A 70,364-nucleotide genomic window follows, 5' to 3' on the forward strand; every position below is an offset into this window, starting at 1 on the left:
TCCCTCCTCTCGCTCGCGCGCGCTCTCTCTTGCTCCCTCTCTCGCGCAGCGCGCTCTCTCTCTCGCTCCCTCCTCTCGCCCTCCTCTCGCGCGCGCGCTCTCTCTCTCGCTCCCTCCTCTCGCGCGCGCGCTCTCTCTCTCGCGCTCGCGCGCGCTCTCTCTCGCTCCCTCCTCTCGCGCGCGCGCGCTCTCTCTCCCTCCTCTCGCGCGCTCTCTCTCCCTCCTCTCGAGCGCGCGCGCTCTCTCTCGCTCCCTCCTCACGCGCGCGCGCTCTCTCTCTCTCGCTCCCTCCTCTCGCTCGCGCGCGGTCTCTCTCTCTCCCTCCTCTCGCGCGCGCGCTCTCTCTCCCTCCTCTCGCGCGCGCGCTCTCTCTCCCTCCTCTCGCGCGCGCGCGCTCTCTCTCCCTCCTCCCGCGCGCGCGCTCTCTCTCCCTCCTCCCGCGCGCGCGCTCTCTCTCCCTCCTCCCGCGCGCGCGCGCTCTCTCTCCCTCCTCTCGCGCGCGCGCGCGCTCTCTCGCTCCCTCCTCTCGCTCGCGCGCGCTCTCTCTCGCTCCCTCCTCTCTCGCGCGCGCGCTCTCTCTCTCGCTCCCTCCTCTCGCGCGCGCGCTCTCTCTCTCGCTCCCTCCTCTCGCGCGCCGCTCTCTCGCTCGCGCGCGCTCTCTCTCGCTCCCTCCTCTCGCGCGTGCGCGCTCTCTCTCCCTTCTCTCGCGCGCTCTCTCTCCCTCCTCTCGCGCGCGCGCGCGCTCTCTCTCGCTCCCTCCTCACGCGCGCCGCTCTCTCGCTCGCGCGCGCTCTCTCTCGCTCCCTCCTCTCGCGCGTGCGCGCTCTCTCTCCCTTCTCTCGCGCGCTCTCTCTCCCTCCTCTCGCGCGCCGCGCGCGCTCTCTCTCGCTCCCTCCTCACGCGCGCGCGCTCCCTCTCTCTCGCTCCCTCCTCTCGCTCGCGCGCGCTCTCTCTTGCTCCCTCCTCTCGCGCGCGCGCGCTCTCTCTCTCGCTCCCTCCTCTCGCGCGCGCGCTCTCTCTCTCGCTCCCTCCTCTCGCGCGCGCGCTCTCTCTCTCGCGCTCGCGCGCGCTCTCTCTCGCTCCCTCCTCTCGCGCGCGCGCGCTCTCTCTCCCTCCTCTCGCGCGCTCTCTCTCCCTCCTCTCGAGCGCGCGCGCTCTCTCTCGCTCCCTCCTCACGCGCGCGCGCTCTCTCTCTCTCGCTCACTCCTCTCGCTCGCGCGCGGTCTCTCTCTCTCCCTCCTCTCGCGCGCGCGCTCTCTCTCCCTCCTCTCGCGCGCGCGCTCTCTCTCCCTCCTCTCGCGCGCGCGCGCTCTCTCTCCCTCCTCCCGCGCGCGCGCTCTCTCTCCCTCCTCCCGCGCGCGCGCTCTCTCTCCCTCCTCCCGCGCGCGCGCGCTCTCTCTCCCTCCTCTCTCGCGCGCGCGCTCTCTCTCTCGCTCCCTCCTCTCGCGCGCGCGCTCTCTCTCTCGCTCCCTCCTCTCGCGCGCCGCTCTCTCGCTCGCGCGCGCTCTCTCTCGCTCCCTCCTCTCGCGCGTGCGCGCTCTCTCTCCCTTCTCTCGCGCGCTCTCTCTCCCTCCTCTCGCGCGCGCGCGCGCTCTCTCTCGCTCCCTCCTCACGCGCGCGCGCTCCCTCTCTCTCGCTCCCTCCTCTCGCTCGCGCGCGCTCTCTCTTGCTCCCTCCTCTCGCGCGCGCGCGCTCTCTCGCTCCCTCCTCTCGCGCGCGCGCTCTCTCTCTCGCTCCCTCCTCTCGCGCGCGCGTTCTCTCTCTCGCGCTCGCGCGCGCTCTCTCTCGCTCCCTCCTCTCGCGCGCGCGCGCTCTCTCTCCCTCCTCTCGCGCGCTCTCTCTCCCTCCTCTCGAGCGCGCGCGCTCTCTCTCGCTCCCTCCTCACGCGCGCGCGCTCTCTCTCTCGCTCCCTCCTCTCGCTCGCGCGCGGTCTCTCTCGCTCCCTCCTCTCGCGCGCGCGCGCTCTCTCTCCCTCCTCTCGCGCGCTCTCTCTCCCTCCTCTCGCGCGCGCGCGCTCTCTCTCGCTCCCTCCTCGCGCGCGCGCGCTCTCTCTCGCTCCCTCCTCGCGCGCGCGCGCTCTCTCTCTCGCTCCCTCCTCTCGCGCGCGCGCTCTCTCTCTCTCGCTCCCTCCTCTCGCTCGCGCGCGCTCTCTCTCACTCACTCACCTCACGCGCGCGCGCTCTCTCTCCCTCCTCTCGCGCGCTCTCTCTCTCTCCCTCCTCTCGCGCTCTCTCTCTCTCTCCCTCCTCTCGCGCGCTCTCTCTCTCTCCCTCCTCTCGCGCGCTCTCTCTCTCTCCCTCCTCTCGCGCGCTCTCTCTCTCTCCCTCCTCTCGCGCGCTCTCTCTCTCCCTCCTCTCGCGCGCTCTCTCTCTCTCCCTCCTCTCGCGCGCTCTCTCTCTCTCCCTCCTCTCGCGCGCTCTCTCTCTCTCCCTCCTCTCGCGCGCTCTCTCTCTCTCCCTCCTCTCGTGCGCTCTCTCTCTCTCCCTCCTCTCGCGCGCTCTCTCTCTCTCGCTCCCTCCTCTCGCGCGCGCGCTCTCTCTCGCTCCCTCCTCTCGCGCGCGCGCGCGCTCTCTCTCGCTCCCTCCTCTCGCGCGCACTCTCTCTCTCGCTCCCTCCTCTCGCGCGCTCTCTCTCTCTCGCTCCCTCCTCTCGCACGCGCGCTCTCTCTCGCTCCCTCCTCTCGCGCGCGCGCGCTCTCTCTCGCTCCCTCCTCTCGCGCGCGCACTCTCTCTCTCTCGCTCCCTCCTCTCGCGCGCGCGCTCTCTCTCTCTCTCGCTCCCTCCTCTCGCGCGCGCGCTCTCTCTCTCGCTCTCTCCTCTCGCGCGCGCGCGCTCTCTCTCTCGCTACCTCCTCTCGCGCGCGCGCGCTCTCTCTCTCGCTCCTTCCTCTCGCGCGCGCGCTCTCTCTCTCTCCCTCCTCTCGCGCGCGCGCTCTCTCTCTCTCCCTCCTCTCGCGCGCGCGCTCTCTCTCTCCCTTCTCTCGCGCGCGCGCTCTCTCTCTCCCTCCTCTCGCGCGTGCGCTCTCTCTCTCGTTCCCTCCTCTCGCGCACGCTCTCTCGTTCCCTCCTCTCGCGCGCGCTCTCTCGTTCCCTCCCCTCGCGCGCGTGCTCTCTCTCGTTCCCACCTCTCGCGCGCGCGCGCTCTCTCTCTCTCGTTCCCTCCTCTCGCGCGCGCCCTCTCTCTCTCTCGTTACCTCCTCTCGCGCGCGCGCTCTCTCTCTCTCGCTCCCTCCTCTCGCGCGCGTGCGTTCTCTCTCGCTCCCCCCTCTCGCTCCCTCCTCTCTCGCGCCCGCGCTCTCTCTCTCGCTCCCTCCTCTCGCGCCCGCACTCTCTCTCGCACCCGCGCTCTCTCTCTCGCTCCCTCCTATCGCTCCCTCCTCTCTCGCGCCCGCGCGCTCTCTCGCTCCCTCCTCTCTCGCGCGCGCGCTCTCTCTGGCTCCCTCCTCTCTCGCGCGCGCGATCTCTCTCGCTCCCTCCTCTCTCGCGCGCGCGCTCTCTCTGGCTCCCTCCTCTCTCGCGCGCGCGCGATCTCTCTCGCTCCCTCATCTCGCTCCCTCCTCTCTCGCGCCCGCGCGCTCTCTCGCTCCCTCCTCTCTCGCGCGCGCGCTCTCTCTGCCTCCCTCCTCTCTCGCGCGCGCGATCTCTCTCGCTCCCTCCTTTCTAGCGCGCGCTCTCTCTCGCTCCCTCCTCTCGCGCGCGCGCTCTCTCTCGCTCCCTCCTCTCGCGCGCGCGCTCTCTCTCGCTCCCTCCTCTCGCGCGCGCTCTCTCGCTCCCTCCTCTCGTGCGCGCTCTCTCTCTCGCTCCCTCCTCTCGCGCGCGCGCTCTCTCTCTCGCTCCCTCCTCTCGCGCGCGCGCTCTCTCTCTCGCTCCCTCCTCTCGCGCGCGCGCTCTCTCTCTCGCTCCCTCCTCTCGCGCGCGCGCGCGCTCTCTCTCTCGCTCCCTCCTCTCGTGCGCACTCTCTCTCTCGCTCCCTCCTCTCGCGCGCGCGCTCTCTCTCGCTCCCTCCTCTCGCGCGCGCGCTCTCTCTCTCTCTCGCGCGCGCTCTCTCTCTCGCTCCTTCCTCTCGCGCGCGCGCTCTCTCTCTCGCTCCTTCCTCTCGCGCGCGCGCGCTCTCTCTCTCGCTCCCTCCTCTCGCGCGCGCGCTCTCTCTCGCTCCCTCCTCTCGCGCGCGCTCTCTCGCTCCCTCCTCTCGTGCGCGCTCTCTCTCTCGCTCCCTCCTCTCGCGCGCGCGCTCTCTCTCTCGCTCCTTCCTCTCGCGCGCGCGCTCTCTCTCTCGCTCCTTCCTCTCGCGCGCGCGCGCTCTCTCTCTCTCGCTCCCTCCTCTCGCGCGCGCGCTCTCTCTCGCTCCCTCCTCTCGCGCGCGCTCTCTCGCTCCCTCCTCTCGTGCGCGCTCTCTCTCTCGCTCCCTCCTCTCGCGCGCGCGCTCTCTCTCTCGCTCCCTCCTCTCGCGCGCGCTCTCTCTCTCGCTCCCTCCTCTCGCGCGCACGCTCTCTCTCTCTCGCTCCCTCCTCTCGCGCGCGCTCTCTCTCTCGCTCCCTCCTCTCGCGCGCACGCTCTCTCTCTCGCTCCTTCCTCTCGCGCGCGCGCTCTCTCTCACTCCCTCCTCTCGCGCGCGCGCTCTCTCTCGCTCCCTCCTCTCGCGCGCGCGCTCTCTCTCGCTCCCTCCTCTCGCGCGCCGCTCTCTCGCTCGCTCCCTCTCGCGCGCGCGCTCTCTCTCGCTCCCTCCTCTCGCGCGCGCGCTCTCTCGCTCCCTCCTCTCGCGCGCGCGCTCTCTCTCTCGCTCCCTCCTCTCGCGCGCGCTCTCTCTCTCGCTCCTTCCTCTCGCGCGCGCGCTCTCTCTCTCGCTCCCTCCTCTCGCGCGCGCGCTCTCTCTCTCTCCCCCTCCTCTCGCGCGCGCTCTCTCTCTCCCTCCTCTCGCGCGCGCTCTCTCTCTCCCTCCTCTCGCGCGCGCGCTCGCTCTTGCTCCCTCCTCTCGCGCGTGCGCGCGCTCTCTCTCTCGCTCCCTCCTCTCGCGCGCCGCTCTCTCTATCGCTCCCTCCTCTCGCGCGCGCGCTCTCTCTCTCGTTCCCTCCTCTCGCGTACGCTCTCTCGTTCCCTCCTCTCGCGCGCGTGCTCTCTCTCGTTCCCACCTCTCGCGCGCGCGCGCGTGCGCTCTCTCTCTCTCGTTCCCTCCTCTCGCGCGCGCCCTCTCTCTCTCTCGTTACCTCCTCTCGCGCGCGCGCTCTCTCTCTCTCGCTCCCTCCTCTCGCGCGCGCGCGCTCTCACTCTCGCTCCCTCCTCTCGCTCCCTCCTCTCTCGCGCCCGCGCTCTCTCTCTCACTCCCTCCTCTCGCGCCCGCACTCTCTCTCGCGCCCGCGCTCTCTCTCTCGCTCCCTCCTATCGCTCCCTCCTCTCTCGCGCCCGCGCGCTCTCTCGCTCCCTCCTCTCTCGCGCGCGCGCTCTCTCTGGCTCCCTCCTCTCTCGCGCGCGCGCTCTCTCTGGCTCCCTCCTCTCTCGCGCGCGCGCTCTCTCTGGCTCCCTCCTCTCTCGCGCACGCGCGCTCTATCTGGCTCCCTCCTCTCTCGCGCGCGCGATCTTTCTCGCTCCCTCCTCTCTCGCGCGCGCGCTCTCTCTGGCTCCCTCCTCTCTCGCGCGCGCGATCTCTCTCGCTCCCTCATCTCGCTCCCTCCTCTCTCGCGCCCGCGCGCTCTCTCGCTCCCTCCTCTCTCGCGCGCGCGCTCTCTCTGCCTCCCTCCTCTCTCGCGCGCGCGATCTCTCTCGCTCCCTCCTTTCTAGCGCGCGCGCTCTCTCTCGCTCCCTCCTCTCGCGCGCGCGCGTTCTCTGTCTCGCTCCCTCCTCTCGCGCGCGCGCTCTCTCTCGCTCCCTTCTCTCGCGCGCGCGCTCTCTCTCCCTCCTCTTGCACGCGCGCGCTCTCTCTCTCGCTCCCTCCTCTCGCGCGCACTCTCTCTCTCGCTCCCTCCTCTCGCGCGCGCTCTCTCTCGCTCCCTCCTCTCGCGCGCGCGCTCTCTCTCTCTCTCTCGCGCGCTCTCTCTCTCGCTCCCTCCTCTCGCGCGCGCGTTCTCTCTCTCGCTCCTTCCTCTCGCGCCCGCGCTCTCTCTCTCGCTCCTTCCTCTCGCGCGCGCGCGCGCTCTCTCTCGCTCCCTCCTCTCGCGCGCGCTCTCTCTCTCGCTCCCTCCTCTCTGCGCGCTCTCTCTCTCGCTCCCTCCTCTCGTGCGCGCTCTCTCTCTCGCTCCCTCCTCTTGCGCGCGCGCTCTCTCTCTCGCTCCCTCCTCTCGCGCGCGCGCTCTCTCTCGCTCCCTCCTCTCGCGCGCGCTCTCTCTCTCGCTCCCTCCTCTCGCGCGCGCGCTCTCTCGCTCCCTCCTCTCGCGCGCGCGCTCTCTCTCTCGCTCCCTCCTCTCGCGCGCTCTCTCTCTCTCTCTCGCTCCCTCCTCTCTCGCGCGCGCGCTCTCTCGCTCCCTCCTCTCGCGCGCGCGCGCTCTCTCTCTCGCTCCCTCCTCTCGCGCGCGCGCGCTCTCTCTCTCGCTCCCTCCTCTCGCGCGCGCGCTCTCTCTCTCGCTCCCTCCTCTCGCGCGCGCGCTCTCTCTCTCGCTCCTTCCTCTCGCGCGCGCGCTCTCTCTCTCTCTCGCTCCCTCCTCTCGCGCGCACGCTCTCTCTCTCTCCCTCCTCTCGCGCGCGCGCGCTCTCTCTCGCTCCCTCCTCACGCGCGCGCGCTCTCTCTCGCTCCCTCCTCTCTCGCGCGCACGCTCTCTCTGGCTCCCTCCTCTCTCGCGCGCGCGATCTCTCTCGCTCCCTCCTCTCTCGCGCGCGCTCTCTCTCTCTCTCGCTCCCTCCTCTCGCGCGCGCGCGCTCTCTCTCTCTCTCCCTCCTCTCGCGCGCGCGCTCTCTCTCTCGCTCCCTCCTCTCGCGCGCGCGCTCTCTCTCGCTCCCTCCTCTCGCGCGCGCGCTCTCTCTCTCTCTCGCTCCTTCCTCTCGCGCGCGCGCTCTCTCTCTCTCTCGCTCCCTCCTCTCGCGCGCGCGCGCTCTCTCGCTCCCTCCTCTCGCGCGCGCGCGCTCTCTCTCTCGCTCCCTCCTCTCGCGCGCGCGCGCGCTCTCTCTCTCGCTCCCTCCTCTCGCGCGCGCGCGCTCTCTCTCGCTCCCTCCTCTCGCGCGCGCGCTCTCTCTCTCGCTCCTTCCTCTCGCGCGCGCGCTCTCTCTCTCTCTCGCTCCCTCCTCTCTCGCGCCCGCGCGCTCTCTCGCTCCCTCCTCTCTTGCGCGCGCGCGCTCTCTCTGGCTCCCTCCTCTCTCGCGCCCGCGCTCTCTCTCGCTCCCTCCTCTCTCGCGCGCACGCTCTCTCTGGCTCCCTCCTCTCTCGCGCGCGCGATCTCTCTCGCTCCCTCCTCTCTAGCGCGCGCGCTCTCTCTGGCTCCCTCCTCTCTCGCGCCCGCGCTCTCTCTCGCTCCCTCCTCTCGCGCGCGCGCTCTCTCTCGCTCCCTCCTCTCGCGCGCGCGCTCTCTCTCGCTCCCTCCTCTCGCGCGCGCGCTCTCTCTCGCTCCCTCCTCTCGCGCGCGCGCTCTCTCTCGCTCCCTCCTCTCGCGCGCGCGCTCTCTCTCGCTCCCTCCTCTCGCGCGCGCGCTCTCTCTCGCTCCCTCCTCTCGCGCGCGCGCTCTCTCTCGCTCCCTCCTCTCGCGCGCGCGCTCTCTCTCGCTCCCTCCTCTCGCGCGCGCGCTCTCTCTCGCTCCCTCCTCTCGCGCGCGCGCTCTCTCTCGCTCCCTCCTCTCGCGCGCGCGCTCTCTCTCGCTCCCTCCTCTCGCGCGCGCGCTCTCTCTCGCTCCCTCCTCTCGCGCGCGCGCTCTCTCTCGCTCCCTCCTCTCGCGCGCGCGCTCTCTCTCGCTCCCTCCTCTCGCGCGCGCGCTCTCTCTCTCGCTCCCTCCTCTCTCGCGCCCGCGCTCTCTCTCGCTCCCTCCTCTCGCGCGCGCGCTCTCTCTCGCTCCCTCCTCTCGCGCGCGCGCTCTCTCTCGCTCCCTCCTCTCGCGCGCGCGCTCTCTCTCGCTCCCTCCTCTCGCGCGCGCGCTCTCTCTCGCTCCCTCCTCTCGCGCGCGCGCTCTCTCTCGCTCCCTCCTCTCGCGCGCGCGCTCTCTCTCGCTCCCTCCTCTCGCGCGCGCGCTCTCTCTCGCTCCCTCCTCTTTAGCGCGCGTTCTCTGTCTCGCTCCCTCCTCTCGCGCGCGCACTCTCTGTCGCTCCCTCCTCTCGCGCGCGCGCGCTCTCTCTCTGTCGCTCCCTCCACTCGCGCGCGCGCGCTCTCTCTCTGTCGCTCCCTCCTCTCGCGCGCGTGCGTTCTCTCTCGCTCCCCCCTCTCGCTCCCTCCTCTCTCGCGCCCGCGCTCTCTCTCTCGCGCCCGCACTCTCTCTCTCTCGCTCTCTCGCGCCCGCGCTCTCTCTCTCGCTCCCTCCTATCGCTCCCTCCTCTCTCGCGCCCGCGCGCTCTCTCGCTCCCTCCTCTCTCGCGCGCGCGCTCTCTCTGGCTCCCTCCTCTCTCGCGCGCGCGATCTCTCTCGCTCCCTCCTCTCTCGCGCGCGCGCTCTCTCTGGCTCCCTCCTCTCTCGCGCCCGCGCTCTCTCTCGCTCCCTCCTCTCTCGCTCGCGCGCGCTCTCTCTGGCTCCCTCCTCTCTCGCGCGCGCGATCTCTCTCGCTCCCTCCTCTCGCATCATTTTAAACAAGCTGACAATTTAGGGTCAATTCTAAGCCAAACAGAGATTGTCGAAGCAAGTTCTATTATTTTATAAATTGCTGTTAATATATTGTGATTTTTTGTTGTGATACTGGAGCACGTTACTAAATGTTTGTGTAGCACTGCAGAATGGTTGTTTATCTCAGACTCTCCTTAAGTTAAGTGGATTCCATCAAAATGTAACAATGGAAAAGTACCCCAGCATGAGTCAGTAGAAGGGAAGTGACCTAGTGTTGCTTAAACTGGGAAGCATTATTTAATTGTTAAATGCCTTGCTGTTTCAATGGAGCATTTAAAAATATTTTCTGTGAAAATCTGTAAAAGAAAATCTATAAAACATTTCAGTTGCTGTATTTTAAATATCAAGCTGAGATTCATAGAAAAAATGTACAGTACTATAGATTTGTTACTGTTCCTTTGCCAGATGGTTAACCCTTGCCACTGGATCAAGACACGGCTCTGTCAAACCCGTGTGGTGGCTGATGTGCAACGGCCACCCCACGTTAAAAAAAATCCACGCACAGGCATCTTCCACCCTTCAATATGTAGTTCGGGACCTAGAATGTCAGGTCCCTCATTGAAACACCTGTGAACTCATCCCTTTTTGGTGTGAAAGTGGGTCATCCTCGATACAGGGACTGCCTAATACTAATATACTATATTGTGTGAGTGAACAATTTTTTTACTGCACAGAGCACTACTACTGACCCCCAAATATAACTTCATCCCTTGGCAGTGATGATTCTACAGCTTGAATATTCAGTACAGTATGTATAATAAATCAAAACAATATTTTGGTTATATTGGCTTCTGGTGCACAGAGTCTTGAACAGTCGGTTTCACAGAAGCAGACTTTGTAATTTGGGACAGTTATTCTGGTTCCTGAAAGGTTTTACAGGTATTACAATTTTAGGGCAAATGGACAGGTCAATCTAAAATGAATCACACAAGTGTGTTGCTGATTTGTAGTTGCAACTATGCCTGCAGAATAAACCAGTAACATATGATAGTTTTGTTTGATAATTATGCTACACAAAGGGAATTGGATTTGGTTTGAACTCTGAGGCATTCCAGTCTGTAGTTCCAACAAGAGTGTGGGCATGATGGGTGCCACTGGTAATGTGTTCCTGCTTAATTTTCCCACAATCTTTGATAGTACTGCTATTTGGTCTGTAGCAGTAAACACTGACCAAGTCATAGAAATATGCTTGTGTTAAAATTTACAAACTTTTTTTTGTTTTAATCTAGATGTGACTTGGGCTGCTGCTTAATCCCCTGCTTGATAGATGACCTGAAGGATGTGATGCACACTTGTCCAAACTGTAAAGCTTACATATATACATACAAACGTGTATGCTAACGCCAATCCTGACTCCGTCCAAGAAGAACCTTAAAATGATAAACTTAATATTCACTTTTTATTTAAATTTTCACATTGTTATATATGATAATTACAGCATTGTGCTGTAAATACAAGCAACTGTGAATGCCTTACTTGCAGAACATATGATTAAGTTGAAGAATTTATTAATGTTTTAAGTTTGTATAAACACTACAATTTTCATACCATAGCTAGCAGAAGTCCGTTCAATAGAATATATTCTTGCACTTAAAACTTATGAAGTTTCCAGTACAGCAAAATCTATGGATAGCCATCTTTAAAATGACATTGAGTTTGGAATCCTGAGCCATTTGTCGATCTATATTTGATTATTGTGCTGAATAGTGTTTGGGAACTAAGGACAAATAACTGGCTTAGGATATCTGTCAACAATTTCCTTTCAGTCCCAAAATATTCAGTATTTTTGTGATGCATTCTGTTTATTTTTCAAAACATGTAGTACAATTTAATATTAAATCGTTAACATGCTCTGTAGAAAATAAACGCCAGAGTATGAGTGTACACATGAAACCCCAGGGAAAAATATAGTTTAGTTGGCTCATACTCCTATTGCTTCTGAATGGGAGCACATGCATGGATGCATTTTGTAATATTATTTGCATTTCTGTAATAATTTAAAAACTTGCATCTTACTTAAGTACTTGTCAAATGTTTTTGTTTAAAAGTCCATCCTGGTACAGATCTCTAAAGAACTGAATTTCTGAAATGGTGTGTAGGTTGCTTGGAAAGGTATCGAGGTAATAATGAAGGCATGTTTTCGAACAGAAGAGTTTATTTTGACAAGTTGAAATGTTTTGAAAGTGTTAAAATGTAAATTTCACATTTGTCAGTTGATTGTTGCGATTCTGATTGTTTTAAATGAAGGATCGAAAAAGTTCTGAACTACGACTTTTTATTGTGATTATAGTGCAATCAAAAGTCAAGTCAAAATCCTTTTAACCCATATAATGGAGCTTGTACAGCACATAGTTTTTAAAAATAACAAGTTATATGTTTAAAAGTCTAATGATGTGTAGCTTAGATTTTATGTGGATCCAAAGAAGTCATTTTTCAATTAAAAGGGATTTGTCTGTTACAATAAGGGTAACTGTACCAGGATCTCCTGATATGTTCTTTATAGTAGTGTTTTGAAATATTGTACAGTGCAGAAATCTTGGATATATATTCAGAATGTAAATGTAATAAAATGCCTCTGATGCTTGTGCAGTTTGTGGCAGCTTGCAAGTATTGCCTTTGCTAAGAATTTATGCAGCATATGTGAACTTCCACTTTGCTCTAGTTTCTCGTACTGTACAACTTGCATTATGAGATTGCAAAGAATTGTTACAAAATTGAGTCTGCTTTGAAAATAAGTGAATGCAACACACACAAAAGTTAATGAAAAATTTATTTATTTTTTAAGGGGAGTAGTAGCAGGACCTATGCATGTGCCCAACCTCTTTCTATCCAATACGCTTTATCTTAATGTGTATATTACTTATACACCAATTTTGTATTAAAAGTAACTAATGTTAATTAGATGTGGCAGTTGTTGGCCTTTATTGCAAAGAGGATAGAGTATAAAAGTAGGGAAGTCCTGCTACAACTGTAAGTGAGACCACATCTGGAGTGTTGTGTTACAGTTTTGGTCTCCTTATTTAAGGAGGGATATACTTGCATTGGAGGCAGTTCAGAGAAGGTTCGCGAGGTTGATTCCTGAGATGAAGGGGTTGTCTTATGAAGAATGGTTGAGCAGGTTGGGCCTATACTTATTGGAGTTTAGAAGAATGAGAGATGATCTTGTTGAAACATAAGATCCTGAGGGGGCTTGACAGGTAAATGCAGAGAGGATGTTTCCTCTCGTGGGGGAATCTCGAACTAGGTGGCATAGTTTCAGAATAAGGGGCCGCCCGTTTAAAACAGATGAGAAGGAATTTCTTCTTTAAGGGTCGTGAATCTTTGGAATTCTCTACCCCAGAGAGCTGTGGCGGTTGGGTCATTGAATATATTTAAGGTGGAGATAGACAGATTTTTGAACGATAAGGGAGTCTAGGGTTATGGGGAGCAGGCCAAGATCAGATCAGCTATGATCTTATTGAATGGCGGAGCAGGCTCGAAGGGCCAAATGGCCTACTCCTGCTATTTATTAGGTTCTTGTGTATGTTGACGTTTAGCAAAACAAATTATTTTGTATATTTTCCTTTTAAAGATAATGTTCTTTACATGTAGTTTGTTAATTGAAGTGAATCATTGTGGAAGGATACCATGTAAGTCATTTTATGTTCTACATGTTATGATTCTTTTAATTGTCCACAGTATATAGCATTTGCAAAAAGTAATTTTTGTTGTAAAATGGAGACTTGCACTTGAAAAGACTGGTAAAAAAACATAAGTGGGCGTCCTCAGATGTGGAGAGTACCTGTGAAAGCTATTGGCTATTAAATAAAAACAAATCCTGTTTATTTACCCCAAAATTGCAGCTTAATCAACCTGACCGATGCAGGAGCACTAGATCTTGCCGACTGCTGGAGACTATGTGGGTGGGAGAGAGCTTGTTAATAACTTATCAGACCAGCAACTTAAATACTGCATCAGATTTAAACTTAATTTCATAAGGATGTTCCCTGGGTAACTAAAATACTGGATTCCTTTTGAAAATAGGTCTACTTATGAACCATCTACTTTTTCTGCATATTTAAGCAATGCATTCCTTAACATGAAGCTTTTAAGTACTTCTGCATCAGATTATAAGTTTAGTTTGAAAATTCCACTTTAAACCAATCTTAAATTTAATTACTACGTTCTATATATTTGTGTACATCTGCCAATATAAAATCATAACTAAAGCAACAAACACAGATGGTAAACTGTTTTGCACTATTTTTTTTAAATGTCTGCTTTAGTTTACACACCTGTAAAGCTAACATTATGAATCATTTACTTGCCTTCATCACCTTTCACATGGAAACAGAGAGGAAAATTTGAGTATTGCTTATATAATAAATGCCTGACTTCCCATGTGATCATCTTGCAGTATCTGGTCATCTTTTGGTATGCAAGTGATATGTGGTAGTGCTTGGAAACATGTTCCAAAAGCATTTTTTGTGTTGATTCAAGAAAGAGGCAGTATGTATATAATGCTAAAGTTTTTGTCGGAAAGACACCTCATAATGTCATAATGCCCTAGTGGTTATTTTCTATAACTCAAACCATTATTGTTTGAGTCAGCTTATGTTGTGTACAAGCTAATTTAAGCATTCCATACAATGTACCTCTCCATGCATTATCTCTTATCTAATGTACAAAATGGATATATACAACTTTGAGGTTAATAAATGCTAATGGCACTATTTTGTTGTGAAGATTTTGCTTAACTCTGATCTTTTCTTGGCTCAGAATATTCAGAACCATTGCAATTACAGGAAATAAATATACCTTGTCCTTTGTCAAAAATATACTAATTAGTTAAGAAAATGTTGCTTTTCAACATGATCACTATTCCTTTGGGGTATTAGTAAATTCTACTAACAGTTTATATCCTTCCCACCTTATAACATCACTGGCAGGCACTGGGAATACAAGCAACTTGAGACTTGGCACTGCATTAAATCTCATTGGTAATAATTTGTTTCACTTTGCCAATGGAAAGAACTAGAAAGATCTGAGCCATGGCTGACACTTAAATATTTCAAGTTTGATTCTATTCAGAACCCAACTAATTTTTATTCGTGAATATCGGGTTCGATCATTACTGACTCTTCAAGCCAAATTTGTGCAGTTCTAAACCAAAAGTCTGACTTCCTGTAGTGACTCATTAGAATCCTAGATGTTTATGGCACAGAAGGAGGCAATTTGGCCCATTGTGTCTGTGCCGGCCGAAAAAACAATCCAGCCTAATCCCACTTTTCAGCTCTTGCTCCATAGCCTTGTACAGCACTTCAAGTGTACTTCCAAGTACTTTTTAAATGAAATGAGGGTTTCTGTCTCTACCACCCTTTCAGGCAGTGAGTTCCAGACCACCACCACCCTCTAGGTGCAAAAAAATTCTCAACTCTCTAATCCTACCAATTACTTTAAATCTATTTACACCTCTCCTAAAGGAAACAAGTCCTTCCCATCCACTCTAGCTAGGCCCCTCATAATTTTATACACCTCAATTAAATCTCCCTTCGGCCTCCTCTGTTCCAAAGGAAACAGCCCCAACCTATCCAATCTTTCCTCATGGCTCGAATTTTCCAGTCCTAGCAATATCCTTGTAAATCTCTGCTCGCGACAAGTAGTACAATCACATCTTTTCTGTAATGTGGTGACTAGAACTATACACAGTACTCTAGCTGCGGCATAACTAGTTTTATACAGTTCTACCATAACCTCCCTGCTGTTATATATTTTTTTATTTATTTGTTCATGGGATGTGGGCGTCGCTGGCAAGGCCAGCATTTATTGCCCAACCCTAATTGCTCTTGAGAAGATGGTGGTGAGACACCTTCACGAACCACTGCAGTCCTTCTTGCAGTGCTGTCTTTGTTGTAGCGCTTTGGTACAACTAAGTGGCTTGCTCGGCCACTTCAGAGGGCAGTTAAGAGTTAACCACATTGCAGTAGGTCTGGAGTCACATATAGGCCAGACCAGGTAAGGATGGTGAACCAGTTGGGCTTTCCTGACAATCCAGTAGTTTCATGGTCACCATTACTGATACTAGCTTTTTAATTCCAGATTTTTTTAATTAACTGAATTTAAATTCCCCCAGCTGCCATGGTGGGATTTGAACTCTTCTCTGGATTACTAGTCCAGTTACATAACCACTATGCTACGTATATTCTGCCTGTCCTGCTACCTTCCGGGATCTGTGGCCATGCACGCCAAGGTCCCTCTCTTCTATACTTCTCATTATCCTATCATTTATTGTGTATTCACTTAGCTTGTTAGCCCTCCCCAAATGCATCACCTCACACTTGTCTGGATTGAATTGCATTTTCTACTTTTCTGCCCACCTGACTAGTCCATTGATATTTTCCTGCAATCTACAACATTTTTCCTTTTAACCACTATTTTTGTATCATCTGCAAACTTCCTAGTTATACCCCCTAAATCATTTGATGACTACCACAAAAAGCAAGGGACCTAGTACTGGAAAGAGTCTTCCAGTCACAAACACCTATCAACTATTACCCTTTGCTACCTGCCATTGAACCAATTTTGGATCCAATTTTCCACTTTCCCTTGGATCACATGGGCTTTTACATATTTGACCAGTCTACCTTGTCAAAAGCCTTGCTAATATCCATGTAGACTACATCAAACATGCTACCCTCATCGACCCTCCTTGTTCAATCAAGTTAATCAGACATGACCCCTTAACATGCTGACTGTCATTAATTAAGCTGTGCCTTTTTAAATGATTTATACTGTCCCTCAAAATCTCTTCCAATATGCCCACCACTGAGGTTAGGCTAACTGGCCTGTAATTACTCAGTCTATCCCTTTCTCCCTTTTTAAACAATGGTACGTTAACAGTCCTTGGGCACTACGCCTGTAGCCAGAGGATTGGAAAATGATGTTCTGTGTGTCCGCTATTTCCTCCCTTGCTTCTCAACAGCCTGGGATACATTTCATCCGGGCCTGGCAATTTATCTACTTTTAAAGAGGCTAAACCCCCCCCTTGCTGTTTCTTATCTTTCACACTCGTCCTCAACTACAATGTCTGCATCATCCCTCTCTTTTATGAAGACAGACAGTATTCATTAAGAACCATATCCACTTCTTCCACCTCCACACACGTTACCTTTTGGTCTCCAATTGGCCCTACTCTTTCCTTGGGTATCCTCTTGCTCTTTATTTATTTATAAAACATATTTTGGTTTTACTTGATTTTATTTGCCAGTATTTTTTCATGCTGCTCTTTGCTTTCCTAATTTCCTTTTTAATTTCATCCCTGCACTTTCTATACCCGTAAGCTTTCTGCAGTCTTGAGCTCATGATATCTAATGTATGCTTCCTTTTTTTTTGTCCTATCCTGTATGCCCCTTGGCATCCAGGAGGTTCTAGATTTGGGAGTCCTGCCCTTTTTCTTAGTGAGGGTTCAGAGTAAATATGTTCCCACAATCTCCTCCTATAATACATCCCACTGCACTGACACCAATTTATCTCCAAGTAGCTGTTTCCAATCCACTTTTACTAAATCAGATCTCTGCTTAGTAAAATTGAGAGCAACTTCTACTGGTCTAGCTTTGACCTTTTCCATTAAATCGATGCATTTAAGGGGAGGCTGGACAAGCATATGAGGAATAGAGGGTTATTGAGGAAAGACGGAAGGAGGCTCGAGTGCAGTATAAACACCGGCATAGACTGGTTGGGTCGAATGGCCTGAGTCGGAGGAGCGAGAGATCGAGAGGCCTGTAAAAGGCCCGAGAGTTCAGGAGCTCGGACAGTCGGAGGAGCGGGAGAGCGAGAGGCCTATAAAAGGCCCGAGATTTCGGGAGTTCAGGCAGTTGAAGGAGCGGGAGACTAAGAAGCCTATAAAAGGCCCGAGAGTTCGGGAGTTCAGGCAGTTGGAGGAGCGGGAGATCGAGAGGCCTATAAAAGACCCAAGAGTTCGGGAGTTCAGGCAGTCGGTGGAGCCAGCTGGTGCAGGGGCAGAATGTAAACAAAGAAGTAAAAAGAAATCAAAGTGTGATGTCACAACCAAGCGGGTAAGTGATTGGCTGGTGGATTGGTGAGTATTTTATCTTTTTCTTTTATCAGTAGGAAACCTTTGGCAGGGTTGCCAAATTAAGTTAATCTAAGGCTTAAGTCATGACAGGAGAACCCAGACCCATGTCATGCTTCTCCTGTGCTATGTGGGAAATCAGAGTCGCTTTCAGTATCCCTGACTACTATGTGTGCAGGAAGCATGTCCAGCTGCAGCTCTTGACAGACCGCATTGCGGCACTGGAGCTGCGCATGGATTCACTCTGGAGCATCCGCGATGCTGAGGATGTCGTGAATAGCACGTTTAGTGAGTCGGTCACACCGCAGGTAAAGGTTACACAGGCAGATAGGGAATTGATGACCAGCAGGAAGAGCAGGGGAAGGAAGGTAATGCAGGGGTCCTCTGCGGTCATCTCCCTCCAAAACAGATATACCGTTTTGGGTACTGTTGGGGGAGATGGCTCATCAGGGGAAGGCAGCAGCAGTCAAGTTCATGGCATCATGGGTGGCTCTGCTGCACAGGAGGGCAGGAAAAAGAGTGGAAGAGCTTTCATGATAGGGGGTTCTATTGTAAGGGGAATAGATAGGCGTTTCTGCGGCCGCAAGCGAGACTCCAGGATGGTATGTTGGCTCCCTGGTGCAAGGGTCAAGGATGTCTCTGGAGCTGCTGCAGGGCATTCTGAGGGGGTGGGTGAGCAGCCAGCTGTCGTGTTGCATATCGGTACCAACAATATAAGTAAAAAACGGGATGAGCTGAATTTAGGGAGCTAGGAGTTAAATTAAAAAGTAGGACCTCAAAGGTAATCTCAGGATTGCTACCAGTGCCACGTGTTAGTCAGAGTAGGAATAACAGGATAGTTCAAATGAATACGTGGCTTGAGGAATGGTGCAAGGGGGAGGGATTCAAATTCCTGGGACATTGGGACCGGTTCTGGGGGAGGTGGGACCCGTACAAACCGGACAGTCTGCACCTGGGCAGGACGGGAACCGATGTCCTAGGCGGAGTGTTTGCTAGTGCTGTTAGGGAGGGTTTAAACTAATAGAGCAGGGGGATGGGAATCTATGCAGGGAGGCAGAAGGAAGTAAAAAGGAGGCAGAAGCAAAAGGTAGGAAGGAGAAAAACAAGAGCAGAGAAATCAAGGGCAAAAATCACATTACAACAGAATTCTAAAAGGACAAAGAGTGTTTAAAAAAACAAGCCTGAAGGCTCTGCGTCTCAATGCGAGGAGCATTCGTAATGAGGTGGATGAATTCGCTGCGCAGATAGCTATTAATGGATATGATATAATTGGGATTATGGGGACATGGCTCCAGGGTAACCAAAGATGGGAACTCAACATCCATTGGTATTCAATATTGAGAAAGGATAGACAGGAAGGAAAAGGAGGCGGGGTAGCATTACTGGTTAAAGAGATTAACGCAATAGTAAGGAAGGACATTAGCTTGGCTGATGTGGAATCTATATGGGTAGAGCTACGAAACACCAAAGGGCAGAAAACGTTAGTGGGAGTTGTGTACAGACCATCAAACAGGAAATTAGGGATGCGTGCAATCAGGGTACAGCAGTTATCATGGGTGACTTTAGTCTACATATAGATTGGGCTAACCAAACTGGTAGCAGTACTGTGGAGGAGGATTTCCTGGAATGTATAAGGGATGGTTTACTAGACCAATATGTTGAGGAACCAACTAGAGAACAGGCCATCCTAGATTGGGTCTTGTGTAACGAGAAAGGATTAATTAGCAATCTGGTCGTGCGAGGCCCCTTGGGGAAGAGTAACCATAATATGGTAAAATTCTTCATTAAGATGGAGAGTGACAACAGTTAATTCAGAGACTAGGGTCCTGAACTTAAAGAAAAGTAACTTCGATGGTATGAAACGTGAATTGGCTAGGATAGACTGGCGAATGATACTTCAAGGGCTGATGGTGGATAGGCAATGGCAGACATTTTAAAGATCACATGGATGGACTTCAACAATTGTACACCCCTGTCTAGCGTAAAAATAAAAAGGGGAAAGTGGCTCAACCGTGGCTAACAAGGGAAATTAAGGATAGTGTTAAATCCAAGAGGCATATAAATTGGCCAGAAAAAGCAGCAAACCTGAGGACGGGGAGAAATTTAGAATCCAACAGAGGGGGACTAAGGGTTTAATTATGAGGGGGAAAATAGAGTATGAGAGGAAGTTTGCTGGGAACATAAAAACTGACTGCAAAAGCTTCTATAGATATGTGAAAAGAAAAAGATTAGTGAAGATAGGTCCCTTGCAGTCAGAATTCATAATGGGGAACAAGGAAATGGCAGACCAATTGAACAAATACTTTGGTTCTGTCTTCACTAAGGGGGACACAATAATAAGGGACCAAGGGTCTAGCGAGGAGGAGGAACTGAAGGAAATCCTTATTAGTCAGGAAATTCTGTTCGGGAAATTGATGGGATTGAATGTCGATAAATCCCCAGCGCCTGATAGTCTGCATCCCAGAGTACTTAAGGAAGTGGCCCCAGAAATAGTGGATGTATTGGTGGTCATTTTCCAACATTCTATCGACCCTGGATCAGTTCCTATGGATTGGAGGGTAGCTAATGTAACCCCACTTTAAAAAAAAGAGCAAACAAGGAATTATAGACTGATTAGCCTGACATCGGTAGTGGGGAAAATGTTGGAATCAATTATTAAAGATGTAATAGCAGTGCATTTGGAAAGCAGTGACAGGATCGGTCCGAGTCAGCATGGATTTATGAAAGGGAAATCATGCTTGACAAATCTTCTAGAATTTTTTTGAGGATGTAACTAGTAGAGTGGACAAGGGAGAACCAGTGGATGTGGTGTATTTGGACTTTCAAAAGGCTTTTGACAAGTTCTCACACAAGAGATTAGTGTGCAAAATTAAAGCACATGGTATTGGGGTTAATGTATTGACGTGAATAGAGAACTGGTTGGCAGACAAGCAAAGAGTGGGAATAAACGGGTCCTTTTCAGAATGGCAGGCAGTGACTAGTGAGGTACCGCAAGGTTCAGTGCTGGGACCCCAGCTATTTACAATATACATTAATGATTTAGACAAATGAATTGAATGTAATATCTCCAAGTTTGCAGATGACACTAAGCTGGGTGGCAGTGTGAGCTGTGAGGAAGATGCTAAGAGGCTGCAGGGAGATTTGGACAGGTTAGGTGAGTGGGCAAATACATGGCAGATGCAGTATAATGTAGATAAATGTGAGGTTATCCACTTTGGTGGCAAAAACAGGAAGGCAGATTATTATCTGAATGGTGACAAGATTAGGAAAATGGGAGGTGCAACAAGACCTGGGTGTCATGATACATCAGTCATTGAAAGTTGGCATGCAGGTATAGCAGGCGGTGAAGGCGGCAAATGGCATGTTGGTCTTCATAGCGAGAGGATTTGAGTATAGGAGCAGGGAGGTCTTACTGCAGTTGTACAGGGCCTTGGTGAGGCCACACCTTGAATATTGTGTACAGTTTTCGTCTCCTAATCTGAAGGACATTCTTGCTATTGAAGGAGTGCAGCGAAGGTTCACCAGACTGATTCCTGGGATGGCAGGACTTACATATGAAGAAAAACTGGATCAACTAGGCTTATATTCACTGGAATTTAGAAGAATGAGGGGACCTCATAGAAACATATAAAATTCTGATGGGACTGGACAGGTTAGATGCAGGAAGAATGTTCCCGATGTTGGGGAAGTCCAGAACCAGGGGTCACAGTCTAAGGATAAGGGGTAAGCCATTTAGGACCGAGATGAGGAGAAACTTCTTCACTCAGATAATTGTGAACCTGTGGAATTCCCTACCGCAGAGAGTTGTTGAGGCCAGTTTATTAGATATATTCAAAAGGGAGTTAGATGTGACCCTTACAGCTAAAGGGATCAAGGGGAAATGGAGAGAAAGCAGGAATGGGGTACTGAAGTTGCAATGATCAGCCATGATCATATTGAATGATGGTGCACTCGACTGGCCGAATGGCCTACTCCTGCACCTATTTTCTATGTTTCTTTGCCATATATTCCTTGTAACTAGGCTAAATCTAACTGAATTATGATCACTACCACCAAAATGATCTCCCACTGACACCTGTTCCACCTGCCTAACTTAATTCCTTAAAACTAAGTCTAGAACTGTCTCCTCTCTGGTTAGACTTGCTACATACTGACTTAAAATGTTTCCCTGACTGCATTTTAAGAATTGTGTGCCATCTACCTTTTGTACTGATTCTATCCCACTTAATATTAGAGTAGTTGAAATCCCCTACTAATTACAGCCCTATTGTTTCTACACCTCTTAGAAATTTGCCTACATATTTGCTCTATTTAGGGGTCTATATTACACTCCCAGCATCGATTGCCCATTTTTCTTGTTCTTCAATTCAACCCATATGGCCTAATTTGATGATCCTTCTAACATACTGTCCCTCCTTACAGCTGTAAATCTTTAACAATATTGCAACCCCCCCTTCTTTTTTAGCCCCCTCTCTATCTCATTGGAAAACCCTGTGACTCCACTACCTCTGCAAGACATCAAGATCCTTCAAATAAATTGAGGCCAATTCCTAGCAGAGGTTCTGATAGAAAGATAAATAAACATACAAGACGTTGTATAATTTTTTCTTTTAATGTACATAAAGGCATCTTCTAAAAAAAATGAACTCTTTTTTTAAAGAATGTTTATGGTACTAATCTCCCATCTTTTATACATGCTGTACTGAATTAAGAACTTCTAAACTCCACTGCAATTGGATTCAAACTTTTCTAGTAAGGGGATAAAACAAATGAAATAAAATATACACAAGGTTAACTAACTGCTACAAATCCAGCAATTTCCTATTTTCTCTTTCTTCCCCCTACCTCCCCCAGCCATTTTAATATAATTCAGCACAAAATCTTTCAACTCTACATTAGCTGACACGTATTCATAGTTATTTTGATTCAGTATGTAAGAAAATTAATCCCTCCATCGATGTCCACACGCTGGGTTGCAGCACTTGTAAAATGTAGTCATAGGTTCATCAGCAGATCTGGTTTGTATCTGCATGAAATACGCCCGAGGATGTTCACATTTGGGACATTTTTCTGCATAAATACAGGGAGGAATAGAGTTAAAACTTTTAGAAATAAAGGATTGAAATCTATCTCCGATTAGTACAACTATTAACTACTTTCCTATCGATTGTATGTAAGAAATAAGTCAAAATTGGTGTACATATGTATACAACTTTTCTCCATCCAAACCTATTTCACCAACAGGATTTCATTGTAATGCTAGGACACAAAAAAATACACTAAACTCATCAATCTCTACCGACTGACTAGCAGAAGGATTGGAAATAAATGCGAATACATAACTTGGAAAAAGATTAAAAAACAAGACTGCCAAAAAAAACTCATGCATTTTCCACCCGTTGACAAGAGTAGTAAAAATCTAGCACCTACCAAAAGCATAGAAAAAATATCTTCCCCACTCCCCCAACCCACTTCGCAGAGTAAAGAACTTGCATTTATTAGCACCTTTCATTTTCATGTCTTCCAAGACATCCCAAAACACCTCTTTACTTTTAAAGTATAGTCACTCTTCTTTTGTAGGCAAAAGTGGAGCCAATTTGCACACAGTAAAGTCCCACAAGCAACACTGAAATGAATGACCATTTGATTTTGCAAGTGGCAAATGAGGGATAAATGTTGGCCAGGACACCAATTGTGCTATGTGATCCTGCAAATCCCCTGGGAGGACAAACGCACCAACATTCGTGTCTTCGTCCAGGCCAACATCCCCAGCATTGAAGCACTGACCACACTTAATCAGCTCCGCTGGGCAGGCCACATTGTCTGCATGCCAGACACGAGACTCCCAAAGGAAGCGCTCTACTCTGAACTCCTTCATGGTAAACAAGCCAAAGGTGGACAGAGGAAACGTTACAAGGACACCCTCAAAGCCTCCCTGATAAAGTGCAACATCCCCACTTGGGAGTCATGCAGAAAACAAGCACACGCAGTGGAAAGAGGGTGCGGCAAACCAGTCCCACCCTCCCTTACCCTCAACGACTGTCTGTCCCATCTGTGGCAGGGACTGTGGCTCTCGTATTGGACTGTTCAGCCACCCAAGGACTCCTTCTAAGAGTGGAAGCAAGTCTTCCTCGATTCCGAGGGACTGCCTATGATGATGATGAGTGCTATGTGATCTTTCACATCCACCCGAGATTTAACTTCTCATCTGAAAGATGGCACCTCCTACAAAGCAGTAATTCTTCAGTACTGTACCGAAGTGTCAGTCTGCACTATGTGGTCTATCCTGAAGTGGGACTTTAACCCTCGACCTTCTGACTCAGAGGTGATGTGCTACAACTGAATGAAGGCAACTTTTTTTGTTTGTGACCTCATTTAGTCTGCTTTGTTCCCAGCAAGGCAAGATCCTCAAAAAAAATTAAAATCTGCTATTTGAACATAAGCAATAGTCTTATACCTGTTCTTTGCCTCTCATTTGATATATTCAAAATGTAATTTTAAAATTATGCAATTATGTAAATTTGCCAAAAGGGACAAAGGCTAAATCTAGGCAGTGGATTTCAATAGATGCTCTTAACATGCTTCAATAGTTCTTTTCCATTAAGTCCTAAATATATCAAAAATGAAACATTGCCAAAGGAGTGCATCTCTGACCCAGTTTTAAACAAAAATAATTTGAATAAGATTTAAAGGGATCTTACTACAAATTGCAGTTCTGTTCTTTTTTAATTTTCCCAACCAATTGGAGAAAAAAAACCTCAAAGCCATTAACTGAATGTACAAGTACACCGATCTCAAATCAATACAATTAGATTGCTTTAATAATTAATTTTGTGTTATTATTTTAAATGTTCATCTGAAAAATTATCAAATATCACCTGATTACAAATACTGTAAATTTATGGCACCATCTCAACCCCTCAATGTATTACAAGATGCATAGCTAGCTTCACACTGCCCTTATATATAATCCATAGATGGCCTAGTGACAGATTAGGAAAAGGGGAGGTGCAAAGAGACCTGGGTGTCATGGTACATCAGTCATTGAAGGTTGGCATGCAGGTGCAGCAGGCGGTTAAGAAAGCAAATGGCATGTTGGCCTTCATAGCAAGGGGATTTGAGTACAGGGGCAGGGAGGTGTTGCTACAGTTGTACAGGGCATTGGTGAGGCCACACCTGGAGTATTGTGTACAGTTTTGGTCTCCTAACCTGAGGAAGGACATTCTTGCTATTGAGGGAGTGCAGCGAAGGTTCACCAGACTGATTCCCGGGATGGCGGGACTGACCTATCAAGAAAGACTGGATCAACTGGGCTTGTATTCACTGGAGTTCAGAAGAATGAGAGGGGACCTCATAGAAACATATAAAATTCTGACGGGGTTAGACAGGTTAGATGCAGGAAGAATGTTCCCAATGTTGGGGAAGTCCAGAACCAGGGGTCACAGTCTAAGGATAAGGGGTAAGCCATTTAGGACCGAGATGCGGAGGAACTTCTTCACCCAGAGAGTGGTGAACCTGTGGAATTCTCTACCACAGAAAGTTGTTGAGGCCAATTCACTAAATATATTCAAAAAGGAGTTAGATGAGGTCCTTACTGCTAAGGGGATCAAGGGGTATGGCGAGAAAGCAGGAATGGGGTACTGAAGTTGAATGTTCAGCCATGAACTCATTGAATGGCGGTGCAGGCTAGAAGGGCCGAATGGCCTACTCCTGCACCTATTTTCTATGTTTCTATGTTTTAGCACACCTCAAGGACCTAAGTTTGAAATCTGCCCAGGCTAACATCCGAGTTCCATTCTCCAACATTCTCCTTGTGAGTATCACAAGCTCCACCATCAAACTCTAACTCACCCAGAACTCTGTTCTCCCATTCATTCCCATACTAATCCCCAATTACCAACATGCACTGTCTCCCTATTCCTCCACCATGTTGACTTCAAAGTTCTTGCCCTTGCTTACAAATCTATCCAGCACTTCAGCCTACTTCTGCAACCTCCTCCCAGCACCACAACCCCTGACCCCACCCCTCCACAATACCCCCCCGCTCTATTATACATCACTTCCACCAGAGCTGAAATGGAGAGAGGAAGAGCCTTGAGTCAACAATTCCTACCAAAGTCGAATTTTCCCCCCAAACATTTCCATCTTGCTACATCTCTTCCTACTTTCAAAAGCTTTCTTAAAACCTATTTCTTTGGCCATTTCCCCTATTTCTTCTTCTCATGTCTGACCCCCATTTTGTGAAGGACCTTAGGATGTTTTCTATGTTGAAAACATGATAGAAATTACTAGATGAAGAAAGACAAATGGTTCATCTAGTTCGCCTTCTACCATCCTGGTAGTCGCATAATACAATAATAATGGAGTTGTTGACTGATCATGGCAATCAATCTCTACAACAGACCCATGGAAAGTTGTGGGAACAAAGGTCCAAAGTCTCATTTTCCACTCGAGCATGCTACACTTACCATATTATGTCTCAGATACTATGGGCTCAAAATTGGCCCACCCGTTTTTTTCGGCGCACTCACAGGAGATGCGCCGACTTTCTGCGTGGAAAACTGCTCCAAAAAAAAAAAAAAAAAATCGGTTCCCACTTTGGACGCTGTCTGGCCTCTCCCGGGTCTTCGCGCAGCGTGGCCAGTTGGGTCCTGGGCGGAGTCAGCGTCCCGCGTTGAAAACAGTGCCGGGACATCAGCACATGCGCGTTGGAGTGTGTGCGCATGCACAGTAGCTCCTGCTCCCAGCCTCTGTGTGTGTGTGCTTCAGCGTGGGACCCGATACATCCAGCCCCTATCCCAGGCTGAGTGGCCTACCACACAGGCCAGCCCGCTGTCTTCCCGGGCTGAAGATGTGCTTGTACGTGCTGCATTGTGGGAATTCGGCATAATTGATGCTAGTTAGAGGTATGCCTGGCCTGAGAGAAGCAGGAGAAATGTTCTTGGTGCAGGAGAAAATGCCTCGTTCGGACCGGACATCGAGATCGTGCCATTCGGAGAAAGAGCAAGCTCGATTCGGAAAAGATTGACTGTGCCGATTGTATTTTTTGTTGTTGTTGGGAAAGACCATACGCACAATTATTTGAAATATATCTATTTGAGTCCGTCAAATCACTTTGAAAAGTGGGATGATGATCATCATCATACCGGCTGCTAGTGCGTCCCGCCCCTATCGCAGGCTGAGTGATCTACCGCACAGGCCAGTCCGCTGCCTTCCCGACCTGAAGCTGAAGGTAGGGTAGGACTTACTTACTTCTATTTTTTATTTGGATATTTTGAAAAATTTATGTAAATATGTTTTGTCTCTTGTGAATAGTGGTGACCATTTGTCAAGCCTATTCACCTGGTGCTATTGTGAAAGAAGAACATAAGTGATGGAGGAACACTGAGAAAATATCTTATTTATTGAAGTAGACTTTATTTAGATAATATGGACTCAATTTTGACCCAGTATAATCATTGCAAACAAATAGTTGTTTAAATGAGTTGTGAGATTAGTGCAATTTAATTCAACTATCTTTTACTTCTTTTATTTTTGTAGTTTAAGCTTCCATGAATGCTTCTGTTGTGTAGTAAATTAACTTTGCGAAGTTTGTCATATGATGTCCTGTATAGCTGTTTGATCTTAATTCACATTCTTTAGTCAAGTCATTAAGTTCTGCTGGCCTCCGATGTACCTACCTGCGCTGATTTCGCAAGGGTTTTCACAAGTGGCCACATATGCTGGCCTAACTTAGTTTGAAGTAACTATTAGATGGCCAAAGTGGCCTAAATGACAAAACGGGCGTAGGTGGCCGGTAACGCCCCCTTTTGAAAAAAAACTAAACTAAAAAAATCCTAACTAACTCACTTACACTGGCGCAGATTGAATGTGCAAAATGTGGATTTTTAAGATACTTCAGAAAAATCAAGTTGCTCCAAAAAAAACCGGAGCAACTCCTGGCCAATTTTGAGCCCTATTTCACAACATATTATTTTCTGAAAGAAATCTATCTAACTTGCAACAGAACAATATTTACAAGAACCATATTTTTTTTTAGTTAATTCTCAGTATATGGGTGTTGCTGGAGCATTTTAAAGGGGGAAAGAGAGGTCGAGAGATGGAGAGGTTTAGGGAGGGAGTTCCAGAGCTTATGGCCCAAGCAACTGAAGACACGGCCACCGATGGTTGAGAAGTTATAATCAGGGATGCTCAAGAGGGCAAAATTTGAGGAACGCAGACATCTCGTGGGGTTGTGAGGCTGTAAAAGATAGGGAAGGGCGAGGCCTTGGAGGGATTTGTAAACAAGGATGAGAATTTTGACATCGACTTTGCTTAACTGCGAGCCAATGTAAGTCAGCAAGCACAGGGGTGATGGGGAGCGGGACTTGGTGCGAGTTAGGACACAGGCTGCCGAGTTTTGGATGACCTCACGTTTACATAGGGTAGAATGTGGGAGGCCAGCCAGGAATGCATTGGGAGTAGTCAAGTCTAGAGGTAACAAAGGCATGGATGAGAGTTTCAGCAGTGGATGAGGGGGGGGGGGGGCAGTCAGATTGGTGTGGGACTGGTGTCACATATAGGTAATGATGGCAGGTTTTCTTGTCCAAAGGACATCGGTGAACCAGTTGGGTTTTTATGACAATCCAACGGCTTCACGGTCACTTTTAGTGATACCTGCTTTTTATTTCCAGCTTTAAAAAAAAACTGAATTCAAATTCTTAAAATGCGATCGTAAGATTTGTACTCGCGTCCTATGGATTAGAAACATAGAAAATAGGTGCCGGAGCAGGCCATTCGGCCTTTCGAGCCTGCACCACCATTCAATAGGATCATGGCTGATCATTTTTGCAACTTTAGTACCCCATTCCTGCCTTCTCTCCATACCCCTTGATCCCTTTAGCCGTAAGGGCCACATCTAACTCCCTTTTGAATATATCTAACGAACTGGCCTCAACAACTTTCTGTGGTAGAAAATTCCACAGGCTCACAATTCTCTGAGTGAAGAAGTTTCTCCTCATCTCGGTTCTAAATGGCTTACTCCTTACCCTTAGACTGTGACCCCTGATTCTGGACTTTCCCAACATCGGGAACATTCTTCCTGCATCTAACCTGTCCAATCCCGTCAGAATTTTATATGTTTCTATGAGATCCCCTCTCATTCTTCTAAATTCCAGTGAATATAAGCCTAGTCGATCCAGTCTTTCTTCATACGTCAGTCCTGCCACCCCGGGAATCAGTCTGGTGAACCTTTGCTGCACTCCCTCAATAGCAAGAATGCCCTTCCTCAGATTAGGAGTCCAAAACTATACACAATATTCAAGGTGTGGCCTCACCAAGGCCCTGTACAACTGCAGTAAGACCTCCCTGCTCCTATACTCAAATCCTCTCGTTATGAAGGCCAACATGCCATTTGCCTTTTTCACCGCCTACTGTACCTACATGCCAACTTTCAATGACTAAAAGATACCCACCACTACCATATCACTATAGAATAGTGCAACCTATATCCCCCCCATCTTAGTTTCTCATATGAGCACATTGTTTGAGTTCATGCCATACCTGGCGTAGAGTCAACATTTTCCCAGGCAGCAGCTCCACCCAACACATCATCAACTTCTTTTAATTTGGGATATTTTCTGCTTGTTACCTTCAACACAAAGGAAAAATCACAAATTGTGTTTAGCACTCAATGAAATCCTTAGTTCAAGAAAGTAAGTTCAGAGGAAAATTGCCTTGTCCACAATTAATCACTCCTTGATTGGTTAAATATCATTTTTCCAATAAATTTGAGTTTCCAAAAGGCAACTATTCTACATACTTAACCCACTTCCTCTCAGCCCAACTTGAAACACAGACAGACTCTCTGAAGGAGTGTTGCATAAGTACAACTCAAATATGGTATCAAATGCCTTTTTAAAAGCATAGGAACAGCAGTAGGCCATTCAGCCCTTTATTTCTGTTCTGCCATGCGATTAGATCATGGCTGATCTGTACCTCTACTCCATTGCTCTATATGTAACCCTTACCTAACAAAAATGTATCAATCTCAGCTGTGAAAATTTCAATGACCCAGCACCCACAACCTTTTGGGAGAATTCCAGATTTCCCCACTTTGTGTGGAAAAAGTGCTTCCTGACTTCACTCCTTAATGCCCGAATTCTAATTTTAAGATTATTTCCCATCAGAGGAAATAGTTTCTCAGTAACTACCCTATCAAATCCCTTTTTCATTTTAAAAACCTCAATGAAATCATCCCTCAACCTTCTAAATTCAAGGGAATACAAACCAAGTTTATGCAAAAATAATTTGAGGTTGAAATATTTAAATGCTACCATCTGCAGTCTCTAAGCATTTTTTAAAAATCTATTTGTTCTTGGGATCTGGCTAATGCTAACCGAGCTATCCCTGTAAAAGCATTGATGGGAAGCAATTGTTTTACAACTGAGTGGCTTGCAATATAATGGATAATGGAACTGGGTAGAGATGGCAGGTACCTTTTTCTTAAGGACATTGGTGGGCCAAATGGTTTGTTATAAAATCTGCCAGCTTTCATGCAACCCACAATTTACCAGATCCATTGAATTCAATATTACAACTTGCCATATTGGGATTTGAATTTGTGATCTCTTGAGTTGCTGGCCCATCTCCATATGGCTAAAAAATAAATTAAAATGTAACTGTTGAAAAAGGGATTCTACATGTGGTCACACCCTGGGCTGCAGAATTTAACTTAAAGGTATGCAGTATTAACAGGTACTGTGTTGATGGTTAAGCAGTTAACCAGTACCTGTAATATAAGTGCAGCATAACAGAAAGTTCACTAAAATGTTTATTTATTTATATATAAGACCTGCATTTATATAGTGCCTTTCATGATCATTAGACATCCCAAAGTGCTTTAGAGGCAATTAAGTACTTTTTTCTTAAGTGTAGTCACTGTTGTAATGTAGGAAACGCGGCAGCCAATTTGCACGCAGCAAGCTCCCACCAACAGAAATGTGATAGTGACCAGATGACAATGTTGATTGAGGGATAAATATTGGCTAGGACACAGGCAAACTGCCCTGCTTTTCTTTAAAATAGTGCCATAGGATCTTTTAAGCCCACCAGAGGGCAGACGAGGCCTCGGTTTAACGTCTCATCCGAAAGACAGCACCTGACAGTGCAGAACTCCCTCAGCATTGCACTGGAATGTCATTCTAGATTTTTGTGCTCAAGGCTCTGGAGTGGGACTTGAACCCACAATCTTCTGACTCAGAGACAAGGGTGCTGCCCACTGAGCCACGATAGGTATATTTCAGACAGTTCACCTGTATTATTCCAAAAATTGATTTAAAGTTTGCTTCAGAGTAGGTCAGTATTATTAATTTATTCTGTGACGCTTTCTGCATACAAAATACCCGCAAATGTCCTGCCAAAACAAATCTTACATTCCTTATCTGATTAGCTACCTAGGTTTATCAAAACACTGAAAAGTGACAAATTAATCTGACAATGTGCCGAACAACAAGATAATAAAAATGGCAAACAGCTCCATTTCAACCCCCCCACCTCTCTTTCATGAAGCAAGGTTTTCATAAAGGTTCTGTGAGAGTGGAACCTGTCTTTCAGGCCTGCTCAGAGGTCTCACATCTCTTTTAAATTATCATCATCATCGGCAGTTCCTCGAATCGAGGATGACAAAATTCCAGGTCCGAACTAAATCTTGAAGGGTGGAAGATGTCTGTGCTTGGGTTTTTTTTTTAACGTGCACACCAGCCACCACACGGACTTGACAGAGCTAGGTCTTGTTCCAGTAGCAAGGATTACCCAAGACAATTGGAGTCCTGCTCTGCTGCACGGACCTAGTGCGCACACATATCGCAGTGTGGGCTGACCCGTGCTGCCCCGGGCCCTCGCCTCTCCTGGGCCCCGATCACGTCCCTCTACAATCTCTCGCCACTCCTTCGCCCCGACCTCGCCGCTTCTGTTGTACCTGCCCACGCTCCAATCACCGACTTGGACCTTGATGACATCACTCTTCACTGCCGTTGCTCTCCTGCTCCAGCACGTGCTGCTCCCTGGAGTGATATGCCACTACCGGCCTGCTCCAATGATGCTCGCAGGCCGGGGGCCGCTCAGACTGCTGGACTAGGCTGCCACATTGCTCCTTCCGCTCCCTGGCCTGCTCCAATGGTGCATACTCTTTAAGCCAAGTGCCCCCTTTAGTAAAGGGACACAACGACTAGAGCCTGCAAATTAACAAATAAATGATAAAGGGAACCTTAACAAATCAAAATAAAATTCTGTTCCTTGTTGTAATAATGCACTCCAGTCCCTCCGGTGTCCACCTGTCACGGAAGGCCTTGAATGTACCGGTGGACACCGTCTGCTCCGTCTCCCCATCTCCAGGGACACCCTGGTGCGAACAAAGCCGTGGAAAAGAGGCAGGCAGTCGGGCTGAATGACCCTCTCGCCCTCCCGCTGGCTGGACCTGTAATGGCCACCTTGGCTAGGCTCAGGAGCAGTCCCACGAGGAGGCCTTCCGACCTGCCCGCTCCCTTCCGTATGCCCAAAGATCAGGAATATGGGACTTAAGTGCAGCCAGACATCGAGGAGCAGCCCCTTGAAATAATGGAAGAGGGGCTGCAGCCTCACACACCATTAAAAATATGGAACATGGACTCCTCCAGACCGCAGAAAATGCAGGCGGCCTGGGAGGCCGTGAACCAACTTAAAAACTTCCAGGCCAAGTCCCCAATTGATAAAGGGAGGACTCCCACATAGAGAACCTCCATTGGGGACCCCTGCCTCCTCCGGACAGTAAGACGAGGATGGCAAAATGGAGTGTGTGCAAGAGAAGCACGTGCAGGAATCCCCTCCGCGCAGAATGGAAAGGCACGGAAGGGAATTCCTGGAAGTTGCTCATGTTGTGAGGCGCCGGCTCGCGAGGGAGGTTCACGGGCCTGGCACTGACGAGCAATTTCATCCGGACGGGGGTCAATTTGGACAGGATCACCTCCCGTGGTTGAGCCTCCTCGATACACCGAGTGGAGGCGGGGCCTGGTCCCCGGTGCGTCTCTTAGCGACACGATGGCTATGGACGCGAGCCGGACGTCGGCCCCAGGATAGGCGCCGGGCCAGCTCCTCTGGCGCTAGATCTGGTCAAGTTGCCAATCACTCATCGGGTCTCTCACAACAGGCGGTCCCCTCATTGGGGAGCCTCTGCCTGGGGCGAGAGAACCTCCAGCCACCATGCTGCAGCCGCAGGTGGTCTCAGTCGCGGGGCAGGCAGGCTCCCTGTTACTCTGCTGACTCTCCTCGCTCCCAGCCATCCGTCCATTATTTCCCCTCGGAGCTCTACGGTTTCTGCCGCTCACTTTGCGGGTGATGTTGTGCACGTAGGGGCAGGTGTTGCAGGCGAAGCGGTAACATTTCTGCCCTTCCTCCACGATCAGGACGTTGCCGCAGGTCGGACAGAACAGCAACATGGCCGCCCGAGCCCGGCAGGCCGCGCGCGCGCGCTTCACCCTTCACCCCTCCCGCGGCCGCGCGCTTCACACCGGTTCCGGCAAATCCCACTCGCCGCGGCCCGGGACCGTGCGCCGCCGCTCTGGTCACCGGGCGTTCGTTTTATCGCACGGAGCGGAATTTACTTTAAAAAACGACAGGCAAATCTTTCATTGGTTTCAGTAAATACACTTTGAGATGACCAGAAAGAGCTGTGAGAAGAGTAGGTTAAGGGTGATCTTTTCCCGGGGGTTCGTTTTTCGGTTGCACAATTTGAGACCAGCTCCGGATGGTGAGAGGGAAGGGGAGTGAGTGAGTGGAGGGGAGGGGAGGGGAGGGGAGGGGAGTGAGTGGAGGGGAGGGGAGGGGAGGGGAGTGAGTGGAGGGGAGGGGAGGGGAGTGAGTGGAGGGGAGGGGAGGGGAGTGAGTGGAGGGGAGGGGAGGGGAGGGGAGTGAGTGGAGTGAAGGGGAGTGAGTGAGTGAGGGGAGTGAGTGAGGGGAGGGGAGGGAAGGTGAGTGAGTGAGTGAAGGGGAGGGGAGTGAGTGAAGGGGAGGGGGTGAGTGAAAGTGGGGGAGTGAGGGGGTGAGTGAAAGTGGGGGAGTGAGTGAGTGAGTGAAAGTGAGTGAGTGAATGGGGGGGATGAGTGAGTGAATGGGGGGGAGGAGTGAGTGAATGGGGGAGGAGTGAGTGAATGGGGGGGGAGTGAGTGAATGGGAATGGGGGGAGTGAGTGAAGGGGGGGGAGTGGGAGTGAGTGAAGGGGGGGTGGGGGGAGTGGGAGTGAGTGAATGGGGGGGTGGGGGGAGTGGGAGTGAGTGAATGGGGGGGTGGTGGGAGTGAGTGAATGGGGGGGTGGGAGGAGTGGGAGTGAGTGAATGGGGGGGTGGGGGGAGTGGGAGTGAGTGAATGGGGGGGGGAGTGAGTGAGTGAGTTGGGGGGGGGAGTGAGTGAGTGAGTTGGGGGGGGGAGTGAGTGAGTGAGTTGGGGGGGGGAGTGAGTGAGTGAGTTGGGGGGGGGAGTGAGTGAGTGAGTTGGGGGGGGGAGTGAGTGAGTGAATTGGGGGGGGGGAGTGAGTGAATTGGGGGGGGAGTGAGTGAATTGGGGTGGGGGAGTGAGTGAGTGGGGGGGGAGTGAGTGAGTGAATGGGGGGTGGGGGGAATGAGTGAGTGAATGGGGGGTGGGGGGAATGAGTGAGTGAATGGGTGGCGGGGAGTGGGAGTGAGTGAATGGGGGGTGGGGGGAGTGGGAGTGAGTGAGGGGGAGTGAGAGTGAGTGAATGGGGGGGGCAAGTGAGTGAATGGGGGGGCAAGTGAGTGAATGGGGGGGGCAGTGAGTGAATGGGGTGGGGGGAAGTGAGTGAATGGGGGGGGGAGTGAGTGAATGGGGGGGGAAGTGAGTGAATGGGGGGGGAAGGTGAGTGAATGGGGGGGGGAAGTGAGTGAATGGGGGGGCAAGTGAGTGAATGGGGTGGGGGAAGTGAGTGAATGGGTGGGGGAAGTGAGTGAATGGGGGGGGAAGTGAGTGAATGGGGGGGGGGAAGTGAGTGAATGGGGGGGGAAGTGAGTGAATGGGGGGGGAAGTGAGTGAATGGGGGGGGGAAGTGAGTGAATGGGGGGGGGAAGTGAGTGAATGGGGGGGGGAAGTGAGTGAATGGGGGGGGGAGTGAGTGAATGGGGGGGGAGTGGAGTGAGTGAATGGGGGGGGTGAGTGAGTGAAATGGGGGGGGAGTGAGTGAGTGAGTTGGGGGGGAGTGAGTGAATGGGTGGGTGGGGGGGGGAGTGAATGGGTGGGTGGGGGGGGAGTGAGTGAATGGGTGGGTGGGGGGGGGAGTGAGTGAATGGGTGGGTGGGGGGGGAGTGAGTGAATGGGTGGGTGGGGGGGGAGTGAGTGAATGGGTGGGTGGGGGGGGGGAGTGAGTGAATGGGTGGGTGGGGGGGAGTGAGTGAATGGGTGGGTGGGGGGGGGAGTGAGTGAATGGTGGGTGGGGGGGGGAGTGAGTGCATGGGTGGGTGGGGGGGGGAGGTGAGTGAATGGGTGGGTGGGGGGGGGAGTGAGTGAATGGGTGGGTGGGGGGGGAGTGAGTGAATGGGTGGGTGGGTGGGGGGGGGAGTGAGTGAATGGGTGGGTGGGTGGGGGGGGAGTGAGTGAATGGGTGGGTGGGGGGGGGAGTGAGTGAATGGGTGGGTGGGGGGGGGAGTGAGTGAATGGGTGGGTGGGGGGGAGTGAGTGAATGGGTGGGTGGGGGGGGAGTGAGTGAATGGGTGGGTGGGGGGGGAGTGAGTGAATGGGTGGGTGGGGGGGAGTGAGTGAATGGGTGGGTGGGGGGGGAGTGAGTGAATGGGTGGGTGGGGGGGGGAGTGAGTGAATGGGGGGGAGTGAGTGAATGGGTGGGGGGGAGTGAAAGGGTGGGGGGGGGGTGGGTGGGGGGGGGAGTGGGTGGGTGGGTGGGTGGGGGGGGGAGTGGGTGGGTGGGTGGGGGGGGAGTGGGTGGGTGGGTGGGGGGGGGGAGTGGGTGGGTGGGGGGGGGAGTGGGTGGGTGGGGGGGGGGGAGTGAGTGGGTGGGTGGGGGGGGGGGGAGTGAGTGGGTGGGGTGGGGGGGGGGGGAGGAGTGGGTGGGTGGGGGGGGGGGGAGTGAGTGGGTGGGTGGGGGGGGGGGGGGAGTGAGTGAGTGGGTGGGGGGGGGGGGGAGTGAGTGAGTGGGTGGGTGGGGGGAGGGGGAGTGAGTGGGTGGGTGGGGGGGGGGGAGTGAGTGGGTGGGTGGGGGGGGGGGAGTGAGTGGGTGGGTGGGGGGGAGTGAGTGGGTGGGTGGGGGGGGGGGAGTGAGTGGGTGGGTGGGGGGGGGGGAGTGAGTGGGTGGGTGGGGGGGGGGGGAGTGAGTGGGTGGGTGGGGGGGGGGGTGAGTGGGTGGGTGGGGGGGGGGGAGTGAGTGGGTGGGTGGGGGGGGGGGGAGTGAGTGGGTGGGTGGGGGGGAGTGGGTGGGTGGGGGGGGGGGAGGGGTGGGGGGGGGGAGTGGGTGGGTGGGGGGGGGGAGTGGGTGGGTGGGGGGGGGGAGTGTGTGGGTGGGGGGGGTGGGGGTGGGAGTGGGTGGGGGGAATGGGTGGGTGGGGGGGGGGGGAGAGGGTGGGGGGGAGAGGGTGGGGGGGATTGGGTGGGTGGGGGGGGTGGTGGAGTGAGTGAATGGGGGGGGGGAAGTGAGTGAATGAGGGGGGGGAAGTGAGTGAATGGGGGGGGGAAGTGAGTGAGTGAAGGGGGGGAAGTGAGTGAGTGAATGGGGGGGGAAGTGAGTGAGTGAATGGGGGGGAAGTGAGTGAGTGAAAGGGGGGGGAAGTGAGTGAGTGAATGGGGGGGGAAAGTGAGTGAGTGAATGGGGGGGAAAGTGAGTGAGTGAATGGGGGGGGAGGAGTGAGTGAATGGGGGGGGGAGGTGAGTGAGTGAATGGGGGGGGAGAGTGAGTGAATGGGGGGGGGAGGAGTGTGAGTGGGGGTGGGGGAAGAGTGAGTGAATGGGGGGGGGGGAGAGTGAGTGAATGGGGGGGGGGAAGAGTGAGTGAATGGGGGGGGGGGAAGAGTGAGTGAATGGGGGGGGGGGAAGAGTGAGTGAATGGGGGGGGGAAGAGTGAGTGAATGGGGGGGGAGAGTGAGTGAATGGGGGGGGGAAGAGTGAGTGAATGGGGGGGGAGAGTGAGTGAATGGGGGGGTGGGAGAGTGAGTGAGTGAATGGGGGGGAGAGTGAGTGAGTGAATGGGGGGGTGGGAGAGTGAGTGAATGGGGGGGTGGGAGAGTGAGTGAGTGAATGGGGGGGTGGGAGAGTGAGTGAATGAATGGGGGGGAGGAGAGTGAGTGAGTGAATGGGGGGGGGAGGAGAGTGAGTGAGTGAATGGGGGGGGGAGGAGAGTGAGTGAGTGAATGGGGGGGGGGAGGAGAGTGAGTGAGTGAATGGGGGGGGGGAGGAGAGTGAGTGAGTGAATGGGGGGGAGGAGAGTGAGTGAGTGAATGGGGGGGGGAGGAGAGTGAGTGAGTGAATGGGGGGGGAGGAGAGTGAGTGAGTGAATGGGGGGAGGAGAGTGAGTGAGTGAATGGGGGGAGGAGAGTGAGTGAGTGAATGGGGGGGGAGGAGTGAGTGAGTGAATGGGGGGGGGAGTGAGTGAGTGAATGGGGGGGGTGGGAGTGAGTGAGTGAATGGGGGGGGTGAATGGGGGGAGAGTGAGTGAGTGAATTGGGGGGGGGAAGTGAGTGAATTGGGGGGGGGAAGTGAGTGAATTGGGGGGGGGAAGTGAGTGAATTGGGGGGGGGGAAGTGAGTGAATTGGGGGGGGGGAAGTGAGTGAATTAGGGGGGGGGAGTGAGTGAATTAGGGGGGGGGAGTGAGTGAATTGGGGGGGAAGTGAGTGAATGGGGGGGGGAAGTGAGTGAATGGGGGGGGAAGTGAGTGAATGGGTGGGGGGAAGTGAGTGAATGGGTGGGGGGAGAGTGAGTGAATGGGGGGGGGCGGTGAGTGAATGGGTGGGGGGCGGTGAGTGAGTGAATGGGTGGGGGGGGCGGGCAGTGAGTGAATGTGGAGTGACAGAGAGAGACACAGGCATACAAACACAAAGTGAGAGAGACGCACGCAGTGAGAGACAGAGAGAGGCACAGACACACATGCACAGAGAAACACACACACAGTGAGAAAGAGAGACACACACAGTGAGATAGAAAGAGAGACCGAGACACACACACACAGACAGCAAGAGAGAGAGAGAGAGACACATATAAATACATACTCTCCTTTATTTCCTTGGTTTGTATGTATAAAATTAAAAACCAATGCGTATAAGGTGGCCAAGGTTAGTGGGAAACTAGAAGATTGGGAAAATTTTAAACGACAGCAAAGAATGACTAAGAAAGCAATAAAGAAGGGGAAGATGGATTACGAAAGTAAACTTGCGCAAAACATAAAAACAGATAGTAAAAGCTTTTACCGATATATAAAACGGATAAGAGTGACTAAAGTAAATGTTGGTCCCTTAGAAGATGAGAAGGGGGATTTAATAATGGGAAATGTGGAAATGGCTGAGATCTTAAACAATTATTTTGCTTCGGTCTTCACAGTGGAAGACACAAAAACCATGCCAAAAATTGCTGGTCACGGGAATGTGGGAAGGCAGGACCTTGAGACAATCACTATCACTAGGGGGGGTAGTGCTGGACAGGCTAATGGGACTCAAGGTAGACAAGTTCCCTGGGCCTGATGAAATGCATCCCAGGGTAATAAAAGAGATGGCGGAAGTTATAGCAGATGCATTCGTTATAATCTACCAAAATTCTCTGGACTTTGGGGAGGTGCCATCGGATTGGAAAACAGCTAATGTAACGCCTCTGTTTAAAAAAAAAAAGGGGGCAGTCAAAAGGCAGGTAACTATAGGCCGGTTAGTTAAACATCTGTCGTGAGGAAAATGCTTGAAGCTATCAATTAGGAAAGAAATAGCGGGACATCTAGATAGGAATAGTGCAATCAAGCAGACGCAACATGGATTCATGAAGGGGAAATCATGTTTAACTAATTTACTGGAATTCTTTGAGGATATAACGAGCATGGTGGATAGAGGTGTAATGATGGATGTGGTGTATTTAGATTTTCAAAAGGCATTCGATAAGGTTACACACAAAAGGTTACTGCAGAAGATAAAGGTACGCGGAGTCAGAGGAAATGTATTAGCATGGATCGAGAATTGGCTGGCAAACAGAAAGCAGAGAGTCAGGATAAATGGGTCCTTTTCGGGTTGGAAATCAGTGGTTAGTGGTGTGCCACAGGGATCGGTGCTGGGACCACAACTGTTTACAATATACATAGATGATCTGGAAGAGGGGACAGAGTGTAGTGCAACAAAATTTGCAGATGACACAAAGATTAGTGGGAAAGCGGGTTGTGTAGAAGACACAGAGAGGCTGCAAAGTGATTTAGATAGGTTAAGCGAATGGGCTAAGATTTGGCAGATGGAATACAATGTCGGAAAATGTGAGGTCATCCACCTTGGAGGGGGAAAAAAACAGTAAAAGGGAATATTATTTGAATGGGGAGAAATTACAACATGCTGCGGTGCAGAGGGACCTGGGGGTCCTTGTGCATGAATCCCAAAAAGTTAGTTTGCAGGTGCAGCAGGTAATCAGGAAGGCGAATGGAATGTTGGCCTTCATTGCGAGAGGGATGGAGTACAAAAGCAGGGAGGTCCTGCTACAACTGTACAGGGTATTGGTGAGGCCGCACCTGGAGTACTGCGTGCAGTTTTGGTCACACTTTTGGAAGGATATACTAGCTTTGGAAGGGGTACAGAGACGATTCACTAGGCTGATTCCGGAAATGAGGGGTTGGAAGGGGTACAGAGACGATTCACTAGGCTGATTCCGGAAATGAGGGGGTTACCTTATGATGATAGATTGAGTAGACTGGGTCTTTACTTGTTGGAGTTCAGAAGGATGAGGGGTGATCTTATAGAAACAGTTAAAATAATGAAGGGGATAGACAGGATAGAGGCAGAGAGGTTATTTCCACTGGTCGGGGAGACTAGAACTAGGGGACACAGCCTCAAAATATGGAGGAGCCAATTTAAAACCGAGTTGAGAAGGAATTTCTTCTCCCAGAGGGTTGTGAATCTGTGGAATTCTCTTCCCAAGGAAGCATTTGAGGCTAGCTCATTGAATGTATTCAAGTCACAGATATAGATTTTTAACCAATAAGGGAATTAAGGGTTATGGGGAGCGGGCGGGTAAGTGGAGCTGAGTCCACAGCCAGATCAGCCATGATCTTGTTGAATGGCGGAGCAGGCTCGGGGGGCTAGATGGCCTACTCCTGTTCCTAATTCTTATGTTCTTATTAATGTTGGGGAAGTCCAGAACCAGGGATCACAGTCTAAGGATAAGGGGTAAGCCATTTAGGACCGAGATGAGGAGAAACTTCTTCACCCAGAGAGTGGTGAACCTGTGGAATTCTCTATCACAGAAAGTTGTTGAGGCCAATTCACTAAATATATGCAAAAAGGAGTTAGATGTAGTCCTTACTACTAGGGGATCAAGGGGTATGGCGAGAAAGCAGGAATAGGGTACTGAAGTTGCATGTTCAGCCATGAACTCATTGAATGGTGGTGCAGGCTCGAAGGGCCGAATGGCCTACTCCTGCACCTATTTTCTATGTTTCTATATTTTTTACACACACACACACACACAGTGAGAGAGAGATACGCCCAGTGAGAGTGAGAGAGAGAGAGAGAGAGAGACACACACACACACACACACACACACAGTGAGAGAGAGAGAGACATGCCCAGAGAGAGAGAGGGAGACACACACACAAAATACTTTGGAAGAGACTTTGGAAGGGAGATATTTATTTTCTATTCAGCACTAAGGAATATTTGAATTGTTTGTTTACATTTCATTAGATTATGTTTGTAGTATTATTTGTCTGGATGTATAAGTATCACAGTGGTGGATGTGATCCATTACAGGGCAGTGAGAGGCACCAGAACTGAATAATGAGTGATTGGAGCAAAAGTTAACAGTCTGCTGGAGTTAAAAGAAGAATATATTTAGGGGTTTTATGCACATATGCACCTTTTGATTCCTCCTCTCTTCTCTCCCCCCCCCCCTCCCCCCCCCAATTTTAAGTTGATCACGGTCAGCTGGTATTACTAGTTCTGCCCTTTACAAAGAATCCAAAAGAGTTTTACATTGTATCCATTGTGTCCAACTGAAAAATTGGCACAGAGGGTTAAAAAGATGGAAGGTGATGGAGCAATGATCAATAAAGGCAAGAGGTGCAAGGGGGCAGCAGCTTTGAGGTGCTTGATAGATGAGGAAGAGGACGGCACCAATAGTTAACTTATTTATAGCCATTGCACTTAGAAAGACTGTCAAGTCATGCGTGCTAGTCTAAGTGTCCTACCTCGTAAATAGCGGAGAGAAGGCTATTGTGCAATTCCGTTGGAGAACCAAGAAACTCTTGTCGACACGTGCAGCCTGCACGGATGGGGCTTGTATTTTCTAACTGGCCACAGCAAATGAGGCAGTCACGGAGGCTCCACCTGTAGTCATTTACATAGAAACATAGAAAATAGGTGCAGGAGTAGGCCCTTTGAGCCTGCACCACCATTCAATAAGATCATGGCTGATCATTCACCTCAGTACCCTTTTCCTGCTTTCTCTCCATACCCCTTGATCCCTTTAGCCATAAGGGCCATATCTAACTCCCTCTTGAATATATCCAATGAACATATGATCTTTCCACAACTGAAACAGTTAAGTTTTACCCATAGATGGTGTGATAGGTCACAACCAGGAGCTGGACTGCTGGATCTGCCACTAAAAAGACACTGGCTACGTTTGAAGGTTGCTCTTGCCACCTAGTGCACAACCTGGAGGTGTTATCTAGATTCCTTAGAGGAATTGCCTTGAGTTGCTCAGTCCACTACAACATATGCTATAATACATGCATGTTTTATGTAGCGCCTTTCACAACCACCGGACGGCTCAAAGTGCTTTACAGTCAATGAAGTACTTTTGAAGTGTAGTCATCATCATCATCATCATCATCATCAACATAGGCAGTCCCTTGAAATCGAGGAAGACTTGCTTCCACTCTAAAAATGAGTTCTCAAGCGACCGTACAGTCCAATACGGGAATTATAGTCTCTGTCACAGGTGGGACAGACAGTTGTTGAAGGAAAGGCTGAGTGGGGAGTCTGGTTTGCCGCACACTCCTTCCGCTGTCTGCGCTTGGTTTCTGCATGCTCTTGGTGACGAGACTCGAGGTGCTCAGCACCCTCCCGGATGCTCTTCCTCCACTTAGGGAAGTCACTGTTGTAATGTTAAACAGGGATAGATGTGGCATGTCTTCACTTTGAAGAGCAGATTCCACATAGCGACCTGTCGCCTGATGTCAGGAGGTGCAATATTAGACAGGACGAGCAGCTAGGCCATGTTGGTTGGCCTCATAGTACCTGTTATTATATGCATGCTGCCCTTGTCCTTCCAGATGGTGGAGGTCACGGTTTTGAGTCCCCACTCCAAGGTTTGAGCACACAACAAAAATCTAGGCTGACACTCTAGTGCAGTGCTGAGGAAGCACTGCACTGTCGGAGGTGCCATCTTTTGGATGAGGCATTAAATCTACTCCCCACCTGCTCTCAAGCGTACATAAAAGAACCCAATGGGACTATTTCGAAGAAGAGCAGGAGAGTTATCCCTGATGTCCTGGCCAATATTAATCTCTCAATCAACATAACAAAAACAGATTATCTGGTTATTATCACATTGCTGTTTGTGGGAGCTTGCTGTGTGTAAATTGGCTACCGCTTTTTCTACATTGCAACAGTGACTACACTTCAAAAGTATTTCATTGGATGTAAAGTGCATTGAGACGACCAGTGGTCGTGAAAGCACTATATAAATGCAAGTCTTTTTCAGTCAGTACTGATTAAAGTAATATGAAGCGAGGTTTTATTTCCTACAAGAATAAACAGTTTCACGAATTAACCGTCTTAATTACTATAGTTCACACATCTTTGTGAAGTTAAAAAGAATTTGATGTGTGGAAGAATTGAATTGTATTTTGTGTGGTTGCAAAATGTTACTTGAAGGTTACGTCCAAAAATGCTGACTTTGTAGACATTGTTCTAATCCCATTTCAAGATTTACTGATTCAGGATGACTGATGACATTAAAGAGAAGACTCCACCCATCAGCATTAAGGAGGAAGAACATTTTGCAATAGACAATCGAGAAAAAGCTGAAGAAGCTGCAGAAGATGAGGAAGAGTTATCACACGCAGAAATCTTGGATTTGTTTCAGGAAGGGCTGACCATGATAGTCCAGGATCCTTTGCTGTGTGATCTGCCCATTCAGGTGCGTACGATTTAAATGAATCAAAAACTAATCTTAACATTCGTACATATATAATAAACACTTTATTTGGTGATAACTTTTAAGATATATGCAGGTAAACAGTGCCTAACCAATGGAAATCTTATTCTGATACATCAGAACTGCAGCAAAGTGTCTTTGTGCCTGTAATCTTTGTTAAGGATATAAATTGGTGGTATAATCTGATCAAAATAATTTTAACTAAACATACAAAATGAATGTTCTGTACATCCTCAGTTTGAACCAGTAATCTTATTACATTTAAAGATGAGCTCCAGCAGAGACGGTGATAAATATGTAAATGATTTTAAAAAGATAAACTTCAAAGCAATGAAAGAAAAACGGGGAAAAATGCAACTGCGAAGTATTACTAAAAGGTATCTCAGTCAAAAAAGATGGAACACTTTTAAACTAATTTTTGAGCATTCTTCAAAATGGCTGAATAAGCAATTAAAATATGAAACAATATAAAGGCTATAGGGTAAAAGAAAGGAGTATGTTTCTAGCTTTCTTTCTAATTGCTCGTATTATGAAACTGGAAGAACTTTGTGCTTGGCATCTTTAGCTTCCCTCACCTCTAGGGTTTTCTTTGTACTGCTGATATTCATTTAACCCAGATTCAGCAAATTCTTATACTTCTCCCAGAGATCTCCATTTTCACCCCACAAATAAGTTGCCCCAGCATTAGAAAGAGTGAAGAAAAGATCAACATGACTAATCACAAGGGTAACGCGATGAACTGCAAGGGAAGATTAAGATATCTAATTTTTGCAGTCTGGAAAGAAGGTGGCCAAGGGGGAGCCTCATTAAAGAATAGAAAATGGTAAACATGAGTTAATAAAGTAAAACATTGAGGTTATTCAAAATACAATTCGATGCCATTTGAGCGAGTTTGTATATCGCAGGATTAAGCTCCAAAGTGCCAGTGAACTTTTCTAATCGCTTATCTTTCTTAACAACCAGTTAACATGGTTGAAATGTATGAATATAGCCCGGTATAATGTCTGTTTGTTTTGAATGAGTTAGTATTGCAGAGTACAAGGCCTGCATTGTGTTGCTTTATCAACATTTGTAATACACAGTCATTTCAAATCTAGATTGAAGTAACTTAGTCTACATTATACTTGCATCTGAATTTGGAAATTAATTCTAAAGCAATGTATGGAGTGTAGGTGAGCCACAATGGCATATGTTGATTAAATCATTTATTCCTTGTATGCAGCTAAGAACCGGAATTACTTCCAGTAACAGCTTAAAATAAATTTTAACTGTGAACTCACTCTTGCCATTAGCAGGGTCGGTTGTATCCATGACATCTGGAACATCAACAATAGGACAAAGGGTCCAAGTTTCGGCCTGAGTTGCTCCTGTTTTTTTGGAGCAACTGGTTTAGAATGGAGTATCTTAGAAATTGCAATTCTCGGCATTTAGTTTGCTCCAGTTCTAGTCAGTTAGAACAGTTTCAGTTTGGACAGTTTCAGTTTGGAACAGATTTTTTTTTTCAAAAGGGGGCGAGTCCGGCCACTTACACCCGTTTTGAAAGTTTAGGCAGTGAAAACTTACTCCAAATTAACTTTGAATGGAGTAAGTGTAGATTTTTGTACGCTCAGAAAAACCTTGCCTACACTTAGAAAATCAGGCGTAGGTTACAAATCAGGCGTAGGGAATGGGGGCGGGGGTTTAAAGGGAAGTTTACAAACATTAAACACTTCAGTTTTACAAATAAAGAGCCATCATCAATAATAAATGATAAATATATCAATAAATCAACCAATAAATCAATCAAAAAAATTAATTAAAATTAAAAAATCAATAAATAAAACATTTTCTACTTACCGACTGCAGCACCGGGAGCCCCCCACCCCCCAGTGTGTCTCTGTCAGTGTCTCTATCTCTCTGTCTATCTGTGTGTGTGTCTCTCACTCTCTGTCTGTCAGTGTCTGTGTTTCTGACAGCGAGAGGGAGGGACGGAGGGAGGGAGGGGGAGGAAGGAGGGGAGAAAGGGGAGGAGAGAGAGATAGATAGAGCGATCGATCCGGCCCAAGACTTCGGGCAGGGCCCACCCCCGGCACCGGAGTTAAAGATAAGTGGGGGTGGGAGCGGGGGTCGGGTCGGGGGGGGATTTGAGAGAGCCAGCTGAAGGGAGGAAGCAGAAGCTGGGCGTGGGAGGTGCAGCCTGATCTACGCCGCCCCAGTGAGCCCATTCGGCCAGGGCTAGGGGCTGCGTGCTTCGGGCCCCTCCCTCACAGTTTTGGCCGCCTGGAGCTACTGCATATGCGCGCCCACTGTAGCACGCCTGTGCAGAGGTCCCGGCACTGTTTTCAGCGCAGGGACCTGGCTCCGCCCCCCACAGCTCGTGCTGCGCTGCGTCCAGCTCCAGAAGACCTGCAGGGAGCCGGAGAATCTAAGTATTTTTTAGGCGCACTTTCGGGCGTGAAAAATGGGCGTCCAGGTCGGGGCTGCGCCGTTCTAGGCGAGGCCCGAAACTTGGGCCCAAAGAAACTTAAATGCTACTATGTACAGCTGACTTCTTCTGCCACACCGCTCCCCGCACCCCCCCTCAAAATAACTAGCACATACAATTTATAATAAACTTGAAAAAATACCCCGTAAACAAAATATACCTCCCACCTCCCACCACCAAGTCATAATAGTCAGCTTGGGCATATATTCTATCCTGTATATTCTTTGACCAAATGGCAACAGATGAGAACTACGTGGAAGTATTCCCAAGTGCCACTACATGTTGTATTGTACCCACATCACACAAAAATCATCGAGTAAATAGGTTTCTTTTGAATTTAAATATGCCACACAAATCAAACATTTATGTTTTAAAGATGGAATGCTAATGGTGAAGTTGTTGAATACCTTGTTTATTCCAATTCTAATGGAGGTTTTCTGTAACCTAAATATCTCCACTTCTTCCGTTATCCGGTCCGCTCCACTCATAGAATAAACATTCAATTCAACAGTTTCACTAATGTATTTTCCCTGATGGATTAGTGAATTGATTTAGTGAATAGCGGAGACATAATGGTCAGGCAGGTCCCAGATTCAATTCCTGTTCGGTGCTGAGTTAACTGCTCTCAGGCTGAGGATGCTACAATTGACCTCTGTGTCATAGCTTAAGGACAAATGGGCATGATTCCCACTCCTGTTTGCCACCCAGTGACCAATGTTCCCTTTAAGCTGCACGGCCACGTAGCGCTCCAGGGGTTCCGCGCAACCATGAGCCAGCTTTTAAGTTGAAAAAAACACACATGCGTGGACTTTTGAGAGGGCCACACAGCCCGTTAGAGGCTGCACGACCCCCAAAAAATTACATGGAACAATGCCTGTGGCGGTGACCCCTGCTTGAAGTTCATATGCCTGGAATTATGATGAGGACGGAATCAAACATGGCTTATTTGGAAAATAGGATCACATGGCTTTAAAGGTACGGTGGTAACTTGGGTACGTAATTGGCTAAGGGATAGGAGGCAGAGAGTGGTGGTGAACTGATGTTTTTCTGGAGAGAAGTAGACAGTGGGAATCCCCAGGGGTCGATATTCGGACCAATGCTTTTCTTTTTGTTTATAAATGATGAGCACTTGTATACACGGAGTACAATTTCGAAGTTTGCGGATTATACAAAACTTGGCAACATAGTAAATAGTGAGTAGGATAGTAGCGAACTTCAGGAGGGCATAGATAGATTGATGAAATAGGACGACACATGGCAGATGCAATTTAATGCAGATAAGTGTGAAGTAATGCATTTTGGGAGGAACAAAATAGAGGCAATATAATCTAAATGGTACTATTTTGAGGGGGTTGTAAGAGCTGAGGGACCTGGGGGTGCTTATTCACAAATCTTTGAAGGTGGCAGGGCAATTTGAAAGGTGGTTAAGAAAGCATATGGAATACTTGGCTTTGTGAATGGGGCATTGAATACAAAAACAAGGAAGTCATGTTAAACATTTACAAATCACTGGTTAGGCCTTAGCTGGAGTATTGTGTACAATTCTGGGCACCACACTTTAGAAAGGATGTCAATGTCTTGGAAAGGGTACAAAGGGGGTTTAACAGGGTGATACCAGGGATGAGGACCTTCAGCTATGTGGATAGATTGGAGAAGCTGGAATTGTTCTCTTTAGAGCAGGGAAAGTTAAGGGAGACCTAATAGAGGTATTCAAAATTATGAGGGGTTTTGATAGAGCAAGTAGGGAGAAATGTTTTCCCCTGGCAAACAGGTGGGTAATCAGAGGTCATGGATTTAAAATAATTGGCAAAAGAACTAGAGGGGAAATGAGGAGAAATGTTTTCACACACGATGTTGTTATGATTGAAACGCACTACCTGAAAAGGTGGTACAATCAGATTCCATAGGAACTTTCAAAAGACAATTGGATAAATATTTGAAGAGAACTAATTTGCAGGGTTATGGGGAAAAAGCTGGGGTGTGGAAATAAATTGGACAGCTTTTTCAAAGATCGCCCTCCTGTGCAGTAAGATTCTATCTATGATTCCAGACTAAATCTTCACTTCGTCATTCTATTATTTTTTCAGCTGTGTTTAAAGATGGATATTACAAATTTGGGTCTGCTGTCGATACCTTCTCTGGGTTTAGTGCCGAAGGTTGTTTCTGTAAACAGTCTGAGGGCTGGATTTTCAGTTGTCGAATGCCACAGTTAGTGGCCAGAGGGGGCATTAATGGGAGTGCAGCGTTTAGCGCTCCGACTGAAAATTCATCAGAAGCTCACCAGTGGTGCAAACCAGTAGCGCCTGGCTGCTGGCGATCACTCCGATCATGACGTATTCCTGGAACAACGGCTGGAAAAACAGTCATACAGGCTTGCAGAGTCATTAACTAGAGGCTACTTAAAGGGATGAGGAAATGCTACCCTCGGAGGTCACAGTCAGTGCAACGTTTACACAGCGCACGGTGCGCGAGCCTCCGAGTTTGCAGCGACAGACAGAAATAACAGTTCAGCTTGAGAAATAGTGATTTTGAAAACTTTAATGGGTGCATTACTATGCCACGCCTTTAAGACTCGGTTTTTCCCGGGATCTGAATCGGAGTTTGGCGCATGTGCAATGACTCGGTTAAATTTAGCGGCGGCATTTTTGTTAGTATCCCCCCAGCTCTGGTGTGCAATGGCTGATTTATTGCCCCTGTCAGCTCTTCGACCAAATCTGACACATAAAAACACTGCTCCGCCTCGATTAACACCACAACACAGGCGCAACCGAATTTCTCCTCCCGAGAGTCTTACTTTTATAGGAGTTGATTTGTAGTACCCAATATCTACTTGTACGATACCATAACTTGAGGTTGTAACAATAATATCTCCTTGTGACCGGACCAGATATTTGTTTCTTTCACACGTGTGCTTCAATCTTCCTGAAGGCAGATCAACCAAACATTTAATGAGCTGAATCTATAAGCTGCCTTAATTCACAGTACGATGAGCATACAGAATGTCAGAACAGACTCGTTTAATTCAAACAGTAAAACATTCTCACAGATAAAGAAGATGCCTTGCTTCCCCACATCATTAGGTTCTCATACTTGACTTAAAATAGATCACTTCCAACTGTTCTCCAGTATTTCTGACCTCTTAATCTTGGGGAATTCCTTGCAGTTTTTAAGAATGTAATTGCCTTGATGGTTTTCCTATTTCAAAAATCCTCTCCTGGCTAGTCTTTCTCCCAGTAACCGTTTTTTTAAAATCTCTTGCTGATTACCGGCAGAAAATAGAAATAAATGCTTTTCAATGAATTGGTTCTGAGGTGTTTGCCGAGACAGTCTAGCAAATTTCTTATTATTTTACATTCTATGAGGAAACAACAACAACTTGTATTTATATAGCACCTTTAACGTAGTAAAACGTCCCTAGACGCTTCATAGGAGTATTACAAGACAAAAAATAAATTTGACACCCAACACTAGCACATTAGTATCTTAATTACTGATCATCCCACCTATTTTTTGAAAACATGTTTGAATATGTGCTGTGCTTTAAAAAACCCAATAGTAAAAGTAACTTTTGCCACCAAATCCTTTCATTGGAAAAACAGTCATAAAATGCCAAGTTGTGACCTTGCCGATACAAGATGAGCATTTACCAGTACTGATTACTTAAATGTTTTTATTCAGGTTACTTTGGAAGAGATAAATTCTCAGGTAGCTCTCGAGTATGGGCAGGCAATGACTGTCAAAATAAAGAAAGGAGATGGTGAAATTATGCGTGAGTGCATTTTCTTTCATGTTTATATCTTTTCAATTGTCTCGGAAAATGTTAGGGTGTGGTAGTTCCATATATAATGCAACTTTATTACAATACCTACAGTCCTCAGTCATTTAGTATATCTGACTCTTAATTATCATTAAATCATTTTCTAAATATTGCCCTGGCCAATAATTATCCCTCAATCAACATAACAAAAACAGATTATCTGATCATTATCACATTGCAATTTGCTGTGCGCAAATTGGCTGCTGTGTTTCCTGCATTACAACAGTGACTGCACTCCAAAAGTATGCCATTGACTGTAAAGCGCTTCGTGAAAGATGCTATATAAATGTAATCTATCATTTTTTTCTCTGCTCTGGTAATTTGAGGATACGATTCTAGTCATGAGTCAATCCCAAGGAGCTCAATAAGACTATTGGAAAGGAGATAAGGCTATTGCCGATTCATCCTCAACTCCAATAGCACCTCTGAACAAAGAGGAGATGGAAAGATTCCCCTGCTGTGAAGTCTATCACACTGAAGCCTCATCAGTAGCCACCTAGCACCAGTACAAAAGAGAGGGCGTCTATTGGATTCTGCCTGCAACCTGCTTTTTAAAACTACCATCTGTTTGTTATGACAGGACCACTCCTAGGCCCATTCAGAGGGAGAATGTAACCCATTAAGTTTTTATGTTTTGTGGCAGTAAGCTTAGGGTCTTTGGGCTGGATTTTCGGTTTTGCCGTTTTCGGGGTGAAAACGGAGGCGGGGCGGAAAAGTTACCGTCCGGGAATAGATTGCATTCTTGAGAAATTTTCGCCATCTGGGCCCTGCGATGGGCGCAGCATGAAGGGAGGCGTTATACAACTTATGGGAACCTCGCCAACTAAAGTGCAGGGCCTGGAGCGCTCTGAGAGAGGCCTTGTGGTGGTGGGTGGGTGGGGGGAACCATTCCCAAGACATTGCCCACGCCACCACAACATAAATCGCTAAAAAAAAATTAAAGACTAAACACTCACACTTACCTTTTCTGCAGTTTAACTACCTCACCGCCGCCGGCATGGCTGGAAAGCTCTGGTTTACCTGGCGGTCATCGTGAGGCGCGCTTTGGGCGTACGGGTCGGGTGTGAATCAATACTTGCACTGGTGTCGCAACGAGAGGCGTTGCACGCCCGGCACGGCACTTCCCAGTACCGCCGCAAAACCCGACCCGAAGCTCCCGACAGGGTGCAGGAAACCTCACCGCCCCATTTCACGCGCTCCGAGGCGAAACCCGGACCGCAAAAGTCCCGAAAATGCAGCTCCATAATTCATGCTCTCGCTCTCTTCAGCTGTAGTTGTGATTCAAAATGACACTGTCCTGGACCTGAAAAAGGCCATTCAGAGATATGTGCAACTGAAGCAAGAACGTGAAGGAGGAACACAGTATATTAGTTGGTAAGTTATGTTTGATAGTCATTGTGTTCATTTCTTAAGGTAGTGCAAAGATGCATCATATGGAGGACAAGTCGAAATGAAAGTAATCTGTTAATCCTTCAAGCCTATGCTAAAGTTTTTCAATGTTTATTATTTATGCAATTATTACCATGCTAATCTGCCTGGAATAGACATAACGGCACATTTAGATATTGTATTTTATTTAACAATATGTGAGGGAAATGTACTGAACAGTGGTTCTAGATTTGGCAATATTTAATGGTTCAATGCTGTAAACATGAAGGGGTAGAGTTTCTGCTTTTACACACTCGGCGATCTGGGTGCAAATTGTGCCCAAAATTGCGCTGGTTTTGAGAAGTGTTTTTTCTCTCTTGACACATTTGTATATCGCCGAACGTAAAATCTGCCATGAACCAATGCAATCGGGCAGTGTTTTAGAACGTAATTTAAAAATATATATATTTCTGCTTTTAAAAAAAATTCCTTGATATATTTAAGAGTGGTAACTTGGTGCAGTTTGATTAATACAGCTGAAAGTGGGTTTATCACAAAAAAATAAGTATTTTAATCAGAGTGTCTAGTCCACCGCCTGTGAGTAACACAATTTTAAATAACTGAAAATACCTTTCATCAGAACTGCATTATTCGAAGGTCATCGACCTGAAACGCTAACTCTGTTTCTCGCTCCACAGCCTGACCTGCTGAGTATTTCCAGCATTTTCTGTTTTCATTTCAGACTTCCAGCATCTGCACTATTTTGCTTTTAAAACATTAACTTATCTGTTTTCACCATAAATACTGACTGACCTGCTGAGTGTATGGAGAGTCTCTCCCTGAATAGGTGCTACATGGGTGTCACTTCCAGCATTTTCTGTTTTTGTTTCAAATTTCTGTTGCATTCTTTCCATTAGAAATGGATGATTAGAGGGATCCAGGAAGGAGCCTTATAAATTTTCTATTATTCAAAAAGTCAACCTTTAGAGAAACAAATGGGAGAGAAAGGAAGAATTTGGAATAAATTTCTATTCCCTGAAATTTCTATTCCCTTAAGTAACCTGAAATGAATAATTGACTAGAAATTATCCTTGTAATGTTCAGAAACTGAAACTAACTCAATCCCAAGGCTTGTTTGTTTAATTCTTACTTTGCATTCCAAATATAAGCATCACATTTTAAGCGTACTGTAAAAATCATTTCATAGAATCATACAGCACAGAAAGAGGCCATTCAGCCCATTGTGCCTGTGCCAGCTCTTTGAAAGAGCTATTCAATTAGTCCCACTCCCCTGCTCTTTCCCCATAGCTCTGCAATTTTTTTCCTTCAAGTATTTATCCAATTCCATTTCTGTTCTTCAAGTATTTATCCAATTCCATTTCTGTTATATTTATAAATAATTTAACTAGAAGAATTGGGAGTTCTTTTTGTTGGTGTTAGAGTACAATACTATAATCATGTTAGTGTGTAGAAGAAAAGATGAATGGAATGAATTCTATGTAATGTTGTAGTGCAAATTATACGGTTTTCTTTGATATTTTCCTAATTGGACACTTATAGGAAATATATCTGGCGGACATACCATCTGACATTTAATGGAGAGAAGCTAACGGATGACAAAATGAAACTCAAAGAGTAAGTATTAACAAGCTTATGGAATATGGCTTTCCCTTCTTAGGTCCTCCCGGTCACCAATGAGTGGCTTTATATCAATCTTTTGAATAAAACTTAAAAAATGCAGGTATCTTTCCAAAAGTTATTTGATAGAAAAATGGAAATGTACGTCAACCTGGTGCCGAAAGTCTGAGAAGACAAGAATACAAGAATAACTCTTGTGTTGCAAGATAGATGTTGAAATTCTTTGACAAAGTACAAGAATATAGAGTACGTTGTCAGAAAATGATGAAAAAAGGTTGCCTCATTTTCTCTCTGCTTTATCATTTTCCTGTTTGTTCTAGCACCCACCAAAGAGAAGGAGAATAGAATAGGCAAATGACAGGAGGCCTCTTAACAGTCTGGGTAAAACAGAACAGACTGGAGAAAGCAGAGAGAAAATGTAGCGACCATAAATGTCTGACATGTGGAGGAATGCATCACCATACAAAGAAAGTTCAAACCAAACTATTTAGGTTCAAGTCGGCAACAACCAAGACTGAAGGACTCCCACATATCTATAGGGATTCTGCTGGAACGTAACCAGCTGAAACCCCGCATCTATTTAGTACAGAATACAAGTAAACTTCCTGCTGATTTTCCAGCTAGGTCCGTCCTACCTTTTGGGGCATTGGGTTATAAACTTATCTGGAACTGAGTGAGAATGATTCCAGCCTACAATGGCAGGTCTATCAATCAGGTCCCATAAATGAGCCAAGTTGGCTAGAAAGTCATCAATAATGTCGAGTATACTGCAATTATACTTGGATTACTGAGTCTGCCACAGAGGATTGACTGTCCTGTCCCAATCTCCAATCGCCAGACATATTGGGCTCAGTTTTGGCCGAGTCTGTTTTTTAGTGTACTTATGTGACAGATTAGGAAAAGGGGAGGTGCAACGAGACCTGGGTGTCATGGTACATCAGTCATTGAAGGTTGGCATGCAGGTTCAGCAGGCGGTTAAGAAAGTAAATGGCATGTTGGCCTTCATAGCGAGGGGTTTGAGTACAGGGGCAGGGAGGTGTTAGTACAGTTGTACAGGGCCTTGGTGAGGCCACACCTGGAGTATTGTGTACAGTTTTGGTCTCCTAACTTGAGGAAGGACATTCTTGCTATTGAGGGAGTGCAGCGAAGGTTCACCAGATTGATTCCCGGGATGGCGGGACTGACATATCAAGAAAGACTGGATCAACTGGGCTTGTATTCACAGGAGTTCAGAAGAATGAGAGGGGATCTCAAACGTTTAAAATTCTGACAGGTTTAGACAGGTTAGATGCAGGAAGAATGTTCCCAATGCTGGGGAAGTCCAGAACCAGGGGTCACAGTCTAAGGATAAGGGGTAAGCCATTTAGGACCGAGATGAGGAGAAACTTCTTCACCCAGAGAGTGGTGAACCTGTGGAATTTACCACAGAAAGTTGTTGAGGCCAATTCACTAAATATATTCAAAAAGGAGTTAGATGTAGTCCTTACTACGAGGGGGATCAAGGCGTATGGCGAGAAAGCAGGAATGGGGTACTGAAGTTGCATGTTCAGCCATGAACTCATTGAATGGCGGTGCAGGCTCGAAGGGCCGAATGGCCTACTCCTGCACCTATTTTCTATGTTTCTACCCGAGTTGCATCCGGAGATGCTCCAAAAAAAAATGTTCCAACTTTGGTCGCTGTCTGGCCTCTTCCCTGTTGCCGCGCAGCGTGGCCAGTCGCCTCGGGGAGTGGAGCCTGCGTTCTGCGCTGGAAAATGTGCCGGGACGTCTGCACATGCGCAGTGGAGAATAGTAATGGCCGCACATGCTCAGTAGCGCTGCGAATTGGCAATCAGCCATTTGCAAGTTGATGCTATTGTAAACAGGGTTTCCACTGCACTTTCGGTGAAGTTACAGGTGCGAAGCGGGAGCAGCTCCAAGGTAACTCCTGCCTTACAGCTCTTTATAAAAGTCTTTTTCTTAAAGTTTCCTCTTACTTACAAAAAAAACCCAACAGCTGGTCACCAGTGTAATCTCTCTTTAACTTGCAAGACAAATCAATGGAGTGGGTTTAAGTGTTTCCTATTTTTACTTCCAATGTACATTTGTCCCCATTGAACTTTATTTGCCACAAACAACATGAAGCTTTCTTTGTAAGATCCTGGCTGCCTCCTCAAAGCCCACAGCCCCATTAGTTTGGTGTCATCTTTGAATTTAATTACCTTGGCCTGAGATTGTAATTTTACATATACCAGGAACAGGGAAGGCGTGAACCCCCGATCATCCACCCTATCCCTGCCCTATTTCAACCTTGCTTCCTTTTGTACCCTGTTCGATTGCTCCCACCCCTAGCCCAGGCCGAGTGGCCTTCCGCACCGGCCCGCTACCTTCCCGGGCTGAGTGCAGAAAGGTGAATTGCAGTTTGATGCTGAAGGTAGGACTTTAATTTTTTTTAAATTCGTATTTCAATTGTGCAAAGGAAGGATGGTTCTCCAAGTCTGTTCCCTAAGGTTTGGTTGGTTCAGGTCCAGGTCCTCTCCGCTTCCCGCCCCTATCCCAGACCAAATGGCCTCCGATGTACTTCCCTGCGCTGATTTCTTTTAACTCTCAGTAAGGGTTTTCTCAAGTGGCCACATACTCTGGCCTAAGTAGAAATGGAGTAACTATTAGCTGGCCAAAGTTGCCTCAATGGCCAGAACTGGCATAGGTGGCTGGTAACGCCCCCTTTTGAGAAAAAAAATACGAACCTAAAAAAAAGTAACTAAGTGAGTTACGCTGGTGCAAATTGATTGGGGAAATTGGGATTTTTAAGTTAGGCCAGAAAAAGCAGCCTACTCCAAAAAAAACGGAGCAACTCCTGGGGAAAATTGAGCCCATTATCTTGAAGTTAACTAAACTCCAGGAGAATATGCTTACCTTCCCCCTTTTGTCCATTGGAAAAGGTAAAAATAGTAACTTGGAAAATACTCGTTAAGCATAGCTCAAAAAGCACAGATTTAGTAATTAACAGGGCCATTCAGAAACACTAGCCAATAAATAGCAAAACTTAAAATTGTCTCTTAAAAAATGTTCTCATTAAATCATATTAAACTTTCTCTTCTTACAATAATAGGTGGGTTCAAAAGCAAACATAAATCAGTTGAGCTTTGCTCTAGTTGTTTGACATTATCTGAATTGCATGATTGGATCATTAGTTTTCATCGCAGTTAATGGATAACATTGAAATGAATCAAAAACAAACCTCTTTATTCACAGTATATTTTGTGATCTGTTGGAAAACCCATAATCATTTATTCAATGCCGTAGGCATAAGGCCAGAATACCATCTTGTTTACTTTATCAGCTAGCTGTCAGCTCTGGCACTGCTTTAAGTAGGTACAATTTGCATGGTATATCTGCCTGGTTTCTTGTTGTCTCTTCAATTAATGCATAACTGACATACTTATTGGCATGGACAAGGAAACTTGCTTAACAAGAAATGCTTACTCAATTCTAAAATGTAAATGTTTCGCTTTCAGTTACGGTATAAGGAATCGAGATGAAGTTACCTTCATAAAGAAGCTTCGTAAAAAATAAAAGGTTGGTAATCCTGGCAGTTCTGAATTAGGGGGTTTATTTTCTACTTAAAAGAGATGGAGAAAAGTTTTAGTGCACTGTGTCTTTCCCATGTCTCGTTCATACAATTTATCATAAAGCCCTTCTTGTTCAGAGCCAATGTTTCTCCAAACATGTCACATCCCAAAGGAGTCCCTACAGTTCAGATCCAGTAAGATATGCTCAACTAATAGCCACAGTAAGTATCTTCATTGAGGAGAATCCCAGTTTGAAGCTTTCATTATTTTATACTGGCTGAGTGCACATCATTATTGACAAGGTAGTAAGTTAACTAATGAGAGATGACATCATAACCACTCAAGAAAACTGCCTCATAGCTCAACCAGTGTATCCAGTCTGTGGCTGAAGCATACAAACGGGAAAGGTCTCCAGTCCCTGGTGGGGAATCTTAGCCAGTGTGGCAGTAGAGGGTACTGCAATTGATGAGGCCTGATTGCTTGCTTACAGAATGTGATGCCCCTTTAAAAGCTGACTGGCTCAAATTTAACATTAATGGGATGGCAGAACGATCTTCACTGTTTTGCATATCGGCATTTAATTCAGTGACAAAGGTTTCAATCCCAGTTCAGCACCTGTCCAGCTTAGTTTTTTCCTGTGATAATCAGCATCTATTTGATTCACATCTGTGCTTGCAACTTTTCTATTATGTTGGTACCTTGAAACTGAAAATCACTTAAAAAAATATTAGTGGGAAGTGAAGCAGATTCACTCTTGTATTAATGTCTTACTGCATGCATAAGTCAGAGTTCATACAGAAATCCCATTACAATGATTTGGAAATCCAGCTGTGAGCTTATTGAAAGTACTGCTAACGGAAAGACGAGCCTTGTCATATTCAGCCTCTTGCTATTAGCAGGAGTCTGGAAACATTTCTCAGGCAGTGAAATCTGGGAATGAGCTTCTGCTTTTTAGCTAAATTCAAAATATTTTGAGTGATCAATTCCCAGGACCTCAGTCCAATGATTGTGTTTCTGTTTTCAAGCTTGCTAATTAAGAAAGCAGAGTATTTTTTAAATGGTGAAAGATTGGGAAGTGTTGGTGTTCAGAGGGACCTGGGTGTCCTTGTACACGAATCACTGAAAGTTAACATGCAGGTACAATAAGCAATTAAGAAAGCAAATGGTATGTTGGCCTTTATTTCAAGAGGATTTGAGAAAAGAGTAAATATGTCTTACTGCAATTATATAAGGCCCTGGTGAGACCGCACCTGGAGTATTCTGTACAGTTTTGGTCTCCTTAACTAAGGAAGGACATACTTGCCATAGAGGGAGTGCAATGAAGGTTCACCAGACTGATTCCTGCGCTGGGGGGATTGTCCTATGAGGAGAGATTGAGCAGACTCGGCCTATATTCTCTAGAGTTTAGAAGAATGAGAGGTGATCTCATTGAAACTTACAAAATTCTTAGAGCTTGACAGGGTAGATGCAAGGAGGATGTTTCCTCTGGCTGAGTCTAGAACCAGGGGTCACAGTCTCAGAATAAGGGGTCGGCCATTTAGGACTGAGATGAGGAGAAACTTCTTCACTCAGAGGGTGGTGAATCTCTGGAATTCTCTACCCCAGAGGGCTGTAGAGGCTCAGTCTTTGAGTATATTCAAGCCCGAGATTGATAGATTTTTGGATATTAAAGGAATCAAGGAATATAGGGATAGTGCAGAAAAGTGGAGTTGAGGTAGAAGATCAGCTATGATCTCATTGAATGGCGGAGTAGGCTCGAGGGGCCGAATGGCCTACTCCTGCTCCTAATTCTTATGTTCTTAAAGGAGAACAAAAGTCTTTTAATTGGATAAAATATGTTAATAAAAATATGGATACTATACTATACTATAAAAAATGACAAAATATGGATACTATACTATAATATAACTATAAAAAAGGACATAAAAGCACTGGAGAAAGTGCAAAAAAGATTTATAAGGATGGTTCCAGAACTGATAAATTCCCGCTAGCAGGAAAGATTGAACAGGTTCCGGCTTTTTCTTTTTAAAAGTGAAGACTTAGAGGTGACCTGATAGAGGTCTTTAAAATTATGAATGGGTTAGATAGGGTAGATGTAGAGAGAATGTTTCCACTTGTGGGAGAATCTAAAAATAAAAGCAATAAATACAAGATAGTTACTAATAAATCTTGTAGGGAAATAATGAGAAATTTCTTTACTCAGAGAATGGTTCAAATATCAAACTCGCTACCACAGGAAGTGGTTGAGGTAAATAGCTTAAATGCTTTCAAAGGAAACTGGACGAGTACATGAGCGAAAAGGGAATAGAAATATATGCTGAAAGGCTGTGAAGAGGCCGATGTAATGGAGGATACTCTTGTGGAGTAGAAACATCAGCACAGACTGGTTGGGCCAAATGGCCTGTTTCTGTGCAGTTTATTCTATGTAACAATCCATGCTAGAAACATATATGTGTGAATGTTGGATAAGAATATTTCTGAGGTTGAATAGCTTGCACACAACTAAAGGCCACTTGGGAAAAGTACCAGAGAGTGAGCGGCACCTATGGAACTACACCCCAGGAGGAGTCAACACCTTCAAAAGGAGGAAAATTGGCAAAAAAAGAGAAGCACTCGATTAATTTACTTTGCTAATATTTTATATGAAAAGTTATGCTGATTTTTTTTTCATACCATTATCTGACACATGATGAGCATCAAGTAGGTGAAAGACAAATAGTGGCTTAAGGCTTCAAAATGTACCACTATGTTTGGTACTGTGATTTTAGCAGGGGATTGCTGGCAAATATCTACACACTGGGTGTGAATTAGCTTGACCACTGTAAATTCGGTAGAAACCCTGCATACTTTCAAATCCCTGCAGCAGTCAGTGGTAGCTCTAGCTTCCCTTATAGATTGCCTGAACTTTCAACCAGTTACAGTTTTATGACTCGCAATGAGGTGTCTTTTTTAATAGTGTTTTTATTCTTAAAGGGAAAAAGTTAAGTCTAACACAACTGCTTTTCTGTTTTTCCCCCCTTCCAGATCTACGTACCTATTACAGTGGTCTGATTGTGTTCTTTAGAGAGAGAGCTCAGTTCCTTGCTTTCTGCTTCTGACAAAGCTCTTTGCTCTATCAAACTATGGTAAAGGAAGAAAAGCACACAGACTTGAATCATTCATTAGAACTTTAAAGGTCAAGTAACAAAACATTTTTAGGATTGTCACTTTGTAATTCTATGTACAGTATTCTATTGGCAGAATTGTTTTTCAGCAGAATAAAGTGTTTATTGAATTGTTCAGTCTGTATTTTAGAGATTCGCATTTTTCTTTGCATTCTAACCATCTGATTATGTCATAGTCTCAATATGTCTTAAATCTGTTTGAATACAGGATTATCACACATTCGACTAGACTTGTACAGATTAAAATCATTATAGAATTTATTTACAGATTAAACGATATTTAAGCTTAAGTATTGGGCAGCATGCAGTATATATCATTTTTAAAAAGACACAGCTAGAATGTCCACTTAAAATCAGTTATTCTTTCAGCTTGTCTCTATTAGTACAGGTACAACGTCTGAAATCTGGAATCCTCTGGATCAAATCCGTGCCGGATTTCGAGTTTTGCCACATTCACAAAGGTCCTCCGCTCCTCGCTGCTTGCCGATTCACTCCGTTCACCGATTCCCGCTGCTCCTCGCAGCCAGCCGATTCCCGCGACCCTTCGGCGCTGCACTTTTTACCGGTTTCCTCATCCATCACTGCCCGATGTCGCCATCTTGGCCGCCTCAAAAATGTCCTGTTTTCGGATAATATTTCTGGACGGCTCCATCTACATGCGCAAAATGTACGGTTTTCGGACAATTCCGGTTTTCGGAGTTCCGGATTCGGGACGTTGCACCTATAATGTTCACAAAGGTAAAAATTCAACCTGTTCAAACGACTGTCCTGGGTGATAATAGCCCTTTTGAGGCTTTAAAAACAGTGGAGTAGAATGTACGCAGAGATTCTCCTGATCTCTCACCATAACTTAGCGGAGAATGACTGGTTCTGTCATTCCGTGGGTTTCTGCCAAAGTTACGGCGGGAGATTGGGAGACCCCCATAGGTATTCTATTCCTGAGATTCTGGGGAGGATTTACACCAGTAGGTCAGATTATCCCCCTGTATCTGTAGCCAAAATTATGGCTTTTAATTTCGTTTTCCATTTGAAACGAGGACTTTCAAGGGAGCATGAATAAATGGGATAACAAAATAATAATATTTTGACACATGACAATAGCACTGTCTCTAGATATTTCACCAAGATTACAATACATTACAAGAAGAATACTGGTGAGTAAGTAATTATACTGGGGCCAAAAATCCAAGACCCTTCTGGCACACTCCTCCGTAAATCCAGTGAGAGTGTGACGGTCGGGCTGCGAATTAAGCTGGGACCCAAACAGACTGAGTTCCGTTAGTTTCCACAAAGCTTTCACTGAGGTGGAACCTCTGCCTCCACCAAACATGGTTCCTCACATTAGAAGGGGTGTGGTTGGTGAAGGGGATTCCCAGGCCTATAGTTTCCTCAACCCCAGCCTGAGAATGCCAGTGGGACGATATGCATTCTGGCCTGCTGATCAATGGAAGTGGGGCCCATCTGGAGTCCAGGCTTGGACCCCTGAAGAATAAAAATTCCAGTTGAAGTTTTGGTGCCTATCCATGTTGGGATTCCCAGCCTCTCCTCTTCACCTTTATATATCAAGTTGGACTGGACTTTACCAATCAGGAGATGGTTCTAATTTATGGAATTTTATTTTTTTCCAAGAAGGAAAACTGAATTAAAAACAGGTTGGACCTCCCTTATCCGGGACTCCCTTATCCGGCACCACCCCTCGTCCGGCATGATTCTGGTGGTTGGGGGCGCATGCGCAGAATGTGGCTGACCTCCACTCTGCCTTTGGGGCCCGCTGACACTCAGCCCACTGGGGGCCATGCCGACACTCGGCTTGCTGGGGGCACCAACCTCCTCTCCTCCCCACCCCTGACCTCGGGTCGCCCCGCCCCCCCCCCCCCCCCCGGCGTGATTTCCCTTTATCCGGCAAAATCTCTTATTTGGCACAGGACAGGTCCCAAGGGTGTTGGATAAGAGAGGTTCAACCTGTAATAGAAATATATAGATAAAATAATCAAGGATGGCTAAATATAATTTTTCAGATTGTTGCTGTTGCAACAAAATATAAAATATTCAAAAACTTTACAGATGAGCATCATTTCCTATCATATTGTTTGAAAGGGTAGGTAGAAGTTTTCTCTGTGTTTTACCAAAATGTTTGCAGCACATTTTCTTTGCTTCTCGTTCCCATTCATCTCAATAAACAGAAGGAAGTAGAATACAACATAACAGCATCACACTAAAAACCCAAGGCTGGGTTAGCAGTTTGGGCACTGCAGTTAGCTTGAGCACCTGTGAGCTAGGGAGGGGGGGAAAGCAACCAGAATTCTGCTGCTAACTGCTAGTCAATGGCATTTGTTGGAGATCGTGCTTGTGGATGTAGGATCAGGACAGGGTTGGGCTCAGCTGTGATGCCCTCCTGCTTTGAATAGCTATCTGACATTGCCTCGGTTCACCCAAGAATGTTTGCTCGCACCCTGGAACTGTACACCACCAACATATGCAGCTGCTTCAAGAGAAAAGGGGAGAAAACCTGGGGGAAAAGAATGGGGAAAAGGCAATTAATTTGGCCTAACGAGCCTGCCCCTTTTTGATAGATCTCAGCCTCACCTTCCTGCTCTCTCGCCATTTGTTTTTATTGACCTATCCTTGAATGTTTTCTCCCTCCAGATCTACTTGTCCCCTGAGCCCAGTTATACTGCCTGATTTCCCTGCTTATCCATGATTTCATCATTTTTAATTATTATCCATTAGTAATAAATAATTGATCAGAGTAAGCAATTTTCTTGGGTCAACTTTGACAATCCCCTTCATAATCTTGAAAACTTTGGCGAGTTCATCTTCCAAATGATGTCATTCATTTTGGACCAAAAAAGGATAGATCTGAGTATTTAAATGGTGAAAAGCTAGAAATGGCGCAGGCTGAAGAGATTTAGGGGTCCATGTACACAGATGACTAAAATATAGTAGCCATTTATATACTTGAACGGTAGAAATAATTAATATTCAGATCGGCTGAATAGTTATATTTGATCTTGTTGTATTGAACCTTCTCTTTGAAAGTCCTATAAAGTTGTACAAGAGCTGAGGAGTTTAGTTCTCTGCACTGCTTATTTCCAGCTGACGCAGTTAAGTAGGCCTCCATGGAGCTTTGCAGCTGCGTCTATTTCCACTACTGTGTTGGGAATAGCAAACTTCTTACCGGCAGGAAATAGGAGGACAATACATACCCAACACTTTATCTGAAATGTGTAATTTGATCCAACCTGCTATAGAGTAATTCTAATTCTCTGGAATGTGTAATTTGAGCCAATCATTATCAGGCAGGCTACAGAGTTCAGACAAGGGAAAGGATTAACACTATTGATTTCAGAGAACCAACAGCGCTAACATTACCGAGTTCAGAAAATGCACAGCTCTAACACTACTGAGTTCAGATAGGAAAGGGTGAGCCCATGGAGGGATTTCAACATGAGGATGAGAATTATAAAATCAAGGTGTTGGTACACTGGGAGCCAATGTAGGTCAGCGAGTACAAGGGTGATGGGTGAATGAGACTTGCTGTGAGTTAGGATCCATGCAGCAGTTTTGGGTGAGCTCATATTTATTGAGAATGGAAGGATGGAACACTGGCCAGGAGAGCATTGGAGTAGTTGAATCTGGAGGTAACAAAGGCACGGATGAGGCTTTCAGCACCAGATGCGCTGAGGCAGGGGCTGAGACGGCCAATGTTGTGGAGGTGAAAGGTAGTTTTTGTGATGGAGAGGATATGGGATCGTATGCTCATCTCAGCGTCAAATTGGATGCCAAAATTGGGAATGATCTGTAGTTTGTGATGGCAGCTGAAGATAATGTCTTTAGTCTTCCAATGTTTAATTGGAAAAATTTGCAGTTCATCCAAGTCAGGATGTTGGATACGCAGTCTGGTAACACAACAGCAGTGGAATGGTCAAGAGAGGTGGTGATGAGGTAGAGCTGGATGTCATCAGTTTACATGTGGAACCTGTCTTTGGAGTATGTCACCAAGGGGCAGCTGCAGATGAGAAATAAGATATAGGGCCAAGTAAAGATCCATGGGGGACTCCGGAGGTAATGGTGCAGGGACACTTTTACCATTATTGATTCCAATGTCCATGTTTATAATGGAGACTGCCTGTGTAAACTTCTTACAATGTAAATCCATTCTCCCGCCATTGGGAGCAGTGCAGTCGGAAGGACTTGATTATAGTGACAAGTTAACATGGGCAGTTTCCATTTGTAAATATGGACATAAAAAAGTTAAGGGAAATATAAAAATAGGAATAAAATATATGACTTTAAAATGGGTACTGAATTATGTCTACATGCTCTGGTCCAAATATCTTCCAGTCTCCAACCTTGCTTCACCTGAAAACTACACTTGCTTTTAACTCCCCATGTGCAGTGCCATAGGAGATCTACATCTGTATCTAATCTCTCTCATGTATATATCATCATCATAGGTGGTCCTTCGAACGAGGATGATTTGCTTCCACAAGAGTTCACAGATGTTTCAATGAAGGACCTGATGTTCCAGTCCCGAACTCCAATTGAGGAAATGGAAGATGCCTATGCATGGATTTTTTTTTAACGTGGTGACCGTTGCACATTAGCCACTACACGGGCTTGACAGAGCTAGGCCTTTATCTAGTAGCAAGGATTAACCAGGACGACTAGAGACCTGATCTGCTGCATGGACCTAGTGTGCGCATATATCGCAGTGTAGGCTGGCCCGTGCTGCTCCTGGGCCCGTGCTTCTTCTGGGCCCCGTATCCTCATTCACTGCACCTCCGCCACGATCTCTCACCATCTCTCTGCATCAAACATTTGCCGAATCTCAGCCACGATCTCTCATCGCTCCTCCACCTCAATCACTCACCGCACCTCCACCACGATCTCTTGCCGCTCATCCGCCGTGACCTTCCCGCTCCTCCGCTGTACCTGAGCCCCGCCGATGTTCCTGCCACGCTCCAAACGGCGACCTGGATTTTGATATATATGACACTGACAGGCAGTCTGGATGGAGACTGTTGCTGTGTTTAACTGTTAGCCTTTGAGATCATGGAATAGAGGCAATTGTATTTGCTTTTAAACTGCTCATGTCATCTAGAAGTCACTAAATTGTCGGTAAATTGCAGGCTGCAAGTCAATGACAGGTTTCCTTAAGATTGGTTTGCACTTTGGTCTTCTGTGATGTTGCATAAGGGGAGTCAAGATCAAGTCCAGTATTCAGGTCAAGTAGGCTATGAGCAATGTTCCCTGTGAGCTGCACGTTGTTCTGCATGGCCTGTTTCTTTTGATGTGCGATCCCTTAAAATTTCTGCGCGCGGACGGTAACGTAAAAGCCGGTGAGCGGCTTACGCAGGACCTTTCAGATTACTGTGCAGCAGTGTGCACACCTTAGTGGGTACATTGGATATTGGGATGTGGGGTAACTGAACCCAGATTGGAGAGAGGTTTCAAAAGAGGGGAGGAGGGAGGCAGGGAAAAGAGGAAAGTTGCTGGGGGAGGTGGATGGGGAGAGAGAGAGGGGAGAAAGGAATGGAAGGGTCTAGGACCAATGTTCCCTCTAATTTTTTCTTGGGTGCATGGACCCTTTAATAGGCTCCGCAGCTCATTCAAATTTAAAAGCCGGCGGGGCAGCTGCAGGTGACCTCCAGACCACTGCGGTGGTTGCGCAACTTAAAAGGAGCAGGGGAGGAGAAGCATTTGTAGATGAATTCACTAACCTTGGCCACACGTGTGAGGCCATTGAACTTTTTGCGGCACTGCATCCAGGTCCTCGGGGCTTGACTTCTGGCATTAGCCGCCACAACTACCTGCTCCCACTGCTTTCGCAGAATTTGTCTGGAGGGCCTCCTGGCCCGCTGTGGACAGAGGATCTCTCTCCTCCTGTCCACCTCCTCCACCAAGGCCTCCAGTGCAGCCTACGAGAACCTTGGTGCACACTTTTTTCCCCTGTTGCACTATAATTCAGTGTTCTTGCCAATTAGACTCTCTTCCCTGGTCACATCCAGCACCTGCTGCAGCCAGAATGCACCTCCTCTTTAAGAGGTGCAGGCTGGCTTTAAGTGGTGCTAGCCTCGTGCAAACTTGGGGCCCCCTGCTGAAGTGCTCAGCCACTGAACAGCATGTTAAGCACTACCTCAACACTGCAATCATGTAAATGAACAGGCAGCACAAAGTTTGCATGCTGCTTGCAACGGAAGCAACGGGCACAGGTTAATCGTGCATTGCGATCCCCGGGCCCATTTTCCAGGGCTATTGAATTTAACCCCAATATTCTCAGATGTGTAGCAGATTGTTTCATCCTGAGTTCTGGGAAATAAGTATTAAATTTGTTGAGTAGACCAGAAAGATATGTTACCAGCTGTGGTTTGATTATGTCAAGCTCAAAGTTTCTTAATTGAATGAAAGAATGTAAGAGCTCAAACACATCCATTGACTCCCCACAGACAAGAACTTTCCAGACTTGCAGTTTCCTTTTGAATCTGTCAATTCTTTCACGCTGGGCAACAAGATGAGTTCTCCCACCTTGCACAGTTTTACTCAGCTCATTCATTTCACTCTCTATATCTGCGAGGTAACCCAGTTTAGCCAGCCTCAGTGTTACCACTGTGTTGAGAACACTGGGAGGATCTGGTTCGATACCTTTCGCAGCAAGTGCCTCTCGGTGTAAAAAGCAATGGCCTGGAAATTGGATACGGTGCAAGTATTGTGATCCACGATTAGTCCGCGCCTATTGAGATCCACGATTAGTCCGCGCCTATTGAGTCTGATGCATGCAGCACGCAAACTTTGTGCTGCCTGCTAATTAAAATGATTGCAGCATCAAGGAAGCACTAATCATGCTGTTCAGTAGCTTAGCACCTCAGCAGGGGGCCCAAGTTCATGCGAGGCTGGCTTCAATGAAATCTAGTCTGCAGTTTTTAAAGGCAGCCTGCACCTCTTAAAGGGAAGGTGCATTCTGGTTTCAGCAGGTGCTGGGAGTGGCTGAGGAAGAGAGTCTGACCTGTAAGGACACTGAATTATGGTGCAACAGGGAAGAGAGTGTGCACCAAGGTTCTCGGATGCTGAGGATCTGAAAGAAAGGGGAAGACCATTTCAAAGAGGCACAAAAGAAGAGCACGCAACTTCCATGACACCGACCTGCAAACCTTCCTCAGGGAGATTCGGCAGCGGGGGGGATGTCTCCTGGGTCACAGTGGGAAGAAATCTCAAAATATGTGTCTTGTGCCATGTGGCTAGTAGCAGCATTGGCATTGAATGCCACCTACCTCATCCTCAGAACTGTAGACTAGTGCCAGAAAAAGTTCAATGAGCTGATAATAGCAGCCAAAGTAACGCATTGGCCCTCTCCTTTTTTTTGGGGGCACCACTACATTTAGCTCTTATTCTAAAAGTAAGAGTGGCATAAAAAATCCTTCACACTGCACTCTGGTTAATGGAGACACTAACTAGAATCCTTGCATACAAATCCTTAAAACCCCTTTCTCCAATTTTACAGGGTCATACCACCAGATCTCTTATATCAGCTGTCTGATGCCACCTGGGATACAGCCCCCATTTGCTTGTCTATACCTAATTGTCTTAATCTGCTTGCAAGAGAAGCCTGTGCACAGCGAGCGTAAAGGCCAGAGAGAGCAGCCCCAACGTTAAACAACTCAAGAAGACCATGGAGCTGCTGGGAAGGGAGCTGCAGCCATGGAACATGGCGAAGTCAGTGTCACTGTGCCGGTGCTATGTTACTGGGTGGACACTTAGACACTTGCCACTGCATCCCTGTGAAGCAACACACCACTTCCATAGCCATCTCTGTCTCCTTAATCCCAAGGGGTTACGATCATTCACTCTTAGATTGCACCCTCCTTTCTTGCATGTCAATTATAGCGAAGGGGATGAAGGAGGAAGATGATGAAGCAGTGGAGGATGATGAGGAGGAGGAAGAGACAAGTAAAATCATCCTTGGTGACTATAATAATGGAACGATAATGATGAAGATGAGGATGATGATGACAGAATGGCAAATGATGTATAATCTAGAATAAACATAATTTGCAGGGAACAATGCTAAAAGAGGTTGAGAGAGAAAAAGATGTTGGTGTCATTAAGCACAGACCATTGACGGTTCCTGACCAATGTAGAGAAACTATAGATAATGCTAACAGGGTATTGGGTTGTATTAATAGAAGCAATCAGCATAAGTTAAAGGACACCATTTTGTCACTATACAGGTCACTGGTCAGACTGCATCTACAGTACTGTGTCCAGTTTTAATCCCCCACATGGTGGGAGATATAATGGCCTTGGAATAATGGTCTAGAGGAGAGCTACACAAATTATTCCTAGCTTAAAGAACCTTTAGTTACTCAGATAGGCTCAAGGACCTCGGTCAGTTTACTTTAGAGAAGCGTAGACATAGGTGTGAGCTGATAGAGGTCTATAAAATAATTCAAGATCTGGATAGCATCACTATTGATAGATTATTCTATTATTAACAGATTAAGGAGGACCAGGGATCACAAGATTACCATATGTAATAGTAGGGATAGACTGGATGTTAGGCACTTATTCTTTTCCCAGAGAGTAGTGAGCCTCTGGAATATGTTGCTGGCTGATGTAATGGCTACTGGCTCTTTGTCTGCCTTCAAGAGGGAGCTGGACCGGCTCTTGACTGGGACAGAGATTGCATCATATAGAAGATAGTGTTTATAGATAATACATGGTCCATGTGATCTCCTGGACTGGTTTTGATCTCCTGAGGGGATCGGAGCTTAGAGGGAACGATGGCTGTATGGCTAGAGGAGGTTACAGAGATAGGGAGGGGCAAGACCATCGAAGCATTTGAAAACAAGAATGAGAATTTTTAAATCGAGGCGTTGCCGTACCAGAAGCCAGTGTAGGTCAGCGAGCACAGGGGTGATGGATGAACAGGACTTGGTGTGAGTTAGGACACAGGCAGCAGAGTTTTGGATGAGTTTAAGTTTATGAAGGGTGGAAGATGTGAGGCTGGCCAGGAGAGCATTGGAACAGTCAAATCTAGAGGTAACAAAGTCATGGATGAGTGTTTCAGCAGCAGATGAGCTGAGGTAGGGAAGGAGACAGACAATGTTACGGAGGTGGAAGTTGGGGTTCTTGGTGATGGAGAGGATATGTGGTCGGAAGCTCATCTCGGGGTCAAATAGGACTCCAAGGTTGTAAACGGTCTGGTTCTGCACCAGACAGCAGCAGCAGATGCCACCACAGATCTTATATGCGGCAACATCAAGAAAGCTTTTACTTCATGCAAGCATCAGTGCAGCCTGTGGCAGCTTCATTGAAATCTGAAACAACCCCCATCTCAGAAGTGGCCAAGACCTCTTCTGTCAGTGTCTCCATCTCACGGAATCACAGACTGCAGCCCCCATGACAGTAGACATCACCTTGCCTAGTGGCTACCAGATACAGGGGCTAAATGCAGACTGCTGTCTCTCAGTGCTTTCAGGATCAAATAACTGCCATTATGCCAATCCTCTCACTGATTACTTGTTGTTAGAGGTGAGAGTGGAGGGGACAGGATACAATGGTTTACGGAGATGGTTAGAAAATAAGCCATGGGTTTTGTTTGGTCTCCAGGATGATCCTGGAGTAATGGTGGTTTTTGTGGAGGTGAGTTAGGCCCAATAGCACTTGATGTTGTCCAGCCAGAACTGGTGATGGATGGCTAAACCAGTTGTGCACCAAATCCACTCAAATCTGGAAGGAAGGGAGGTTGAAAGTGGGGTTGGAGGGGGTAGGGGGATGTGGGTGGTGAGGAAGTGCTTGGAGATAGTCTTGCCTGTGATTGAGACTAAGGGCAGAGAGAGGCCACGAGACTTGGCAGCATTGAGGGGTTGTCCTGAATATGGGTAAGGCAGTTAATATGGAGAGAGCCATTTAGGGATGAAAAGAAGATAGTAATTTAAGAGGAGAGACGGCAAAGTGAGCAGAGATGGAGATAGAAAACACCAAGGATGAGGTATTTCTCAGCGCAGAGGTTGAGGGAGGAAAGCAGAGAGGATATCTTGGTGAGAAATCTGTTGTACAGCATAGGGAGAGTGGTAGACAACAAGGATTTTAAAGGAAAGGCAAGAGGGAAGAACATAGTGAGATGCTCGGAAGAACATAAGACCATAAGAAAAAAGAGCAGGAGTAGGCCATTTGGCCCTTCGAGCCTGCTCCGCCATTCAATAAGATCACGTCTGATCTGATCTTGAGCTCAGCTCCACTTCCCTGCCTGCTCCCTACAACCTTTCACTCCCTTATCGTTCAAAAATCTGTCTATCTCCACCTTAAATATATTCAATGACCCAGCCTCCACAGCTCTCTGGGGCATAGAATTCCACAGATTTATGACCCTCCGAGAGAAAAAATTTCTCCTCATCTTAGTTTTAAATGGGCGACCTCTTACTCTTAAACTATGCCACCTAGTTTTAGATTCCCCCACGAGTGGAAACATCCTCTCTACATCTACCTTGTCAAGCCCCCTCAGTGTCTTATATGTTTCAATAATATTACCTCTCATTCTTCTAAACTCCAGTGAATATAGGCCCAACCTGCTCAACCTTTCTTCATATGTCAAGCCCTTCATCTCAGGAATCAACCGAGTGAACCTTCTCTGAACTGCCTCCAATGCAAGTATATCCTTCCTTAAATAAGGAGACCAAAACTGTACGCAGTACTCTAGGTGTGGTCTCACCAATACCCTGTACAGTTGTAGCAGGACTTCTCTGCTTTTATACTCTATCCCCCTTGCAATAAAGACCAACATTCCATTTGCCTTCCTGATTACTTGATGTACCTGCATACTAACTTTTTGTGTTTCATGCACAAGGACCCCCAGATCCCTCTGCACTGCAGCATTTTGTAATCTCTCTCCATTTAAATAATAATTTGCTTTTTTATTTTTCCTGCCAAAGTGGATAACCTCACACTTTCCCACATTATACTCAATCTGCCAAATGTTTGCCCACTCACTTAGCCTGTTATATCTCTTTGAAGATTCTTTGTGTCCTCCTCACAACATGCTTTCCCACCCATCTTTGTACCATCAGCAAACTTGGCTACATTAAACTCGGTTCCTTCATCCAAATCATTAATATAGATTGTAAATAGTTGAGGCCCCAGCACCGATCCCTGTCATCATCATCATAGGTAGTCCCTTGGAATCGAGGAAGACTTGCTTCCACTCTTAGAATGAGTCCTTAGGTGGCTGAACAGTCCAATACGAGAGCCACAGTCCCTGCCACAGGTGGGATAGGCAGTCGTTGAGGGTAAGGAAGGGTGGGACAGGTTTGCAGCACATTCCTTCCGCTGCCTGCGCTTATTTTCTGCATACACTCGGCGATGAGATGCTCAGCGCTCAGCGCCCTCCCGGTTGCACTACCTTCATTAAGGGCGGTCTTTGGCCAGGGACTCCCAGGTGTCGGTGGGGATGTTGCACTTTATCAGGGAGGCTTTGAGGGTGTCCTTGTAACATTTCCTCTGTCCACCCTTAGCTCGTTTGCCATGAAGGAGTTCCAAGTAGAGCGTTTGCTTTGGGAGTCTTGTGTCTGGCATGCGGACAATGTGGTCTGCCCAGCGGAGCTGATCAAGTATGGTCAGTGCTTCAATGCTGGGGATGTTTGCCTGGTCGGGGACGCTAATGTTGGTGCGTCTGTACTGGGATTTGTAGGATCTTGTGGAGGCATCGTTGATGGTATTTCTCCAGCGACTTGAAGTGTCTCCTGTACATGGTCCATGCCTCTGAGCCATACAAGAGGGCGGGTATTACTACAGCTCTGTAGACCATGAGCTTGGTGGTAGATTTGAGGGCCTGGTCTTCGAACACTCTTTTCCTCAGGCAGCCAAAGGCTGCACTGGCGCACTGGAGGCAGTGTTGAATCTCATCAATGTCTGCTTTTGTTGATAAGAGGCTCCCGAGGTATGGGAAATGGTCCACGTTGTCCAGGGCCGTGCCGTGGATCTTGATGACTGGGGGGCAGTGCTGTGCAGTGAGGACAGGCTGGTGGAGGACCTTTGTCTTACGGATGTTTAGCGTAACGCCTATGCTTTCATATGCCTCAGTAAATACGTCGAATATATCCTGGATCTCAGCTTCTGAATGTGCGCAGATGCAGGCATCGTCCGCGTACTGTAGCTCGACGACAGAGGTTGGGGTAATCTTGGACCTGGCCTGGAGGCGGCGAAG

General features: G+C 47.7%; 3 protein-coding genes across 16 annotated transcripts in view; 2 read left to right on the plus strand and 1 right to left on the minus strand.

Moving 5' to 3' along the window:
* The window catches only part of cdip1 (cell death-inducing p53 target 1), a 95,516-nt gene extending 82,069 nt beyond the window's left edge, over positions 1 to 13,447 (plus strand). For all 12 annotated transcript variants that reach the window (XM_070901185.1, XM_070901182.1, XM_070901178.1 and 9 more), the window contains one exon: positions 9,953 to 13,447. In XM_070901185.1, coding sequence (XP_070757286.1) covers positions 9,953 to 10,064 — 112 coding nt within the window. In that variant the 3' untranslated portion in view covers positions 10,065 to 13,447. The remainder of the gene's footprint in view (positions 1 to 9,952) is intronic.
* A 7,940-nt stretch (positions 13,448 to 21,387) lies between these two features.
* polr3k (polymerase (RNA) III (DNA directed) polypeptide K) lies at positions 21,388 to 32,281 on the minus strand. Its single transcript, XM_070901190.1, has 3 exons — positions 32,136 to 32,281; positions 28,336 to 28,423; positions 21,388 to 21,864 (listed from the first exon to the last, which is right to left on the minus strand). Exons 1-3 carry the CDS (start codon positions 32,244 to 32,246, stop codon positions 21,737 to 21,739), a joined length of 327 nt encoding a protein of 108 aa, XP_070757291.1. The 5' UTR covers positions 32,247 to 32,281; the 3' UTR covers positions 21,388 to 21,736.
* A 49-nt stretch (positions 32,282 to 32,330) lies between these two features.
* snrnp25 (small nuclear ribonucleoprotein 25) lies at positions 32,331 to 58,267 on the plus strand. 3 transcript variants are annotated; one of them, XM_070901187.1, is made up of 7 exons: positions 32,331 to 32,488; positions 41,930 to 42,142; positions 48,303 to 48,393; positions 49,710 to 49,815; positions 51,370 to 51,444; positions 54,945 to 55,005; positions 58,023 to 58,267. In XM_070901187.1, the coding sequence occupies exons 2-6, from the start codon at positions 41,945 to 41,947 to the stop codon at positions 55,000 to 55,002; spliced, it is 528 nt and encodes a 175-aa protein (XP_070757288.1). In that variant the 5' UTR covers positions 32,331 to 32,488; positions 41,930 to 41,944; the 3' UTR covers positions 55,003 to 55,005; positions 58,023 to 58,267. The 3 variants fall into 3 exon arrangements, with proteins under 3 accessions (XP_070757288.1, XP_070757290.1, XP_070757289.1); XM_070901189.1 differs by having other exon boundaries at positions 32,331 to 32,426; XM_070901188.1 differs by having other exon boundaries at positions 32,480 to 32,557.
* Positions 58,268 to 70,364: the final 12,097 nt, after the last annotated feature.

The sequence above is a fragment of the Pristiophorus japonicus genome, chromosome 15 (assembly GCF_044704955.1).
Source record: "Pristiophorus japonicus isolate sPriJap1 chromosome 15, sPriJap1.hap1, whole genome shotgun sequence".
Lineage (NCBI taxonomy): Eukaryota > Metazoa > Chordata > Chondrichthyes > Pristiophoridae > Pristiophorus > Pristiophorus japonicus.

Coding starts and splice junctions, on each gene's coding strand:
- polr3k (XM_070901190.1), bottom strand. CDS start 32,246: ATGTTGCTGTTCTGTCCGACCTGCGGCAACGTCCTGATCGTGGAGGAA. Junction 28,424..32,135: donor TGCACAACATCACCCGCAAA/GTGAGCGGCAGA, acceptor TTTGTGTTGAAG/GTAACAAGCAGAAAATATCC. Junction 21,865..28,335: donor AAATGTTGACTCTACGCCAG/GTATGGCATGAA, acceptor GTATTTATGCAG/AAAAATGTCCCAAATGTGAA.
- snrnp25 (XM_070901187.1), top strand. CDS start 41,945: ATGACTGATGACATTAAAGAGAAGACTCCACCCATCAGCATTAAGGAG. Junction 49,816..51,369: donor GGAACACAGTATATTAGTTG/GTAAGTTATGTT, acceptor GGACACTTATAG/GAAATATATCTGGCGGACAT. Junction 51,445..54,944: donor GACAAAATGAAACTCAAAGA/GTAAGTATTAAC, acceptor TTTCGCTTTCAG/TTACGGTATAAGGAATCGAG.